Source organism: Pinus tabuliformis, chromosome 9, assembly GCF_031772625.1.
Source record: "Pinus tabuliformis cultivar Carrire ecotype Pingquan chromosome 9, CPIR1, whole genome shotgun sequence".
Classification (NCBI taxonomy): domain Eukaryota; kingdom Viridiplantae; phylum Streptophyta; class Pinopsida; order Pinales; family Pinaceae; genus Pinus; species Pinus tabuliformis.
The window spans coordinates 1,413,173,351-1,413,245,439 of NC_142307.1; the positions used below are offsets into that span (position 1 = coordinate 1,413,173,351).

General features: G+C 37.1%; 1 protein-coding gene across 1 annotated transcript; it reads right to left on the minus strand.

The window, feature by feature from the left end:
* Positions 1-24,245: 24,245 nt before the first annotated feature.
* Positions 24,246-59,014, minus strand: LOC149153841 (protein kinase STUNTED-like). The gene is made up of 8 exons (XM_089443946.1): positions 58,940-59,014; positions 26,259-26,685; positions 25,882-26,130; positions 25,550-25,707; positions 25,321-25,397; positions 25,082-25,229; positions 24,849-24,998; positions 24,246-24,642 (listed from the first exon to the last, which is right to left on the minus strand). Exons 1-8 carry the CDS (start codon positions 59,012-59,014, stop codon positions 24,370-24,372), a joined length of 1,557 nt encoding a protein of 518 aa, XP_089300072.1. The 3' UTR covers positions 24,246-24,369.
* Positions 59,015-72,089: the final 13,075 nt, after the last annotated feature.

Genomic DNA, 72,089 nt, shown 5'->3' on the forward strand with positions numbered 1-72,089 from the left:
TCACTCATGTATTTTGCCGCGATCAAGCAGAAAATTAATATAATGAGCACTCATTATTGTTAAAAAAAAGAAGGTAATTTTAATGACGAGAACTCAACCAATTGAGCTAACCCCTAGGACTATGATATTTTTATTAATATCATATATGATGTATTAATTTTAATCAATTTAAATGTATTTTTGTATATCAAAATTAATTATTAATTTTCAAAGATCAAATATATTTTAAAATCATTAAAACAATCCTCCATCATTAATAAAAAAAACACATGTTAGAAAGATTAACAATTTTTTTTAATTAATCAAATTCAGATAGATAATTATATCCCAACCCTTTTATGCATAAATTTTGGTTTTGACAAAAAAATAAAAAACAAAAAACTAATAGAAAAATCACCAAAAGAAAATTCTCAGTCAAAATTTATTTTAAAGATGATAGTAAAAATCAAGAGCTCCAACCAAACTCGCCAAAATATTTAATGGTAGAAAACCTAATCATATTATGCAAAACCTTAATCTTGTAAAATTTATAATGGGTAAAAGAGAAATTTAAAATCTTTAAATATTTTATAATACTTATAAATAGTTTACAAAATTATTTATACAAATATTAATAATTTAATTTCCATATATATATATATATATATATATAAGGGTGGTTTATGAACACTGCTTGCTATATCCACAGGAAAATCTAGGTAGATCAACTGGAATGGATCTACTTTCCAGTCAAATTAGCAAGGCTTGACCCTAAGGGCGTTGAGGATATTTGACTTTGTAACCTCCTGATAGACAAGATACTTAGAAACAAAAACTCGACCAACCAAACTATCCCTTGAGACTTTTATTTTTTTAAATATTTTATAATATTTTTAAATAATTTACAAACTTATTTTTAATTTAAAAATACAATTTATGGAAAAAAAAATAATTATCTATCTCATTTCTAAAATTACCCACTCATGTTATAAAAAGTTTATAATTTAAATTTATTTATTTATATTTTAAAACTAAATAAATAAATAAATTGTATGAATATATCCAAATTTATTAATAACTTTTTTATTTTGTTTTGTTTGATAGGGTAAGAGTCTTACACCAAGTTAGTGTATGACTCTAAAGAATTGGGCCTCTGAACAACTATTTAACATTTTCTTCCCATGGAAAAATCTGGAATTCTATTCATAAGATAGAAATAAAATTACATTCATTTCGCAAAAATTAGCACTAGGGACATGTCGTCTTATTACTATCTCTTATCATCCAAGAAAACATCATTTCTTTTTTCAATTTAGTAAAAAATACATATAGTTGGTGTCATAGGCTTTGCAAAGTCCAACAAAATAAAACAATTGTTATAATATCATTGTAGCTTGTATGATGACCGTCATAGGTAAAAAAAAATTCATAAGTGGGAGAGTAATTGTTGTCTTTTGGAAAAGGGTAATAAAGTATAGTTTTTTATTTGAGTTGTTCTTTTCATCCATTTGATAACCATTTGTGAATCTCATAGACATGCATATTTGAGATATCGTGAGCTTCAACCATTTGAAGAATTATTTTGAGAGAGAAATGTTCAACATAGTTGTTGGTAGCAGGAACTATGTTTGTTGAGAAGGATATAGTGAAAGTGGGGGAAGATGTAAAATGCCACCTGCACCACCCAACATGGTATTTTTTTGTGCTACTTTATCAAAGAAAGTTCATGGTGAATTTGTTTGAATGGTAATCTTAGAGAGAGAAGGAGGAGGACTCTCAGTTGTAGCTTTTTTACTAAACTTATAGAAAGGCTTTGAACGGAAAGTTTGAAATGTGAGGGGAATTTTCCCTAAAAAATGGTTTGATTTCTTTCTAGCCAAATTACTTAGGAAACTGTAAGTGGAAGGGCTTGTAAGTCATCCTTATGGGAGGTCATGATCCATCTTTTCAAAACATTACTTATTGATGGGCCTTCCCATATCAAAACTTATTTTTTTATCTTACTAAATTCCTTCCATACAATAATAGTGAAAGGGAAATAGATGAACAAATGCTATATTGATTCCTAGGATGATTAACAAAGGGAGCATATGTTGTGCCTAATAAAATATCTTTTTTTATAGGTTGTCCCATATAGGTGCTTTATTGTTTAGAAAAAGCCAAATGAATAATTTTGATTTGGGGGGACAACCAAATTCCTAGATATGTTTTCCCCACCATGGTAGATCATTTGGGTAATTTTCTCGCGCTAATGCTAAGTTGCCAAATTTTAAGGAATAAGCACTGAAATGGCTTAGAGTCCAAATAAGCTTATCCTCTTGATCCAAGATTACTACGTGAGAAAATGTGAGGTTGTAAATGTATTGATCCCGGGCTTTTCAACATCCAAACCATCTAGATGTAGATCTGTAAAGGACAAATAGGATTGTTGTCCATGATTCTAAGGAGAAATTTGGTTTAAAGTGTATCAACCCACATTATTTAGTGAGTGTAACAGAGGTTCTAGAAGCACATGCCATCCTTGGCTTACAATCTAGGGGTTCTTTCCAATGAGAGTTTTACTGCCATTCCCAACTTTCCAACTGAGATGTGAACCTACTAAAGGAAGAGTTTTTATAATGACTTTCCAAATTATGGACCCATTAGTGAATTTTTTCTCTATAGATGTGTTCTAGTCAAGCGTAGATATTGGGTTGATATATTTAGATAATATGAATGAGGACCATAAACCTACACCCTAGAAAAATTTCCATAATCCTTTTGCAGCTAGTGCTCCAGAAAACCAACCAATTTTTTTAAAACCATATCCCCCCTTGGATTTGGCAATGCGATGTAGTTCTAGGCTGTAAGGGAAAAGGTTTTTCCCCCTTTTTCCTACACAACAAAAAAAAACAGAGGGACAACTGCTTGATCTTATGTAGTATACCAGAAGGAATCCATGCCAAGAAATCTTAATAGATTGGAATAACTTCTATTACTAACTTGCATAAAAAAAACCTACCAACCCGAGATAACTATTTGTTACACTAGGTTTTGTTTCATTTTTCAACCTTTTCTAAGAGCTAATTCTAGTAAGATTTTATGTAACTATTACGCTTTAAGAAAAAAATCTATGTAGTTTTTTTTAACAAAGTTGGGTATTTTGATTTTCATTCCAAAAGGAGGGGGAAGCAGTGCTTCCAATTAAAAAATTGTTGAAGAGATCAAGGAAGTATAGGAGAAAAAAATACTTGCATCATCTTTCCCAGCTGCTAATTTTACTTCATAGATTCCTAATTTTCCTACAATACCAAGCTTGTAGATCTTGACATATTGTTGAAGTAGTAATTTACATTTACATTTCATAGCAAGAGATAAAGATCAAAATATAACTAGATCTAAGAATACTTTTGACAGAATACAAAATGGTTCATATGTAGTGGATTTATGATTCCTTTTAATATTGATTGACTATTTTTCCTCATGTTGTTGGTTTCTGCTGCTTCGATCCAGGGTATTGGAGCTTTCCCTTGGCTTCTTTGCTATTACTTCTCTCAAAAAATTGATTGTATTCTCCAAGTGTGTGCATTTGTCGTTTAGTTTTTTGAACTCCTCCATGTGTTTACTGAATTTTTGAAAGATGAGAGCATTCTCCGATCTCTTTTAATTGCGAAACTGCTCTAGCATTGATTTTATATGCTCCATCACTACTTTGTGCGTTTTGTAGTGGGTGCAAGGCTGAGACTTAGGAGGATTGTCCATCGAGTCCATTTGGAGATATGAAGGAATGTTGTTGGAGGAGAGGGACATTGCACTAGAAAATGGATTCATAACGACATTATAGGAGAATGCATAGAAGGGGAAGGCGTCGAGATGAAGGATAGGGAGGGGATGTAGGGAGATCGACCCGCAAAAGAGAAGGGGATGCAATGCAAGGGAGAAGAGAATGGGCAGGGAAATATAGTGTGAAGGGTCAAATATGAGATCTGAGAATCATAGAAGGGAGGATTGCAAGGAGGATAGGAGTCATAAGAGGAGCAACTCGAGAAGGATAATAGGGCAAAGATAGATTGCTTTAGGATAATAGAGCCGACAGGGGCGGGATAGAGCAAGATTTTGAGGATGATAATCCGAAGCCCAAGGAGGTAAATCATAAAAGGATAAGGACTAGAGGAATTAGGGGATGATTTGATTGGAGACTTCATTTTCAAATTTTAAAACTCCATGGGGAAGAGCAACCATATCGTTGGCATGTTTATTGACATCCTTATTATTTTCTCTCAGAATGAGGTAGAAGGTGACTACCTAGATTTTTCAGATGGTGGTGAATTCTGGTTGTTATTTTCCCAAGGCCAACATTTTTCGGCCTTCCTTTCTTTACCATTAATTGGATTAGAATTGAAGAATCTTCAAATATGACAGGATTCAGATAATTTTTTCTTTTAAGGATTTGAGATCCCAAAATAAATGCATATTCTTCAGCTTTGTTGTCGGACTCTGATCCAAGGCCCCATTTGAAAACTGTAACATTTTTATTTTCTTGATCCATTACACTAGAAAAGGGACATTGCACTAGAAAAGGGATTCATAACGACATTATAGGAGAATGCATAGAAGGGGAAGGCGTGGAGATGAAGGATAGGGAGGGGGTGTAGGGAGATCGACCCGCAAAAGAGAAGGGGATGCAATGCAAGAGAGAAGAGAATGGGCAGGGAAATATAGTGTGAAGGGTCAAATATGAGATCCGAGAATCATAGAAGGGAGGATTGCAAGGAGGATAGGAGTCATAAGAGGAGCAACTCGAGAAGGATAATAGAGCAAAGATAGATTGCTTTAGGATAATAGAGCCGACAGGGGCAGGATAGAGCAAGATTTTGAGGATGATAATCCGAAGCCCAAGGAGGTAAATCATAAAAGGATAAGGACTAGAGGAATTAGGGGATGATTTGATTGGAGACTTCATTTTCAATTTCTAAAACTCCATGGGGAAGAGCAACCACATTGTTGGCATGTTTATTGACATCCTTATTATTTTCTCTCAGAATGTGGTAGAAGGTGACATTACCTAGATTTTTCAGATGGTGGTGAATTCTGGTTGTTATTTTCCCAAGGCCAACATTTTTTGGCCTTCCTTTCTTTACCATTAATTGGATTAGAATTGAAGAATCTTCAAATATGACAGGATTCAGATAATTTTTTCTTTTAAGGATTTGAGATCCCAAAATAAATGCATATTCTTCAGCTTTGTTGTCGGACTTTGATCCAAGGCCCCATTTGAAAATTGTAACATTTTTATTTTCTTGATCCATTACATAACCACCAATGCCAGCTCCAGCTGGATTTGATTTTGAGGCCCCATCGAAGAATAGACATGGCCTCTTTAGAGTACTTAGCCACATCATAAATTATTTTTCTTTAAGGCGGATTTTCCAATTAGTGTATTTACTTGGTGCTATACTTGGAGCACTTCTAAAGTTATTAAGCATGCTTGGAACTAAACCCATCCATGTTTTTTCTTCGCGTTGGAGGAGACTGAAATCTAGACGTTTCACTCCTTTTGAAAAAAGGAATTCTGCAGCAAGCCCCTAAGTTTTAGCAAGAACCTTCCTTACTTCTGGCTTGATATTTTGAAAAAATTGGATGTTCCTTGCAAGCCAAATTTGCCAACATAAGAAAGAGGGAAGACTGTTCCAGAACCTTTTTATCAAGTCCTTTTTTTTAAAGGAGTATGGGTACTTATCTTTCCAATTTGAGTCGAATTCTGTGATGGTGAGATTGGTATAGATTATTGTTTCAATCGGTCCAACCAACAAGGTCCAACGTTCTTTAGCAAAGCTACACCTTAAAAATATTTGTTGGATTGTTTCTTCTTCTTCTTTGCACAGGGGACAACGAGAGGGGTTGAGAAGGCCTTTTTTCTTAAGGTTTTCTACTGTAAGAATTTTCCCTTTTAACATAGTCCAGTTGAATATTTTTATTTTTGGAAGACTTTCAGTCTTCCAAACTACTTTCTAAAGGGATCAGTCATGATGATCTTGATTCTCTTGAAGCTTCAAATACCCTGATTTGACTATGAACTCTCCTCCTGTTGGATTCCATTTGAAGGAGTCTTGCTAGCCATAACTAATTGGTGTTGCACCTTTGAGATGAGACAGGAGGGTATCCCGTTGAGGTTTGAGGTCTAGGGATAAAGATGGAGGAAGCTAGCCATCCCAATAATTATAATTCTTGTTCCAATCTGATATTTTTTCCAGAGAGCATATGCCTTTTTTGACCATCCAATTTTTTAGTTCCTGAATATCATGTAGATTTGAGAGAGGAAGATTGCCCATTCTACTATCACTCCCAATATTTACGTTCCGACCACCCCACATATTCTTTATGTGTTTTCTTTGACAAGAGGGAGGGCTTTTTTTATTCATTTCCAAATTTGAGAGCATGGCATGATAGGCATTTTCCTAGTGAGAAAGGATTGGCGAGGGTAGTTTAGATATTTTTCCTCTAAAGCTTTCTTCCACCAAGTGGATTCTCCATTTATAAATATCCAAATGAACTTAGCTATTAAGGCTATGTTCATTTACCTAGGAAGACGGATGGAGATACCTCCTTTTCAAATGGTGCGATTACTTGGTTCCATTTTACCAGACTAAATTTTCTTGTTTCATTCTTACCCCCCTGCCATAAAAAAATTCATGATTATTAGCTTAATTTGCTTGTGTACTCCAACTGGTGCATGAACAATAGAAAATTGATAGAGAGGAAGAGTAGCTAGTACTGATTTAATCAACGTTATCCTCCTTGCGAGGTTAAGCCAAAGGATTCCCAATTGTTGAAATTTTCTTCTTCATTTTTTCTATATAATTATTCCATATTTTTGCCTTCATGATTTCTTTTGTAATGGGAAATCCCAAGTACTTAAAGTGATCCCAATTTGCTTGGAAGGGAACTCCTAATATTTGGGATATTCTCTAAAGAGTTCTTGCTGGAACATTCCAGCCATATATATTGCTTTTCAAGTTGTTTAGGAGGCAGACATATACCTCCAAAAATTTATCCAAGATGCTTTTGAACCTTCTTGCCACAATGCACGTAGCACCACCTAAGAATAAGGTGTCATCAACGAATAAAGAGTGGTTAATACTCTTGAAACCTTTACTAAAGAATAGTCTCATGATAGAGCCATTCCTCCTGCTTTGCTCCAAGTTCCTACTGAGAGATTCAACCATTATTATGTAAAGGAAAGGTTATAGAGGGCATCCCTATATCAAACCTCATGAGCTTTGAAAAAAGAAACTAGGCATTCCATTTATAAGGGGGTCAATCCAAGGGCCTATTATGCATGCTTTTATGAGATCAATGAATTCGGGAGCAAAGCCAAATTTGTGAAGGGCAATTGAGAGAAATGAGTGATTGACTCTATCGAAGGCATTGGCCATGTTAAGTTTCATGATAAAGCCTTGTTCTTTTCTTTCTAGGCTTGAGTGGATAACTTCTTGCATAACCAATATGTTATAAAAAATCCATGTATTTTACTCGACTGATATCAGAAATCTCCAAGGAGAAAAGATCCTTCATGAGATCTTTGTCTCGCCTATTAAGACCCCAACCTATGATGTTGGATCTGGAGCGATTGATTATCATTCCAATGGTGTTTTAAAACATTTCCAAGATGGGATTTAAGGAATTCCAGTGATTCAATGAGACATTAGAAATTATAAGAATGTTTTCCAAATAGAGCAGTTGAGTCACTAAACAATGTGGGGTAAGTGAGATTCCTTTGGAGTTACCTTGGGATATGGCATTCGATAAGAGCTTGCTTAGGCATTATGCAAAAGGAAGAAAAACAAGTGGGGAAATAGGGAATCCTTGCCTCAAGCCTCTTTCTCCATGTAAAAAGGGAGATACAACTACATTAATAAGAAGTGCAAAGGAAGAAGAGTTGATGGAGCTCATAATCAAGAGACAAAAGTATGGATGAATTCGAGATAAATGAGGAGTCTACTGTAGAGCCATCTAGCCCGATCAAAGGCTTTGGGGAGGTCCACATTATAGAGAATACCTTTTTTCTTTTTTGTGTGTAAATGGAGTGCATACCATCTTGAGCTAGTCATATTGCCTCATGGATTTGTCTCCCTTCCAAAAATCTAAATTGTTTTGGGGAGATGTTTTTTGAGAGGACCTCTTTGGAGCAAAGGGATATTTTATTGGAAATAATCTTGTAAATAAAGTTTTAGAGGGAGATTGGTTTGAAGGGATCAAAGGAGTTAGCATTGTTCGCTTTGGGGATAAGGGAAATGAAGAATGAGTTGAATGGAGAAATAATTTGACATGTGAATCAAGAGTATTCCACTACCAAGATTAGATCATCCCCCAAAAAATCATAGCATTCTAAACAAAATTCGATGGATAGGGCATATGGACCTAGATTCTTTCCCTTTTGAAAACTGTGTAAGGCCTTTTTGCGTTCCGCCTTAATGAATTCATCCTCTAGGGTCTCATTTTCTTCTTAGATGACATATTTGGGAAAAATCCTAGATATATCCAAGATGTGTCCTATGGTTTCTTTATTATCTTGCCAAAATATTTCTTTGAATTATTTGCAACCCTCTATGGAGATATCTTGAAAAGATGTGGCCACCGACCCATCGGTTTATTTAACGCCCCAGATGGTATTTATAAACTTCTAATGATTCAAAATTCAAAGTAAAATTTAGTACTTTCATCCCCAACTTGTAACCATAGTGCCCTACTTTTCATTGTCCATTCCTTTTCCATGTCCTAGAGAATTGTCCACCTTTCTTCCTCCAAAGGTTTGATGTAGGTTCTATGGTATGTAGAGATCTTGCTTGAAAATTTTAGATCAATAATATTTTAATTTAGAATCTATTTCATCTAGGGTTTTGTATGCCTTGGCCCTTTTGAGTTTTTCCCACCTTGATATGGTGGCCTTGGTTCTCTTGAGATTTTCTTGAAACTATATAGGAGGGGATTCTAGTCTATTAAGGAATAAAGGAATCCATTGAAGTTTTATGGCTTCATGGAGAGAGGGATCATCAAACTAGGTAGGATTCAACTTGAAGGGGCTAGTGGGTTTGTATGGAAGGTTTCCAAGTCTAGAATAATGAGTTGGTGATCTGAATCCCCTCCTATAGTGACCAACTACCTAAAATTAATATTTTTATTTAGAATATTTTTTGAGACGAGAAAGTGATCCAATCATTTTAAAACAAGGGTAGAACCAAATCTGTTGTTAGACCATGGAGGTTTGATATTAACTAGGAGAATGTCACATAGTCCAATGAATTCAAAGAGATTAGTAAGAAAATAAGAAAAATGGTCCATTATAGCCAAACATCCCCAAACCTTCAAAGCCCAAAGAGAAAAATTTAAATCTTCCCCAATAATAGAGATGCTTGAGTCCATGAAAGGAAACTTTGTGAAAGATAGCCAAAAATCCTTCTTGTCAGCATAAGGCCCATAGATGTTGAAGCCTTGGAAAAATAAATCAAAGTCCAATATATGATAAAAGGAGGAGATACAAACTTGAAAATGTTGGGTTGTGTTATATTCTTTCCATGACTAATCCACGTAGTTTAACGGGGGGTTAGAGGGGGGCGGTAGTCCCCCTTCGTTGCGCCGATTGCGCAGTGGGGGGGTCACCTGTCCGGGGGGTTTGAGAAAATTTTTTTGGACCCTATATTAGGTTGGGCGAACCTACCTATGGTTTTGTGCATGATTTTCGCACATGGTATTGGACGCGATGGTTTTTTGGTCCATGGTATTGGATGCTTCGGCATGTATAAATATGTATTGTAACATTGAAAGGAACATAATGAAAAATCAAGCTGGTAGTCCTGGTTTTGGGATCCAGGGAAAAATCTCTGTGCATATGTGTTTTATGGGTTATGCTCTCGCATTGTTTATTTTCTTTGTTTAAGAATTCGTATGCAGGTAATTTCTGTACAGGGTTAAAACCTACATTTGGTATCAGAGCTGTTTTGGCTTCAAGGGGACGCCTTTGTTGCTGAGGGGTTTCGCTCGGGCCTGTGTAGACCCTGTTCAGTGGGAGATCTGCGAGATCGATTCTGGTGGTGAAAGAAGATGACGAGCAGTGGAAAGATCGAGATTGAGAAGTTCAATGGTCAGAGTTTTGAGTTGTGGAAACTCAAGATGGAGGATCTGTTGGTCGATAAAGATCAGTGGATCGCGGTAGATCCGGGTACTAAACCATCGGGAGTGACCGATGAAGAATGGAAGAAATTGGATCGGAAGGCAAAGAGCACAATACGATTGTGTGTCTTAGATTCAGTATTGCTGAATGTATCAGGGGAAGCTACGGCAAAGGCTTTGTGGGTCAAGTTAGGGACTTTGTACCAATCTAAGTCTCTGGTGAATAAACTGTTCCTGCGGAAAAAGCTGTATAACCTTAGGATGAAAGATGGAGACTCGGTGACAGAGCATCTGAATGCGTTTAATACTGTGGTAAGTCAATTATTATCTGTTGATATTAAAATTTCAGATGAAGATAAGTGCATCAGTCTATTGTGTTCTCTACCAGATTCGTGGGATAGTCTGGTTATTGCAATAGGTAGCAATGCAACTGCTTTGCGGTTTGATGAAATAGTCTCAGCCTTGCTGACGGAGGAGATGAGACGGAAGAATATGGACAACCAGAATGGTGATGCCTTGTCTGTACGAGGACGGTCCCAGAACAGAAACAAAAATAAGTCATCGAGTGGGAGATCTAAATCTAGAGGGAGATCTAAATCTCCAGGAAAACCTACAAAGGTGGTGTGCTGGAAATGCGGAAAGGAAGGGCACTTTAGAAGGGATTGTAAATCTAAAGCTCCTGATAAAGGAAAGGGATCTGATGATGCTCCTTCTGCAGAGGCGAAAACCACCTCAGATGAAGGTGGGGATGTGTACTTGGCTTCTTCAAGTACACATGTAGATCATGAGGCATGGTTGATTGACTCAGGTGCATCCTTTCACTTCACTCCCCATAGAGAGTGGTTCTGCGAGTATGAGAAATACGATGGTGGTGATGTCTTCTTAGGAGATGATAGGAAGGCTAGAATCATTGGTCGGGGAAAAGTAAAGTTGAAGTTGCAAGGTGGAAGGGTTAGAACACTTCCGGGTGTTCTACATATTCCTGCATTGGCCAGAAATCTGATTTCTGTAAGCAAGTTGGATGATGCAGGTGTAAAGACGGTGTTCGAGAAAGATACCTGCAAGATGGTTCGAGGAGCACTGATATTGATGCAGGGAGTTCGGATTGGAACTTTGTACAAGCTGCAAGGTAGCACTGTTGTTGATGGGTGCAATAGTTCTATGGTTCCTGAAAATGGAGTAGAAAATCTAGTGGTCTCTGGAGAGAAGACCATGTTGTGGCATCAAAGGCTTGGACATATTGGAGAGAAGGGCCTTCAAATACTTCATGGTAAAGGTATGGTAGAAGGTATGAATGATAGCTCTCTGGATTTTGATTTCTGTGAAAATTGTGTGTATGGGAAGCAGAATCGAGTGAGTTTCCCCTCTGGTGGTAAGAGGACGAAACATATATTAGAGCTTGTGCACAGTGATGTGGTTGGACCTGTGAAGGTTCCATCACTAGGTAAGTCTGTGTACTATGTATCATTCATAGATGACTTCTCAAGGAATACATGGATATATTTCCTAAGAAGAAATCTGAAGTCTTTGACAGGTTTAAAGAATTTAAGGCTCTGGTGGAAAATCAGACAGAGAAGAAGATAAAGGTGCTGAGGACAGATAATGGTGGAGAATTTTGCAGCAAGGAATTTGAAGAATTTTGTAAGAAGTGTGGTATAGCACGGCAGAAGACTACTCCATATACACCTCAGCAAAATGGAGTCGCAGAAAGAATGAACAAGACGTTGATGGAAAGGGCAAGAAGCATGCTCAGTGGTGCTGGGTTAGGACAGGAATTCTGGGCAAAGGCGGTGGATACTGCACGTTACCTGATCAACAGATCACCCTCATCAGCGTTGGAGGATAAGACTCCACAAGAAGTATGGACTGGTAAGAAACCCTCTCTTTCACATCTGAGGGTATTTGGATGTGATGCATATGTACATGTTCCAAAGGAGAAACGAACCAAGTTGGATAGTAAATCTGAAAAGTGCATCTTTATTGGGTATAAGGATGGTTTAAAGGGTTATAAGCTTTGGAACCCAGTCACACGGAAGGTTGTGTATAGCCAAGATGTGGTGTTCAGAGAGGTAAAAGATATTATTCAATCTGAAGTCCAACCAAAGGAACCTGAGAAGATAGAGTTTGAGCCAAAGGAGGAAGAATCAGACTCTGCAGCAGAGGAGGAATCAGAAGATGAAGAGCCACAAACTCCGGCTGTGAGAAGATCAGGTCGAGAAAGAAGGCAGCCAGAAAGGTTTAGTCCATCTGCTTTCAGTTCAAATTTTTCTTTGTCTGTTACTGATGATGATCCCAGAACTGTGAAGGAAGCAGTGGATTCAGAGGATGGAAAACTCTGGAAAGAGGCCATGGTTGATGAAATGGCATCTTTGCACAAAAATGAGGCTTGGGATCTGGTAGAGTTGCCGGCTGGAAGGAAACCCATTGGCAGCAAATGGGTGTTCAAGAAGAAGACTAATGCAGAAGGAAATGTGGAGAAATACAAAGCTCGGTTGGTAGCAAAAGGTTATTCCCAGGTGCCGGGAATTGATTTTGGTGATATTTTTTCTTCTGTTGCCAAGGTAGCTTCTATTAGATTACTTTTATCTGTTGCTGCTGCTTTTGATTTTGAGGTAGAACAGATGGATGTGAAGACAACATTTCTTCACGGGGATTTGGAAGAGGAAATCTACATGAGGCAACCTGAAGGCTTTGCGGTGAAGGGTAAGAAAGAACTGGTATGCAAGTTAAAGAAGTCTCTGTATGGGTTAAAACAGTCACCAAGGATGTGGTATCAGAAATTTGATACATTTATACGGGGACTTGGCTTCACCAGAAGCAAAGCAGATCATTGTGTGTATTTTAAATTAATTGGTGACCGTGTTATTTATCTGGTCTTGTATGTGGATGATATGTTGCTGGTTGGAAATGACAAAGAAATTATCCAGGATTTGAAGACCCAATTGTCCTCCAAATTTGACATGAAAGATCTTGGTGCTGCAAACTATATTTTGGGCATGGAAATTAAAAGAGATCGGGCAAAGAGGAAGCTCTGGTTAAACCAGAGGAAGTATGTCGAGACAATACTGCAGAGGTTTAATATGCAGGATAGTAAACCGGTGAAGGTTCCTATTCCTGTAGGTGTGAGGTTATCTGCTGAACAGTGTCCCAAGACACAAGAAGAGGAAGAGGACATGTCCCGTGTTCCATATGAAAGTGCAGTCGGTAGCCTGATGTATGCAATGGTCTGTACTAGACCAGACATTGCACATGCAGTGGGAGTATTGAGCAGGTTTATGTCAAAACCTGGGAAGGAGCACTGGACAACAGTGAAGCGGGTTTTCAGGTATTTGCGTGGCACTAGTGATTATGGTTTGTGCTACCAAGGAAGACCAGGATTGGACAGAGTGTTGGATATTCATGGTTTTGTTGATGCAGACTGGGCTGGAGATCTGGATCAGAGAAGATCTACAAGTGGGTATGTGTTTAACGTATTTGGAGGTGCAGTCAGTTGGATGAGTAAGAAACAATCTGTAGTGGCACTATCAACTATAGAGGCAGAATACATGGCAGCCACTCATGCAAGCAAGGAAGCAGTTTGGTTGCAGAGATTGTGTTCAAGTATGGGGTTAGTACAGGGAGCTATAAGAATAGACTGCGACAGCCAAAGTGAAATTTTCTTGGCAAAGAACCCTGCTTATCATTCAAAGACAAAGCACATTGATGTTCAGTATCACTTTGTGAGGGATATGATAGAAGACAAAAAGGTGTTGCTGGTAAAGGTGGACACTTTGAAGAATACTGCAGATGCATTGACAAAATCTGTGAGCTCTGAGAAGTTCTCTTGGTGTAGAGAAACAATGGGTGTTTCAGGGCTAGAAAAATGACTAAGCTCTCCTGTGGCCCCCTGTGGAAAGAAAACAACAAGTGGGAGATTGTTGGGTTGTGTTATATTCTTTCCACGACTAATCCACGTAGTTTAACGGGGGGTTAGAGGGGGGCGGTAGCCCCCCTTCGTTGCGCCGATTGCGCAGCGGGGGGGGTCACCTGTCCGGGGGGTTTGAGGGGGGCGGGTAGCCCCCCTCTACAGGGTCCGGGGCAGCGCCCCGGGAAATTTTTTTTTGGACCCTATATTAGGTTGGGCGAACCTACCTATGGTTTTGTGCATGATTTTCGCACATGGTATTGGACGCGATGGTTTTTCGGTCCATGGTATTGGATGCTTCGACATGTATAAATATGTATTGTAACATTGAAAGGAACATAATGAAAAATCAAGCTGGTAGTCCCGGTTTTGGGATCCAGGGAAAAATCTCTGTGCATATGTGTTTTATGGGTTATGCTCTCGCATTGTTTATTTTCTTTGTTTAAGAATTCGTATGCAGGTAATTTCTGTACAGGGTTAAAACCTACAGAAAATCCCATGTTGAAACCAAACATATGTGTTTTCTATGCCATCATGTAATAATCGCTTCAGACCACCCTGTTGCATTGTTGGCTACAATGTCCTAAGAGAGGAAGGAAATTTTAACAAAGCGATTTCCTTAGTTCCTTCAATCATTGGTTCGTAGAGAAAATAACATGAGGAGAATTTGACTCAGCCAAACGTTTTAATGCTAGAATTTTTTTAGGGGTAGCAAAGCCCCTGTAGTTTAAAGAAATAAATTTCATTTGGAAACCTAGGAGGGGCCTAAAAATCTGAGGGTCCTTAAAATATATTTTTGTTTCCTAGAGTTAATGTCAAAATGTTCTTGTTTTTTAGCTAGAGACAATGGGTATTTCTTGCCTCTAGTAAGTGGTTTATGGGGTTCATCTCCAACTATTCCAAGGCTGCCTCTAGGGTAAAAAATAAGGGGATCAATAAATTCATCAACATGAGAACATGATCATAGGTTATAGCAGGGGGGGGAGGTGTGGGAAGGGGGTTGGGGAGGATGTTGGAAGATAGGAAGTAATTGAGCAATATCTAGGGGAGATGAGAGAGGGAAGGATGGGAAAGGAGGGATGAAGGAGAATACCGAGGAAGAAAGAGGTAAAGAGAGGTCCAAGAGTGTGTCCAAAGGGGTAGGATTAAGGGAGGGGATCATGGAGACATAATAGAAAGAATCATTTAGGTTTTTTAACTATATACATGACAGAGGGAAAGAACTAGTCATACCTATGGAGGGGGGACATTTGGATCATGAGAGATTGTAGGATCTTGAGTCAGTTTGAGCTCTTGGGGTGGAGAAACTATGGCCTGATCAATGCCTTGTACATGTGCTATCACTAGATAGGCCTGAACATGAGGAGGAATTTGTAAATAGGTGTCATGTTCTGTAGATACAACAAAGAAAGAGAAGGAAAAACCAAATATAGTGAATCCTTCCTTACCCACTTTTTAGATGTCTTCCCATAGTCCTTGCAAACATGACCATGTGCATTACAATGGCCACACTGGAAAGACACTCCTTCATAGTTGAGACTTTGGTGGCGATTCAGAGAGCCAAATTCGATGTAAATGGAGTCTGATAAGCCATAGACCACATTAAGGCTTACCAAAATTTTCACCACCCTCATATAACAATTATGAAGAAAGGACATATCCACCTCATAATAAAAATCAAAGGTATTACCTATTTGCAGAACACATCCTTGGACCAAAAAATAAGTGGTACTCCTGAGAGAAAAAATGATATAGGAATTAGATCTAGTTTGTCATACCTCACATCAAAATCCAACAACCATTGCTTCAAAAAATGGCCTATGTTTGCTAATACCATTACCCCCCACTATTTTTTTTCTGCATCTTCCTCCTCCAAGGTGACCTAGATCAACCATCCCTTTGTTGTATCATGTAGTGAGGTGTGTACCCTAGCTGGGGTTTGAAATGTTGCTCATTTGATTTTCTCTTAATGCATTTGTGGGTTTTTTAGGAGGAAATATCAATGGGGGGGTCAAACATGGTCACTGGATGATTTAGACTTATGCAGGAACACAAAAAAATACATAAATACCCATATACACAAAGATGCAGCAAAAATAAAACTTCATTTCATTGATATCAAAGAATTGAAATATGCTTACATGCAAAAATAAAAATAAACTATCTTGGGCAATGGTAGCTTATCTCTGAGAAGAGATGTGGTAACTACATGCCTTTTAACTATGTTACAATGATGCTCAAAGGCCTATTTGTTATTGAGAAACAATAGAAAACTCTAAATTATTTGTATGGATGTGCAGGTTGATCTTTGGGAGGAAAGATCAATAGGGGGGTCCAACATGGTCACTGGATGATTCAGACTTATGCAGGAACGAAAAAAAATACATAAATACCCATAGACACAGAGATGTAGCAGAAATTAAACTTGATGTTGTCCTGGTCTGAGATAATGGACTGTGGGATCCCAAAATGTACCAACACTCGTTGGAGACGAACCTGCACATACATACTTAGGACTATTTTAGGCTCATTTGATTTTCTCTTGATGCATTTTCAGGTTTTTTGGGAGGAAAGATCAATAGGGGGGGTCCAACATGGTCACTGGATGATTCAGACTTATGCAGGAATGCAAAAAATACATAAATACCCATATACACCGTGGACTTAGTGAACTTGGTATCCAACATCGACCAAAGACTTGACCAAAATGTACTTAGGAACTTGTTGTCCTGATTTGAGATAATGGACTACGTGATCCAAAAATGTACCAACACTCGTTGGAGACGAACCTGCACATCCATACTTAGGACTATTTTAGGCTCATTTGATTTTCTCTTGATGCATTTGCGTGTTGTTTGGGAGGAAAGATCAATAGGGGGGTCCAACATGGTCATTAGATGATTCAGACTTATGCAAGAACACAAACAAATACATAAATACCCATATACATAGAGATGCAACATAAATAAAACTTGATGTTGTCTTGATCTGAGATAATGGACTGCGGGATCCCAAAATGTACCAACACTTGTTGGAGACGAACATGCACATCCATACTTAGTACTATTTTAGGCTCATTTGATTTTCTCTTGATGCATTTGCAGGTTTTTTGGGAGGAAAGATAAATAGGGGGGGTCCAACATGGTCACTGGATGATTCAGACTTATGCAGGAATGAAAAAAATACATGAGTACCCATATACACAGAGATGCAGTAGAAATAAAACTTCATTTCATTAATATCAAAGAACTGAAATATGCTTACATACAAAAATAAAAATAAACTATCTTGGGAAATGGTAGCTTATCTCTGAGAAGAGATGTGGTGGATACATGCCTTTGAACTATGTTACAATGAGGCTCAAATGCCTATTTGTTATTGAGAAACAATGGAAAACTCTAAACATCCAAAAACCTAACCCTAGGAGGTGAAGTGCCAAAACTGTGGACCCCATTTGGGTAAATTGGTACATCAACTTCCCGAGTCTATCTGAGTAGCTGCAAATGGGGCCCAATGAGGTGCTCCTTTTGTAAAATGTAACAAAACTTTGTCGCCCACTTGGAACTTGTGTGGCACCTAATGTTGATCATGGCGTTGCTTGTACTTAGCATTGGCTCTGTCCAATATTTCATGGACCTGCTGGAAGATGTGTTGAATGTGCTCAATGAAGTTGTTAGCCCTTTCAGCTTCGGACTGGACATGAGCTGAATCTATCTGAGTAGCTACAAATGGTATGGCCACATCAATGGGACATAGTGGTTGGAATCCAAACCCCACCTAAAAGGGGTTGTGGCCAGTTGAGCTATGGAGAGCTCTATTGTAGTTGTGCTGGACATAGGGGAGGCTTTCATCCCATGTGCATGGATGCTTCGAGTTGTACATATGTAGAATGTGTACGATCATCCTGTTGACGCCCTCTATTTAGCCATCAGTTTGGGGGTGGAGAGTTGTGGACTTAGCGATCTTGGTATCCAACATCGACCAGAGACTTGACCAAAATGTACTTAGGAACTTGCTGTCCTGATATGAGATAATGGACTGCAGGATCCCAAAATGTACCAACACTTGTTGAAGACAAACTTGCACATCCATGCTTATGACTATTTTAGGCTCATTTGATTTTCTCTTGATGCATTTATGGGTTTTTTGAGAGGAAAGATCAATAGGGGGGTCCAACATGGTCATTGGATGATTCATACTTATGCAGGAATGCAAAAAAATACATAAAAACCCATATACACAGAGATGTAACATAAATAAAACTTGATGCTGTCCTGATTTGAGATAATGGACTGCGGGATCCCAAAATGCATCTCCAACACAATGGGGGGGTCCAGCATGGTCACTGGATGATTCAGAGTTGTGCAAGAATGCAAAAAAATACATAAATAACCATATACACTGAGATGTAGCAGAAATAAGTCTTTTTTTCATTAATATCAAAGAACTGAAATATGCTTACATACAAAAATAAAAATAAACTATCTCGGGCAATGGTAGCTTATCTCTAAGAAGATATGTGGTGGCTACATGCCTCTAAACTGTGTTAGAATGAGGCTCAAATTCCTATTTGTTATTGAGAAACAATGGAAAACTCTAAACATCCAAAAACCTAACCCTAGGAGATGAAGCACCAAAACTATGGGCCCCGTTTGGGTAAATTGGTACATCAACTTCCCGGGGTCGTAACCTTGGCATACAATCTTTGTTTGGCTATCATAATACCTCATTTCAAAGATCTCGAAGAGGAGGCCAAAACAAACTAGTGAACTAGTTTGGAACATTTTTGGTCTCTTCGTTTTCCCTAAAACATATTTTAGTCCCTCAAAATGGCTTCGGAAGTTTAGGACCCAAAAAACTGCCAAAAATTATAAGTTGTGCTACAATTAAGGAAACCGAAAAGAAACAATGGTGGGGGTCCAAGTGGAATAGGTGAGTGGCCACCAATATCCACTTGGATCAGTCATCAGGGAAAATTTTAAGAACCCCCCCCAAATTTATAAATATAATAATTGGGCGAATCTCCATGGTATATAGGAAAAATGGAAGGCGATTTTATCAATAATATAATATGTATATATAATTTTCTGGCGAATCTCTCACCAGGCATGGCGAATATTTTACTCAATTATAAAATCTTGTAAGAACTTGGCAAGTCTTTCACTAAATAATAAAACTTTGTAAAGTCCTAGTGAATTTTAGCATTGTGAACTCTTAGAGAATTTTTTTGAAGAAGTATAAAACCATATATGATAAGAGCCACATGGTGGCAATATCACTATCTTTTTTCACATTTCCACGACATGGAACTTGTCTATAAAATTATAAAAAAACCAACCAGGAACAGGAACAACTCAAATGCTTTGTGAGAGCTAGTCTAGAAAAAAGCAACAAATAACATGTCGGCAGAATTGTTCATCGATGAGCCGCTATTTCGTGGGCAATCTGTAAAGGAGCAGTTAGATATCATATTTCCAAATCCGGGAAAGCCTTTCCCATCCCTCACAAGATTTGTTAAAAATGTTGGGTGTCTAGAAGGTGTGGATTTGCTGAAACAAATGTTACAAGTGGATGGAAACAAAAGAATAACAGCTAATGAAGCTTTGCAACATCCATACTTTCAGTCCTACAGGACTATAAACAACTGCCATAAAGATTAAAAATGGAAATCAGCTACAAATCTCTTGATGACAACACTACCAAGATAGAGGCCGATGCTCTCTTAAAGACAGAGCTGCTGGAAATGGAAGCAGGTGCTATGAAGCTGACACTAGTAAAATATGGGACAGCACAGCTTCCCATAGTGCATCCCACTCTGGGACAATCAGTTTTTTGATGTTTTGCAGATTGGGTTACAGTCTTGCAACTTGTTTTGGATTTATCACCAACCTGATGTTTTGCTTCTAATTTTTTTTCATCTGGTGATAAACAAAGTGTCAATCTTTTCTCAGGATAAAATAGTATTCTTTACAGACATATTAACTTGGTTGAAAAGTCCAGGACAATATGAACAGGACAGCTTCCAGGTTTTTTTGAAGATTTCTCCTATCAATTTACTGCCGGAGGGTTTTCTGTGATTTCTTGCACTTCTGAAATTTAATCAAATTTCTACTTGAAATAAAAGTTCAGAAGAGACTATATCACTAATGCTAAACACACATAATTGAGAAGCCGATATGAAGCATTGTTTTTTTGGGTGTGTTACAACTTTGGTGACCATGCAGCTCAGTCATTGCATGTTCAGTTTGTAACTCCACCTTGAAAGAGTGAAATGTGTGGTGTAGGATAAGAAGCTCTCTGTTAAGGCGCAATTGTTTTTCCCCAAAATTCTAATATCTAGATTCTATCTTGTTCATGTCTGTGTCAGGTGATGTTTATTTTCATGTGCATGTGTTTAGTCAGATATAAAATACTCAAGTTCTCACCAGCCTGGGCTACAGTGGCCATTCTGATGATCTATTTCATACTCATTGCATTTTTCTAATAAAATGACATTATATTCATTTAAATTATGTGATTGAAATAGGGATACAAGAGCTTATTTGTATTTGAAGGTCTATAAGGCAGAGTGTAAGCTCACACCAATCCTTGTTATTCTCTGCAAGAGAAAATCAGTTTCTATTTCACTCCTCAAGAACACTGACTAAATCTCAGTTTGAAAATCAGTTAAATTAAGAAGACTAAATCCCAGTTTTAAAATCAGTTAAATTTAGATGAAATTACTCATTCAAAATCATTTGGATGAGGAAATTGTCAAATAACTGTAAGTTGTCGTCTTAGAGAACATGAAGGGAGCACATTCGTCATATTCTACCAACTGCAACATACCTACCTTCAATGCACTCTCTGTAAGGACCATAACGGGAGCAAATGTGGACCCATGTACAAATTTTTACTGCCTCAGGGTTTGTTTCGTCCTGTGACTACTAGGTTCGTTAGTCCTTCACATAACTCTCCAACAAAATGAATCCAAGAGTGGAATATAGACTCTTTACACGCAATTTATTTTCTAGAAAGTCTATACAGAGAAATGAAAGTTGCAAGTATAAGAATTATGCTTCAAAAATGAATTTTCTTGTGTAGTGAGCTATACCAAGGGTATGCTTTTGCAAAGTTTTATAACAGAAAAATTTGTCAAGAGGAATTTATTAAGGAAATCTCTTGTTAGAAATGAAATCCAGTTGAGTTGAGATAAAGTCCATAGTTACAAAGAAGTATTGTTGTGGAAAGCAATTCCACTATGACATTCCTGTACATTTTAATACAATATAAAAGGAAATTGATGTGATTTCCAAGCTACTTGAATCCATTGAACACAGAGAGAATCAGTTGAGAACTGATGAATGAACATGGAAATCGATGTAATTCCTAAGCTACTTGAATCCATTTTGAACACAGAGAGAATCAATTGAGAACTGATGAATGAACATGAGCTGAAGCAAAAGGACACTATCATTAAGCTAGTCGACCCTGAAATTGAAGAAAATGATCATGTCAAACAAATCTACTAGCAGTGTACTAATAACGGTAAAATCAACTTGCAAGAAGAAAGTAACTTAAATACCACATTTGTTGGAAAATGAAATCAATCAAAAAATGTTCTAACCAGATATGAAGTTGATTCAAATGAAAGAAGTTCAAATCAGGGTGAGGTGAACCCAATAAATGAGATGTCGATAATCCCAGGAAAAATCAACTAGCAACAATGAAGGAAATCGATTGAAAATAATTAGTTAATTCCATTGTTAAGATTTCAACTTGGATATCATTTGTTGCCCAGGTACATTCTCTTGGAGAAATCGACCTGCATGTTAGGATGTAAATATGTTCCAATTAAACAGAACATTTTTATTTGAGGGGAATTGAGGTCCAAAAGAGCAGAGTTCTTGGCAGAGGAACAATATAACTGCAACCACCCATTCAATATCTATGACTGTAGATTGAAGTTCTGCAACCTTGGAAGCACTATTGAGTACTTAACCAGAGCTGTAGAATCATTGGTACTTTATTAGATTTGATATGCAATACAATGCTTGATTCGCCTTGATTCCCATTTATTCTGTTTAATTTCTGCATACTGATTCCTACTGATACCGTTCCAACTGCTTGAAACAATAACATTTTCAAAAGGTCTCTTTCACTCTCACTTCAATTAGAACAGTACCCCTTTCTCTACTACATTCATGCACATATGCTTACATTTCCAATTCTGCAGATTGGTTTTCATGAAATTAACCAATACTTGTTTTGCATCTAACGAATTCACATAACTAAACAAAGCACTGAAAATATCACCAAAATTGAGTGGCCTCTCTAGTATTACAAGAAGATTTATTCAAAGGAAACAAGAAGTTATTTTAAACTACCCTAGAACAAGTCCATGTGGATGCTTATTTATGACATGCCACAATGCTGTCCATCAAAATATTTTCCTAAAAACTGTCTCTATATTGGGTTTCAATGGTAGGAGTTTTAGAGTTTTCCCTGATGATGACTTGATTTTAAAATAACTTACTTACTTGGGACCATTCACCCTTAATTTCAGAGGTGGCCGTGGTAGAGGAGGCAGGCACTCATCTAACAGTCGAAAGCCCTTTACAAAGGGGAATGGTACCAGCATAGAGAAGAAACACAGACGGTTTGAAGAGGATGATGGATCTGCCAAAGATGAACGATCAAATAAGGTCCAAAAGCTGGAAAATGATGGTGAATTACAGGCATCTGAGACTTCCAAAGCTGCTGAGGATAATTGAGCACCTCAGATGATTCAGCAGAGCATGCCATACGCTTTATTTTTTTTTTATTGATTATAGCTTTATTTTCTTGAACAAATTTTGGGTTTCATATTGTATTTCTTGCCTTTTCTTTTTTCCCTACAAAAGGTGTAGGCATTAAAAATTTTGAAGTTAGAGATGTAGGATAGTTTTAATGTTTTGGATTTGAAGGCTGAATTTTTTAAGTTGTAATGTTATAGAACAGCTTTGCAATTACCTGAACTCGAGAAGCAGCGTTTCATGGCAATAAAAAATTGCCAAAATATAAATACTATATAATTATAAGTTGAGCTCATATATTTGCAAAATCTGTTAGATTCTTACAATTATTATTCTTTTAGTGATGAGATTAGTATGTTGTTAAGTCAGCAGAATGGTACCTGTCTCTTCATGTTATTATGTAGCAAAATGGTACCATGGAAGGAATATGACCCACGAACATATAGTGGTGGAATTTTACACAACCTAAACCATTCTTATTGAATTTTGTGGATATTGTCATGATTATGGCTTGGTAATTAAATAAAAAGGAATTAGGTTCAGTCCTTTACAATAAGTGATGAATATGCACATTAGTATGGTGACAAGGTCTTTAGTTATTGCTATTGTTAACCATAAATCCTTCCATCGATGGAAACATTTCTATGGATGAAAAGTGAAAATGCAGTGTGGTGTGTGCTGTGATATCCTTGAAGATGAATAAATGCATTCTACTGTGTAGCTTTTAACTTTTGATTCTCATTAATACCATAGTATTCACCGGTACACCTTTGCATTGTCTTCTGTGATATTCAACCTGAATCTTGAAAACCCTGCATCTGTTCATTCCTGATATTATGCAATAAAAATTGCTAGTGTTATAAATGAAATTTGAAAATTAGACATGGCTACTCTGTTTTAATAGTTGGTGAATGCTAACCATTAACTATTTGAACCCTTGGTCCTTTTGTTAGACCAAAAACGCATCAGGCATGGCCCTTATGGCGCATCAAAGAAGGATCTCAAGCTTCAGCACATTTGATCCATTTGATCAATCAACCTGGCATCCATGAGAACTGGTTAGTAGTGGGTAGTTCTTTCTACGGTTCTCTCCACCACTTCTGAATTGACAATATAGTAGCATTACCAAAAAGTTACTCTTCTTGGTACTTGTCTACCCAGAGCAGTATGAACACCGTAGATCCATTTTCACTATTTACATGAGATTGACAGTAAAAAGTAGAAATGTGGACACGACACTGAAAAAATCAGCATGCGAACAAAAGATGCCAACTAGTTAAACATTGCTCAGATCTGCAGCCAAGATAATGGAGTACTGACATCTTGATCTTCCTTTCCGCCCATGAGCTTGCTTCTAACTTCAAGGAATGCTTTAACGAAGTCAATGTTATTGTTCAATCCCCTAGTTTTCATACAATCCTTAGCTATTCTTTGAGGTCTAGCATAATACGTCACATTCCTGGCCATATAAGAATATGAAACCACTGTGGCCATGGGAAACTTATAAAGCAACCATAAACAAATGTATTGCTGGCAACAAAACTCACTTCTTTTAATCTTGAATTAAAAGCTTGATGAATTGCTACATCGGCGCAGTCCGTAATCTTCCAAAGAATTGTTTGTTGGCAAAATGCCCACACTATGATCTGTGCTACTAAGTGATACCGTATCATCATCCACCCCAAGCATGGCAAGGGTGAGATGGGTTTGTATATCATGCCCCCCCTGATTTTCTACAATGTCATCCTCATCTGAAGTATCCATATCCTTGATCATTGTATTCTGGCACCACGCCCAGTCAGTCCTCTCATCTTCTCCTTGTAGTAGTTTTAAAATCTGCCATTAATCATATCTTGGTATTAAAGAGTAAGCAGAGATGAACAGATGTGGTTAACATAGAGTGTTTTATAGCTTAAAGAAAATGTAAGAGAAATTGCACCCTAAAGTAATTTTTGCAGGTAAAGAATACCCTCAAAAAACACACGAGGTAGTAAAAACAAGCCCCTGAAGCATATAGAAATGAATAGAGGAAGATAAATTACTCGGCTCATGCAAGGACGGTAATGAGATGTTTCCCTTAGACAAAGTGTAGCAGCAAGCATCATTCTATGCATTTCATTTGTATCATAAACATTTTGCAAACATTTGTCAGCAAGACTTTCCATATTCCCATCCTGTAAGAGTGGTCTTGCCTGGTTTCAACATTTACAGAAGGTTAAACATGAGCCCCTAATAAGGATAATCAATATAAATAAACATGAAGAAGAGAGTCAACCCACATAATCAGGCTTTCTTGACCCTTGGGACTTGCTGTATCAATTGGCTTCCTTCCAGTTATTAGCTCAAGAAGGACCACACCAAATGCATACACATCCATCTTCTCATTAACCTTTCCATAAACAAAGTATTCTGGAGCAAGATACCTGTCAAACTACAATCACAATTAGTGAATTTACAAATTGGATAGCTTTAATCTGAAAATGGCCAATCGAAACTGGGAAGATGCTTACATACCCAAATGTTCCTAAAACATCGCTGCAAGTGATATATGAAGATGTTGGTGCCCACCTTGCTAGCCCAAAATCTGACAACTATTATAATAACACGCACATTAATTCTGTTGAAATTTTTCATTAGTGCAGAATTCCAAGTTTCAGTTTACAAGTCTAGATCACTAAGATCTCTTCAAATACTGAATTGTGCAATTTAGTCTTGATTCTTCTTGCAGTAAAAAGATTTATACCTGTGGTTCAAACTCTTCAGAAAGCAAGATATTGGAAGACTTTACATCTCCATGAATGACAGATTGAGAAAATCCATTATGCAAGTAATCTAATGCTTCAGCAACTCCTACAGCCACTTTTAATCGCACTTTCCAAGGAAGTATTGGCTTTTCCTCTCCTCCTGAAAAATATATACATAGTCAATAGCTAGGACTATAATCAAATCTCAGAAAAGAGAAAATGAAAGACCCTGCCATACAATACATAACACTATGATGCTTAAAACGTACTACTGCTTAATATTTCTACACGATTTCATGATTCTTAAAATGCAATACTATTGAGTATATACCATGGAGATTCTCTTCAAGGTTTCCTCTGGATACAAAATTATACACCAGAAGGCAGTTAAGGCCTTCTGCACAGTAACCAATAAGTGTAATGACATGGTTGTGCTTCAATAGAGTAAGAATCTCAACTTCAGAAAGAAGCTCTTGCTCTGTTTTGGATGATGAATTCAAGATTTTCACTGCCACCGATTGTCCATCACGAAGAAATCCTCTGTACACCTTACTGCAGCCTCCTCTTCCTATAAAATTCCCTGCAAGAATAAGGATGTTACATAATTGAATTGAGTTCACAAGGTTAATATACATTTCAAGGGAAATTTCCCATTCAAAACAGAAGCACAGAAATGAAAAACTCCATGAGGAAAACTACAAATGCAACCTGTTGAAAAACCAGAAGTAGCAGATTGCAACTCCTGATATGTAAAATGCCTGCAGGTTTTACTTTGACAAAGGAACTCTAATCTCCTTGCCAAACAATTTTCTTCTCGATCAGAATCATTCTGCTGACTGCAAGGAAACCCTTCTTCTTTAGAGCATGCTTCAATTGGTGCTACCTCATTTGAAGACTGAGCTTCATGTTCATAGTTGCAAACCTTCTGCATAATCTGTCCTTTCAAATGAAGCTCTCCAGTTGCCTGTGTAAGCCTATTTGGCAACTGTAGTGCCCATTCAACTACAGATGTTTGTTTTGATGTAGACTTTGGAGTAGGAAGCTTGGTCAGTGAATCGGCTCCACGTAAGAGGGGCCATCCAGGTACTGATTCTCCTTTCTCTGTAATCAGTCCCGAAGTCGCCCTTTTGGGAACCTTTTGGTTAAGAACTACCCACTACTAACCAGTTCTCATGGATGCCATAACAAAAGGGAGAAGCATGCCAAGGAAAATGGCATGAGTAAAGAAGAAATTGAAAAGGAGATTTATGAGTTGAAGGAGAGATTCAACATAGTCAAAATGAGGCTTGAAAGAGAATACCAAAGGTAGAGATGGGACCTAAGGAAGAAGGCCAAATTACTTGTCAGAAAAAAGATTTTAAGAGGTAGCCCCCTAAAGCTAGAAAGCTAGGGAGGAAGATGAAGCACCTGTTGAGCCTAAAGTTGAATTAGTTCACTATTTTGAACCAGAGCAGGGAATAGTCCTTGATGATGAGGAAGATGTTGAAGAGAGACTATCAGAGAGTCTCATGGACTGCATAAAGAGTTCAAATCAACATATGGATTTGTTGATAGAAGATATGGTGGAAAAAGCATCATAACAGTAGAGGGAGCTCCACAAAGAGGATGTCGATGAGACAATAAATGAAAGTCTCATGGGAGGTTAGCTAGAAGTGCTCGTAACATATATACCATATGGGGCTAAAGAGCTTGGTGATTATGATACTGATGCTATGTGTATAGATGCAGATTATAAGGATTTTCGAGAGGGACAATCATTCATAGTTGTCATAAGAATAGAAGAAAGAGAAGGAGTACCTTCCTAAAGCATGGAAGGAAGACAAAATTTGATGTTGGAGGCATCAGAAGAGGCCAGGTAACCTTTTATTTTTAAAATTGGTGAATTTTATGTGAATGCATGCTTTGCATGTGAGGAGAATGGACAACTGGTCCAAAAGGAGAACGAGAGCACTAAATTGATCTAAGAAATCCAAATTGAGGTAGTAGATGCTAGACAATCCTCAAGGAAGGATGAGTTTCCAAAAGGAAAAAACAATGCATAATGAAGCCAAGATAACCTTGCAAGCAATTTTCAGAAGTGACCATGGATCCTAGCAGCCATGTGAAAGATGGATAACAAAACCAAGTTTATGTTAAGACAAGGAAGGAGGCAAAATTATCCCTCAAATGTCATTAAGGAGGAGGCCTTGAACAATCAAAGAATGCATCTATAAGAGAGAAATTGTAGAAGAGGGGATGAACAACATCATGATGCAATGTTCTTTAGAGATCGGTTGATCAATCCAAGGTTTAAGGATTGGCTTGAGTAACATTGTTCAAAGAATGCAATCAATAAGACAAAGGTGTCGAGCTTATTGCTGCAACTGGAGAGCTTGGTTCAACAACAAGAATTATGAATGTTGGCACCCAAGGTATAGTACAATTAACCAAAAAGAGAGACTCATTGTACTTAGTTGTAATATATAGACTGTTGTATAGACACTCTATATAACAGTGCAATTTGTTTTATAGCTTTACTAATTCTTTAGCAACAGTGCAATTTGTCTTCTTACCCTCCACAAGTCTTAACAATCAATTCTTCAATTATATGTTTAGCACCCTTCACTTGAAGATAGGATAATTCTTCCCATCAAGCTTAACGTTGGGTAGAGGGATGCTTTAAGATGAAGCTATCCTCCCCCTTGATCAACAATTCTCTACAGATCTCAGAACAGAACCAAAGGTAATCTCAGGAACAACGTACTATACTACTATGACAAAGAACCACAATTCTGAAAGAAACATCAGTTTGGTTAGGATCTTCAAACAGCTACCAAGGAATCAAGCAAATGATGCTCTGCAATTCCAAGACTTCAAGTATCCAGATGCATTGCATTGCTCTATGGCACATCAATGCAATTAATTAAGCATAGAAATAACATCTCTATGTAGCGGCACTTAAAATATTACAAAAGGTGATCATTCACTGAGGTACATTCCAAAAAATATATAATTATTGTTGCCACATCATCCAGATTTAGAATAATAATCTATTGGAATGGACACATTGATAAAAATTCCATTGTTGAGTTTGGGTTTGAGTTATTTCTTCCTCTAACTGCTCTCCAAAGCTAACTATTCAAACCAAGTCACCCTTCAATGACATACAACTCACAAGGTTCTCAAAGGCAGAAAAATCAAAAGCGTATAACAGTTAATATGTCCTTTACTGCTCCATTTTCAGGTGAAAGATTCTCAGTAATATAAACAGATCTTCCAATAGTCAACATGTAACAACAACCAAGAAAATATAGGAATCCACCAATAAACTATAATGCAAGGTCTTTTTTCTCTTTTCGAAAGGTTTCCATGAAAAACTTGTTCAAATTCATTTGTAGAGTAAGCACATAAAACGTTAATGTAATTAACCTTGAGCATGGAACATAATTCTTCTTAATCTCCATGATATTCAAGAATCAAACTCCAATGGCAGCATTGGCTTCAACACGTCTTCCTTTTATCCCTTCAAAGCTGCCATGGGTCATGATGGCTTGATCAATGATCGCATGCTCTTAAGACCAACAGTCTATACATAATTAGACTACAGTCTATACAGACACTGTGTTCAATCCAGATTTTGATTACAAACACCATTGAGGCCATACGGTATCTCCAATTTTTCACATCATTGAGGTCATCAGTATCTCCAGTTTCAAACAGCATTCAGGCCACATTTGCTTCAAAGTGCTTACAAGTATTGTCAAACGGCAGTACATTCTAAATTTACTCATATTACACTTGAGAACTAGAACACATACCGCTTGAGAAGAGAGCTGCTGCCGCTTCAAGTACCTCAAGCTCAAACTAGTCTGTTGTTCTTTCTTGCATCAAAAGAACTGAGTACAATAAGAAACAAGTTCCATGAGTATAAAATCAACAAATACAAATGAATATTACATTTTTTATCATCACCCAACAAACAAGAACCAAACAAAACTCAAGTCTAAGGGAAGGTTTATCAACTTGATGTCGAAAGAAGTACCATGAACAGGTATACCCCATCTTCCGGAAAGCAATTGCAATCCCTGAGAAAAGAAATCATCTTATTGTCTACCACAGTACAGACTATCGACATCTGAGACAAAAATTCATTCCCAAGTAGTCCAAAGCACCTCATAGCAGTTTCTCTATTACAAATCAGACAATATTAATACAACAGATTTCTTGCCTCGAAAACTTTTCAAAAGGTCTATACAAAACTTGAACTACAGTCTATACAGACACTGTGTTCAATCCAGATTTTGATTACAAACACCATTAAGGCCATACGGTATCTCCAATTTTTCACATCATTGAGGTCATCAGTATCTCGAGTTTCAAACAGCATTCAGGCCACATTTGATATAAATAGTGCTAACTGACCCATGACTCAGGCAAGAAAACACCCAATTCCCCCACTCAACCCTATGAACCAGCCCATACTTGGCAACATGACTATAACGCTCCCTCTCACCATAAAAGACATTTGAGACAATTGTATCGAGATCAAGCTAAATGAAAAATATGAACAATACAACAATCATTGCCGGCACCAACTGCTCTGGCCCTTATCACCGCAAGAAACAATATGACGTACTGTGCCAAAGAAGCACAACATATTCAGCGAATTGAGATTTGAAATTAACCTATCATCTGATAAAATAACCCTGAAAATAAAAATGACCGCGTATTTTGACCTTAAACACCCAAGAACACATCTGGATTGCACAAAAATGAGCACAATCTACAGCTATAAGAAAGCTAACAGAATGAAAGGGAAAACCAAAGGAAAAAGAAACGGACTTTTAACGAAATAGGCGTGATATAAGCAACAGATAAAACAACAATGACCAGAAAGTTACTGCAAAAATGGTGCAGAAATATTATTTAAACCAACACAAACAATACATGGGAATCAGAAGCAGGAAGTTGCCTTCTCCATCACAATATTCATCTTGGGATACTGGCAGACTACAAACATCCAAATGCTGTAATATTTAGGGTAAGTACTGATAACTTTCCAGCTCAACAACACAACAAAAGGTAGGACACAGACAATCATAAAAAGAGTAAGCAGATCACGGCTACTTATCCCATGCTTGAATATCAGCAGAGTTAATATACCTTTTACACGAACATGAGAATAAAGGGGCCTAATTTCTCGCGCTCAGCCAACAATTCGGTCAAGTACCGACTGTTGTTGTTGCTGCTGCAGTGGCATGAGCCGTTAAAATCCAAGAAACAATGGATACCGAAACCAGAGAAGAATAAGCGGATTGAAATCTGAAAATGCAAGAATATCCCACCGAAATTGCTGCTGCTAGATGTGTGAACTAGCATGAAAAAGCCTATTTCAAAACCATTTTTATACAGGGACCCAGGGAGCCATATACACCAAAACAACGGGCTGAATCCGTCAAAACAGGGAGCCGCCCTCGCTCCTCCCTCCATTTCAAAATAAATCTAACATCCCATGACCAAATCGACCCTCACAAACCACTCCCGGGACCAAATCGACCCTCACAAACCACTCCCAAACCAGAAAATCCAAACTGTAAATCAAAATGGGGGCGATTTTGATCGAATACGATTCCGCAAATATCAAAATGGGGCAATTTTGATCAAATACCATTCGGTTAGTTTATCCGCCCTGGGCTAAAATAAAAAAATAAATTAATTTTTAAATAAAATATGGGCTAATTATATAAAAAAAAAATTATTATTTTAATTAAAAATTCGCCCCATTAAAATATAAAAAGCCTTAAATTTCGCCTTTGGGCGATTATTCGCCCCTAAAATTAACCTTGTCAGTCATCCCCCCTTAGGAAGAAAAGGCCCCCATTGCATTGAGTGCCTCCATGAGATGGGAAAACTTCTACTGATCTTGGTCCCTGGTGAGCCACTTGCCTTGGTGCAAGAGTTGGACAATTTTGAGAACCCGATACAGTTAGATCTTCTCCTGGCAAGTGTTCTTGATCTGCGTGTCCATGATCTGATCTGTTGTGGCTTGTTCCATGCAGTCTGGGTTTAACTCTATTGATGTGATATGTTATGCAATGTCTAATATGTCTAGTAATGGTGGAAAGTATGGTCGAAGGTGGTCCACATTGAACACTAGGTGCAGGCCAAGGAATGGTGGAATGTTGAGCTCGAAAGCATTGTCCCCTACAACCTTAGTGATGGTGTAAGGCCCATATCGGAGTGGGCGAAGCTTGTGGTGGGGCCCAATGAGGCACTCCTTTTGTAAATGTAACAAAAGTTTGTTTCCCACCTGGAACTTGTGTGGCACCCGATGTTGATCATGACATTGCTTGTACTTAGCATTGGCTTTGTCCAATATTTCATGGACCTACTGGAAGATGTGTTGAATGCGCTCATTTAAGTTGTTAGCCCTTTCAGCTTTGGATTGGACATGAGCCGAATTTGTCTGGGTAGCTGCAAATGGTATGGCCACATCAATGGGACATAGTGGTTGGAATCCCAACCCCACCTGAAAGGGGTTGTCACCAGTTGAGCTATGGAGAGCTCTATTGTAGCTATGTTGGACATAGGGGAGGCTTTCATCCCATGTGCATGGATGCTTCGAGTTGTACATAGGTATGATGTGTACGATCATCCTGTTGACGACCTCTATTTGGCCATCAATTTGGGGGTGGAAAGTCATGGACTTATTGATCTTGGTATCCAACATCGACCAGGGAATTGACGAAAATGTACTTAGGAACTTGTTGTCCTGATCTGAGATAATGGACTGCGGGATCCCAAAATGTACCAACACTCGTTCAAAGAAGATCTTAGCAATGTTTTCTGCAATGATACTCTTCTTACAGGCTGCCATAATGGCCATCTTAGAGAATTTATTGACGACCACATAAACACAGTCTTTTCCATGCTTAATAGAAGGAAGGCCTGACATGTAATCCATGGAGATGGATTCCCAAGGTTGATTGGGAGTTGGAAGAGGAGTATATAGGCCTTGATTCTTGATGGTTGGTGATGAGCCCCAAATTTGGTAACTTGTTGGGCTCATTTGGCCTAATTATCCTTGTCCAGTCCTTGTTCAATCCTTCATTTTTCATAGCTTATGCATTATTTTTCAGTATGTTTATGTCATTTGTACGAATAAGGGTAGTCACTCTTCCTAGGTGGCTAACACGTGCTCATTTCAAGTTTTTTAACACATGTTGGAGCAAAACCGAGCAATCATGGGCTAGAAGATAGCCAAGCTTGAGGTGAGGATTCATAGGGGGGTTGTCTATGGCATTAAATAGCCCTTCCTTGGGATCTTCACCCCCAACTCCGAGTTCCAAAGGCCACCAAAACCGGATCTAGAAGGCAACCAAGCAGATTTTGGAAGGGGCTGTCTACTCACAGTTTAGACAGCCAAGTCCCATAGATTTAGGAGGCCAGCTAGGGCCCTCATGGTGTATAAATGTTAAGGCCTCAGCCTTCGTAAGGGACTTTTGAAACCATTGCATAGTTTGCACTACAGTGCTGTTAGCTTTACTTTGTTCTCTTGTAGCCATTTTGGCATAACTCTTGACTTATGACTATTTTTTGATAATGAGAAGCAGTCCGATTTTATATCAACTTTGAGTTTTCTATAGGAGCCATAGCTCTCAGGGTTGGGCCCAACCTGAGAGCCTAGGGCTTCCTTTTTGTACTGTTACCTTTCCTTTATGCATCGTTGTTTTCCTTTTATGCATTTGAAACGTATTTCCGTTGGGCAGATTTAGTTGTGTTGGTTAAATAGGTCACTGTTTATGAATAGAATTGCTTCAGATGTTTAAAATAGTTTGGTAGGATAATAACAGGAAAAAAATCTCCAAGAAAAGGGTCAACAACACTCTCATTTTCACCTCATCCTTATTGGATCAGGGGCTGAAATTGAAGAAACAGTGCTGCCCCAACAAAAACACTAGTTTGCTTGACCATGCAGTCCTTAGTGTACTATTTTCATTTGCAGAAGTTAGTTATGGGTTCAGATCTCTGAAATGTTTCTTTGCATGATTTATGTACATGGTTTTCTTTCCAAATATAGTTGCTGTTCATTCGTTTTATTGACAATTAGATTAGATTAGCTAGGACTTTGATTATTTGTAAGACTTTGTTGATTCAGTTAAATGTACACCGTGCAGGGCATCTCTACCACTCTCTCATCCGCCTAAGCTTCATCAAAGCCAGCTGTTCCATCCCTAGCTAGGTTCCTCGTCTCACACCTGTCCTTTTTCCCACGTAACCCTACCTTCTTGCTCCATCATTGCCTTAGCCTTCTTTAAGCCAAGTCAGCCTTCTACACCCTCTCACCACTCCATCCACCAGTCCCTGGGTCACTCCAGGCCCCTATCCTACCTCCCTATCCATTCATGCATCTTCCCTCACTCACCCATCCTCTAATATCCACTTTTTAAACATCCTGTAGAAATTTCTGAACATCCTGTAGAAATCTCTGAACATCCCGTAGAACCCCTGCAGACTTCCTGTAGAAGCTCACAAATGAGGTTTCTTGATAGCCAAACTTTGTGAAACTCTCCGGAAGGGTGTTAGGGACTCCTTAGACCCTCTCTGAACCTTCCCAACCTTTTCCAAGCATTTCTCCTCCTTGATCCACCCCTCCACAGTAAAAAGCCAGATAAAAGCACATGCATGATAATTCTAATAACTTATTCAAAAATACAAAAAGATGTTTTCTTCAGGTAGAGGTAGTCTAGACACATGTATTTTACCTTCATAGAAGTAATGGCATCCCTTCCAGTAGTTTGCATTCTCTCCTTTGCATCAGTAGGACTAGCTGGTAGAATTAGGGTTTGCTAGGGTTTGCGTTACTTTTTGGCTTTCAGTTTCTTTCCGCAAGTAGATTAGCTTCCTTTGAGTTAGCTTTCATCCATCAGTTAAAAAGCTTCTTCTAAGAGCTCATAGAAGTTGGCTTAAGCCCCTAGCAGACTTGTGCCAGCTGACCAAGTGACAGCTGCGGCAAGAGCTAGTACTTGTGCATACAACATCGTCACTTCCAAGTTTGTTACGAACTACCGGGTTGATAAAAGTAAAGAAGGGAGTCCCAGGAGTTGCAGCATTATTGCTGCAATACTGGAGCCCACCAGTTGGTTTGGTAATGACGTAGACAATGCAGGATCTGATGTACTTTTCAACATCCTGTCAAAGGTTCAGCCAATAAAAATACTTCTACAACATTGCCATTGTTTTCTCTACCCTGAAATATCCAACGACCCGACTGTAGTGCGCCTCCCAAATAATCTTGGTACGCTTGCTTGAAGGAACACATATGTGTCCTAGGTGGCATAACAGTGCATCCTAGTTGTGAAAATTTGGAACTTTCTTACCTTCCAGGAGTGTCTGGTATGTGCTACCGAATTATGGATCACTCTTGTAAAGATGCGGACACCTCGCAGTCTCATGCCCACAAGGGTCAAGCATAGTGGTCAGCGCCATGACCGGTGGTCGACTGAGGAAGTCTGCAACATTTTTGGTACTGCCCTTCTTGTACTTAATGTTCAAATGGAACCGTTGTAGGTATGTGGACCATTTTTGATGGCGATCGTTCTGCAACTTCCCTTGTGTCTGTATGAACTGTAGGGGTCGGTGGTTTGTCTGAATGATCATTTCCTTCCCCAGAATGTAATGCTTCCATTGTCGGCAGTCCTACATAATGGAATACATCTCTTTATCATAGATGGGATACTTTTGGACTTTGTCTGAAAGTGTCTCATTGTGATATGCCACTGGATTACCCTACTGAGTAAGAATTGAACCAATAGCATAGTTGGAGGCATCTGTGTCAATCTCAAATGGTTGTTGCAAGTCTGGTAATTTGAGAACTGGTGTAGAGCAGAGGAGATGCTTCAACTTGGGAAATGCCTTCTGTTGGGATTCAGACCAAAAGAACTTTTCTTTCACTTCGCCCTTGGTGACTTGACTTAAAGGCCAAGTGATATGAGAGAACCCCAATACGAACTTGCGATAGAAATTGGAAAGACCCAGAAAGATGCAGAGCTCTGTTAAAGTGGTTGGGGTTGGCCAATCCCAAATGACTTGTATCATGGCTGGGTCCACATGCACACACTACTCACCAATGATGTACCCCAAATATTGAACCCGGATCATGCCAAAAGTTCATTTATCCAAATTGGCACACAACATGTGTTGTTGCAAGGTTTGAAGGATCCGTCGAATATGGTGGAGTTGCTCTTCCCAACTAAATACACCACCATGAATGCATTGGTGAATGTCACAATATGTCTTTCATCAATTTCATGAAGGTTGTAGGGGCATTCATCAACCCAAAAGGCATGACCAACCATTTGAAAAGGCCCTCCTTGGATTTGAAGGCATTCTTCCACACATCAGAGGGTTTGATAGGCACCTGGTAATAATTGGGCGTCAAGTCAATCTTGCTGAAATATTTGGCCCCCTTGAGCTAGTATAAAAGGTCATCAACTTACGTGATCGGGTACCTATTATAGATAGTTATCTTGTTCAATGCCCGATAATCAATATAGAGTCTCCAGATCTCGTCCTTCTTTCGTACCAATATAATCGGGCTCCCACAAGGTGATGAACTTGGCTTGATGTGCCATTTCTGCAACAGCTCCTAAATCTACCTCTTGATCTCATCGTTCTCCAAAACAGAGCATCGATAGAATCCATTGGGTAGTGGCACGCCCGGGGTCAGATCAATGGAGTGCTTGACCTAACAATGCATAGGTACCCATGTAGGTGAGGCGAAAATGTCCCTGTACTTGTCCATGACCTTGTCCATCTACTGCTATTGTGTGGAGGAGCCCTCTCTGGAAGCTGTGGCCACAACATTATTCTTTCCCTGAGGGTGAATCATAAGGAAAACAAATTTCCTGGTCTGGGAAACAATCTTATTGCATTGCTTTGCAATGATCAAAGAGATGGCAGTAGGCGGGGCTACCTTTGGTATCCTGTACAACTTATTGCCCAAAGTAATAATCACAGAGCGAGGTCTAGACTCATATACAACATGTCGCTTCCACAAGTATGGTTGTCCTAATAATACATCACAAACTTCAAGAGGAGAAACATCACACAATACCTCATCCGTGAAGGGCTTGATGTTGTAGGGAAGATGACACTGCTGGCTGACGCGAAGATCTCGTCCTTGGTGAAGCCACTCGATGGTGTACGACTGTGGATGTGGTGTAGTCGATAGGCCCAGCCGCTTCACGAACTCTGTTGAAATGAGGTTATTTTGGCTCCCACAGTTGATAATGAACTGCAACGGAGAACCTTTTCTAATTTGAAAAAAAACATAGAACTAAATTAACAATTCAAACCCTCTCAAAAATACTTTAAAATAAAAGACCTCTCAATCCCTATTCACCATAGAGCATATGAAACATGACATAAGTTTTGTTTTATACTTGTGTTGAGAAATGTGTATGTGAGAGTGGCATAAGTGGACCATTGATATTATGACTATTAATGTTATTTTTTCAATTATTAAATTTTAATAATAATAATTATATATTTATTTATGTTAATTTTTTATATATTACATATTTAAAGAAGCTTAAATATTCCAAGATATTAATATTTTTATAAAATTTTATGTTATAGCAAAAAATTATATTTTAAGAAATTTGATCTTTTGACATTTAAATAATCTAATTTAGTTTTAAGAAATGGTTAGTATCTTGTAAGTATTACTAAAAATTGTTTGTTTGTTTTTTTTAATTGTTTCAAATGTAATTGAAAGAAAGTTTGTCAATTGGGTTTATCTTGGATGATTGAGAGGAATGATTATTATCCTCTTCACCTAGGTTCAAGCAAGTGATATAATAAGCTCATATTGAATATATGGTTGTAATGGCCTTGATCATTGTGACGTGATGGACTCATATTGAGTAAATTCTTGTAATGACTTTGAGCCTTCTTGTTAAACAACCTTGAGCCCTAAAGAAAATATAGGATTCTTTGTTAGATGGAAAAAAATATTTTTTGGAAACAAGTTTACCCACTTTAAATATAATAACGAGTAACGAGTAACTTAGATTATACCACATCTAACATTAAGTAAGTTGTAACCCATGAGATACAATTGTTGTAAGCTTATAAAGTGTAGCTTGCTCACACTGAACTAGGATCCCCACTTAATCCTTTACTACTTCAAATAATTGGATAATTGATTTGCATTATTACTTGAAGTGTCCTCCCCCTTTTTAAGTTTGGGAGCCTCATCTAACATCATTTAGCTATGCCTTATACAACCAAATTACCCAACCTAAACAATCTATAGTATATGTTGTAAACCAATTGAGTGGGAAGGCCTATCATTATTGTAGGTCTACCCACTTGGGATGAATCTAATAATTCCAATCTATATTGTCATCTAACTTTAAGTGAGCTAGTAAATTTATAATTCATAAGTTTGTTTTGGAAGTATTAAAATAATTTTCTTCACTAATATGGTTATAGTGGTGACCATGATGATAATGATGAACATCTATTCAGACAAAAATAATCTATCAAACCTTAAAAAAGTAAGAGATGACTTAAAATTGTTTAGAATTTTATTCTTATGCTAAAAAGTATTAAGAGAAGCATTCCAAAATCATCATAGTTTTGTTGAGTTGAAAGGTCAAGAAGGTTATTACTGTGACAAATATTTTGAAATTTAAATTTAATTTAGTTATAAGTTGGACAATTTAAAGAAAGTGTTTCGTCTTCAACTCTCTTATTATACTTGTCGAGGACATATTATATTGTTGTTGTTGTTGTTTTTTTTGGGTAAAATAACCACCATAATTTAAGCAAGTATTTGCATAAAAAATGACGGGCAACTATCACATGACATTCTATTGTAAAAGAATTCCTAATTACATTTATTTTAACCATATGTTTACTAGTTTCAAAGGAATTTCACAATATTTTAGAACTCTCACATAGTAAAATGTTAATAACTATAAACTTTCTATATTTCTATAGTTTTAATAAAATCCATTCATTGCTTTATTGATTTGGAATTAATAAAATTTTAAAAAGTGTTTTGAATTACATGTGTGTGTGTGTGTGTCCATTGGGTCTTGGATAAACGGTGATCGGGTGCTCTGTTAAGGTCCTCCTTAATGTGAAGTCATCGTTTCAATTCATTGCCCTGATTGAGGTGTTATATTGGACATGATGAAGATGTAGTCCTACCAAGTGTACAAAATAAAATAATAATAATAATATATATCAAAACACAAATAAACTTAAAAAAGTATTCGAGCCATAAGTTCAGTGTATGGGGGAAATCAAAACACAAACAAGTGTACACAATAATAATAATAATAATAATAATAATAATAATAATATATATATATATATATATATATATATATATATATATATATATATATATATATATATATATATATATATATATATCAAAACACAAATAAACTTAAAAAAGTATTCCAGCCATAAGTTCAGTTTATGGGGGAAATCAAAACACAAACAAGTCTAATATGCAACTTTGTTGCTTATTACCTGCCTCTTATAACTTCTGCCATCAATACTTTCAGTTGATAATTACTTTTTGCATAAGAGACAGGTACTAAGTAGCAAACATGTTTCCTCTTGATTTTTTCATAAGGATATTAATTTAGAATTACATTTCATTAGCATCTAGAGGGATCAAATCTCTTGAGATTGATGCACTTGGTAGATCCACAATTAAGATGGATCTAGATTGGTTTAATTTCCCCCTTTAAACATGCTATATTCCACATGAATACCATGGTCAATACCATGGGTTCTCATAAACTTGGAGCTCAAAAACCATTGGTTGACCAAGTCATATTTACCTTAACTACTCAACCAAAATTAATAAAAATAATAATAATTAGAATTTTATTTTTATTATTTTAGTTTGAAGTTATTTTTATTTTTAATTAATTTGATTAAGTCAAAATGTTTACATGACATTACAACATCACTACCATAATGGGTTATGGACACAATTAGCAAGAATAAATAGTAAAAATAGATATTTTTCATTTTTCAAAATTTCAATAATAAAAATGATTAAAAGTAACTATTAAACTAAACTAAATATTATAAGTAAAGAATTTAGCATAGAAAAAAGTTAAATTTTAAAAAATGTTATTTTCTTTTTTTATAAAGTTCTTTCACCTTAGAATTATCATTATAATGTTTTTAAGTGATTTATTTAAAAGTAATTCATATTTTTTAGTCAAAGGTGTAACCACTTTTACATTATCAATCTCCATATATCGCCTCAATGATACAAGTTTACATTATCAATCTCCATATATCGCCTCAATGATACAAGTTTACATTATCAATCTCCATATATCGCTTCAATGATACAAGTAGTATAATTAAGAGAAAATTTCTATTCAATAAAACTCTATATTACAAAAGATCTCTATTTTTATATAGTGTGTAAATTATATTATTATTATTGAAGATCGAGCCTTTTATATTATGATCAAAGAAACATACATAGATAGTTATTGCTAGTTATTAGTCTGCCACTTAGGAAACTACACTAAGCATAAATTCAAAATTTTACTATTGTGCATTTTACAGTCTACGATATTATCTGTTAAAATGAAATTAAAACAAGGACACAAAATAAACCATGAGATGATAGATATCACAATGGCTGCATTATGATAGATGTTCTTCTTGAAAGATTTGGCTCGCTTGATCATCATTTAATTGGGGAGTCCTCCAAAGTCGATGGTTGTGGCTCACTATCATTATCCGAAGAGGAGAAGTCAAAGTTTGCCAATTTCTTAGCCAAAATTGAGACCTTCTTGTTGAGTCTATCCACTTTGTCCATTAATTTAGCCATTCAAATTATCATTTCCTTCTGAGAGTAAGCTTTATGAGTAAGAAATCTTCCTATTAGAGTTTTAATATGCTAGTGAAGATTGATAGTTTGTATGGAGGAGGAGGAGCATGCTTTGGTAGAGTTGCCCACGTAAGGAATCCATTCATTGGTTTCTCAGTCTACTTGCCTATTTAGAATAAACCCTTCTATCTTATGAGACTTGATCTTCCACATCAAATATTTCTCTCTGAACCACTTCAAGGATAATTTCTTGTATCTAGTCATAGTAGTATGAGCTCTTGATTCGGCTCTTGTCTAGTGAATACAAGGGGGAGAAAATTTAGAGGCAAGGGGGGGGGGGGGGGGTGGGTGGGGTGCAATCATTATGTTCTACCTCCATGGTGAGCAAAGGAGATATTACATCTAGCCATGATCTAGGGATACCAAGGAGGGGATAAACATAGGCGAGGATCCCAGGGAAGGAAGGGGGAATTGAACATACAACCTAAATAGAGAGGAGAGGCAAAAGAGAGACAATAAGCACTCCCCTGGGGGAGGGGCAGTAAGGGTAAGGACATGGCCAAAGAAGGATAACCCCACTTAACATTGAATAGCACTCACCTAATAGAGAAAAATAGTTGAGGTATGGGGAAAAACGAATGGCAAAAAAGATCAAGTGAAAGACATTAAAAACACACCTCCCACAAGTAGAAGCCCCAAGGAGGGGAGAAATAACAAGAAGATAAATAACCCACATTCCTGCAAAACATTGATAACAAAGTGTTTACAATTGAAGAGTTGATCATAACATAAATGAAAATTACAACAAACCTAAGACTCCTACGCTAATTTCACAACAAATCAGAGATAATGTGCCTCACACTGAGTACTTTCTAGCTACAAACTATTGTCAGGCCTACATGCAACGAGAGCTCCATCACAAGATTAACATTGGATTTCCTTCCTTATAAAGTAGTATTTTTTAGAAATAGCATGACTATAAAAGGCTAAAAGTGCCCATGGGAATCGATTGTACGAAATGCAATAAGCCACAAAATGAGCATCAACCTACCCTCCTTATCTTCCTTACTCCATCCTGTGTTATAATGTGTTATCAATCTCCTATTAATCGTTATAATTGTCACTTGGATGCCTTTGCGATCTAAGCTCAACGCAAATTATCCTTCTGTGAACTCCCATGCAATAAAAGCCATCACCGCAATGTTCTCGCATAAACAAACTAAAATTTCCTAATAAATACAACTATACTATAAGCCATGCAAAATGTCATTTGATAGATGCCCTACCACCCATATTAAATAGATGACATTTATCTAAATTCATGGAGATCACCACACTTGATTTACGCCCACCTTGAGAAATAATTTCATTTGAATTATTTAAGTAACTTTTCAACTAATTAAAAAATTATAATTAATTATTAATAAAATAAAAATAAAAATTCAAATATTATATAATAAAATACTTTATCACCATTTTTTTTTGGGCTTATTCAACTCGAAATGTTAGATACAAATGACATAAATAAAGAGAGCACGTGTAAGGTGAATTAGTTACGAAGGCAAGTCATTGGTATGACTTCGCCTGTGTTGGTGGTTAGAAATGTCAGTGTCCTTGTTGACTAATATGTCGCTCTTTATGTCGTTGGATATGTCATTAGATTTGACTACGGTTGTTGAATGCCAATTTAAGTTGGGACCCATTGTTAATGTTTTTCATCATCAATCCCTTCCCACGTTCGGAAGGGACATGTATTATTTTCTTTAATTAATATATTCAATGCTTTACATCTCAATCATTTTTTAATATATTCAAATATCACAAGCCATTTTTAAAATATTTAATAATTTATATATAAGTATTTAGATACATGGTTATTTTGAAAAAGCAAAAAATGATTTTTGTTTTAAAAATGAGTTATTTTTAAGTGAGATTTTTTGAGTTTTTGATGTATTTTTCGTTGGAATCTGACAAATTTTTTTATGGTAAAATTTTGATTTGTGTTGTTTAATCTGGGTTTTTTGACTGCGTATATGGATTCAACACCCTGAAAACCCCTGAGACACTTTAATTGTATAGAGTTCACTCGTCAAACTTGTGATTTCAATGAATTCTAGTCAGATTCTAGACAAATTAGATCGGAAAATAAACAAGAAAACTTTTCAAAAAGTCTCACTTAAAGATAATTGCTTTAAAAAATATTATTTATGTTGAAGAATATAGATTCATCAACATGAACAAAACTTTATTTAAATAAAAGATTGGAGCATAAGTTTAGGAATTATAATAAGTTTAGGAATTATAAAGTTTGGTGGTCAAAGTATGTTCCTAAACATTTAAATAAAGTTTTGTTCATGTTGATGAATCTATATTCTTCAACATAAATAATATTTTTTAAAGCAATTATCTTTAAGTGAGACTTTTTGAAAAATTTTCTTGTTTATTTTCCTATCTCTCTCTCTCTCTCTTTCTCACACACACACACATATATATGTTTATTTTCCATATATATATATATATATATATATATATAAGTTGATATTTTACATGTATGTATGTATGTATAGTTTATATTCATCTAAACGTTGGATCTACCAAGCGTTGAGAGGGATCAAATCTCTTGACATGCAAACCTCTTTTAGAGTGAAAAGAAATTTGATCTCTCTAGGCACTTGGTAGATATAGACTTAAGATAGATCTAGGTTGGTTTAATTATTAATTATACTTATAATTATTAATTTTATGTAATTTGACCGAGTCAAAATGTTTTATTGATGATTATAATTTTTTTAAAATTTATTATTATTATTATTATTTCATGTAAGGGGCGGCTCAACTGGTGATGGTTGTGTAAATGAAGTATTATGTGCTAGGAGGTCTGGTGTTCAAATCCACAATTCGCCTGTGCGTGCTGAAGGGGCATACATATGTGCCTAGAGTTTATAGTTGTAGCGGTTGAAATCAACCTCGTGCCACACAAGTATGAGATTGATCCAGTCGCTGATCCTCTAGTCAACCAAAACAAAATTGATGGAGTAAAAATGTTAAATAAGACATTACGACATATCTAACATAATGGGTCGAGAGCGCCTCTCGGTGCAATTATGTTTTATTTATATTATAAGGTAAATGCGTTATTGTGATTTTAAATATTTATAGGAATTAAGATTGATTGAGTATGAATATCTTTAAGGTTTGTAATACCACAAGAAGGGAAATGTGAGGGGGTCTAAGGGAATTTGTACATACTTGTAATACTATGTCTCTTTTCTACCCACGTTTCCATTATTATAACCCTCACTCTTTCCATGATATTAAGCCTAGCCTCAGTTTAAATTGGAGATAAGAGAAGTCGATGAAAAAAACTCCTAGGTCTAGGCAATTACCTCTTACATTATGAGAAATTTGTCGCCCACATAATTAAAAAAAAAAATAGTTTATAACTCTTATTTGTCATTTTTCACTCATGAAAAGATGGGAAATTAAAATGGAAGGAGAGAGTTGGTTTCAGATGAAGATAGAAGAGATAAAAATAGGGTTCTAACTTGGAAAATAAGGGTGCCATATTATGAAGGAGGCCATTAGGACACTACAAATAAGAGGAGGAAGATAAAATCCAAAGAGAAGATGAAGAAAGGGATGATGGACAACAAAAAATGCCAAACTAACTAGAGGGACATCCTTATAATTCTTGAAGAAATTTAATAATAAATTTCCCAAGAACCAAGAAAAATTTATACTATAGTTAAGTACGTAAACGGATAGTAGTTTGGACTTTTATATGCCTATATTGAAGAGCATCAAAGGGGATATTTAAATGGACAAAAGTTTGGACTTTTCTATACCCATATTGAAGAGCATCAAAAGGGAAAACTTCTGCGGATTTTTGAGTAGAGAAGGAAGAGCCCTCCCTGTGTTGTGTGAAGTAGGTATTGTGAGTCCAAAACTAGCATGATTAAAGAACTCAATAGTTGGTTGCTTGGTTGATATTTTATGCTTTCAAGATTGAAATAACAACTCGAGATAATTTTGAGTTTTCCTCCTTTCTCTAGTGGTCTCTTTGCCTAACTAGGAGGTAGTATCCATAAAGGGTTACATATAGTTGAGTAGAAAATTGATTTGTCCCAGTTAATTACCTGTTATTCAATCTACACAAAAAGTTGTATTCTTCTTTAATTTGATTAAGTTCTTGTTCATTATAAAATGTACATGTATATTACATTATTTATTTTGAGTTCATGCAACCATAATTCTATAGATGTCAGTGAGTGAATGGAGATTAAATTTTCCATGGTTATAAATGACAAAGGAAATAATAACTCCATAATGAGGTCATGTTTCCCATTGGAAATGATTGATTGAGATTTAGGTTCTTTCCCTCTCCCTCATATTATTCTTATGTCACACACCTTTAAGATAAGCACTTTATGCACTCTACATCTTCTAATTAGGTGTGGTTGTAGGTTATCTATGGGTAGGGGCCACCTTTATTATTTTTTTGATTTGTGGATCTAGATAGACCCTCTCCCTCACATCTGTGTAATAACTAACCACCAAAATTAAGGTTGAAGTAGTTCACATCACTTAATTGTTTCATTTCCCTTAAGTCAATTTTTGAACCAAATTATGGAGTTATATGGCACAACACTTGTCTACCTATATCCTTTGATTTCCCCATTTGAATTTCTTAAATGTCTCCATATCTCTAATACTAGAATATACCTTAAACTCCCTTTCGCTCATTGAACCAAACCTATTTCCTTGCTTTCTTGTTCATTTACATTAATGTTAGGTTCTCTTACTCCCACTTATTACTACACAAAGTGAACATAACTAATAGGGATACCCCCTTAAACGATACCCTTTTTCTTAGTCTCAAGTGCATAGGAGACTATAGGAGAGTTAGTGAGGTGACAACAGCCAACTCCTAAGTTCCACAAGGCTAGTACCCTATGTTTAGTAATTTAAGCTAAAGGTGCTAGTTTGTGTGGTAACATTTTGGCACCATTTTTAGGGATTAAATTAATTTATCATGAAATTAGTAATTCAACTGAAATTTTGGATGAATATTCATTTTGAATATATTTCTCATCTCACTGAATCCATTGAGAGAAAATATCATTTTTCTTATTTTAGAGTTAAAAACTTGTTGTTCATTGGGTGAAACAAGCAACATTTGAAATCATTAAATTTTCACCTTGGTGATTCATGTGTGCTCCATATTGGTAAAAGTATGAGGGTACATTTGTAGATATTTTGAAAATATGACAAAGTTAGAAAGATGAATGGGTGTCAAGTATTGTGCTCCATTAGATTTCTTGGGCATCCCATTGTTTCCAAATGTCAACTATAATTATGATTAGCTTGATATCATTAGACCATTTCATGGTTTTTGTAATTCAACTCTATAATGTATTGCATCAATTGTGAAAAGTTATGAGACATTTTCATGTTGTTTATGAGGATGATAGGATGATGGTTTTTGCATTTGCATTTGAGGATGAAGTAATGAATTAGTTCTACGATCTTGGAAAAAACCACATTTTTACACTTGCATATTTCTTTATGTTATTCCTCAAGCATTGGGACTTCATCATGAAATGAGAAATTTGATATGTCTATTGGACATGCCATAGTATCCATACCAAAGGAAGGAGAAGTATCCTTAGTACTTACCACTAAAGATTAAGATATCGATGACCATGTTGATGAAGACTTTCTCAAGAGCCACCTATTGAAGTTAAACACATTGAATCCCAAGAAGACATTGATGAAAATCCATGTCATGTTCTTATTGAAGAACAAGAGTCCATCCATGAGGATCAAGACCATGATCTTATATCTTCTTCATCTTCCATTCATGAAGAATAAGGTTTAGTAAGATTCAATTCTCATCAAATTTTTGAATTTACTTATACAATTATTGAAGTTTTTGAAGATGGGTTATATTTAGATTTATTTACTTCCACATCTAAAGAAAACAAGGGAAACTAAGTAAAATGGCATGCATTTTTATAATTTAGATCATTATTTGGATGGAGAATATTGGAAATTTTTATGAAATCAAATATATGAAACATCTAAAGAAGGAAGTGTTAATTTCAGGCCCCTTGGAGAACCTAGTGAGATAGAAGCAAACTAAAAAAATTACATAATAATTTTCTATCTTTATTTTTTTAACTAGAATGATAATTTGTATTACTAAAATATGGGTTCAAGGTGCAACAATTACATCAAAAACATCATGATAATTCATGGTTGTCTAGTTGGCTAATAGAAAAACTGACTTCTATCAAAATTATAATGTCAAAATGCCAATTATACTTAACACCTATACTAGAGAACTGGAAAGTATACCCTTTCCAAAAGACCCCCAAATACTTACACACTTTATATTCCATATAGATTATTCTTTATGAGAAAAGAAAACATTTTGGCCTAAGTCCAATTCTAGGTCCTGTACTAGTGATCTGAAATGGGGCAGATTAGTGATGCTGTGCTAATTTCCCATTCAAAATAAAACCCAAGATACTTATGATTTGCTTATCAAGTGCTTAAGGATTCAATACTTTTGCTTAATTAATTGATTCCCATGAGAGTTTCTTATGTAAATGTTATAAAATAATTTAACGTAAAAATATATGCTGAACAACAGCAAAATAATAGCAAAGAACATCAAAATACAACACACAACAAGCACATGATAAAGGAGTTCACCCCTCCTAGGTTACGTCTCCTGGCTCCAACTTCAAATGGCTTGGGCCTCTCTATTATTCTCAAATTACAACAAAATTGTGTTTAAAATGCTCAAATGCCTATGAAACCTGTCTCAATGAGTTCAAAATACTCAAAAATGGCTATCTAGCCTCTTTTTGAATCTAATTTGTATAAGAACTGAAGAAGTTATGAATTCTCCCAATTCTTCCACTAGTTGTTCCACAAAATTCTCCAAAACCGACCAAAAACCCCATTTCTGCTCCAAAATTCGCTAATGGAGCGAGAAATTCTTCATTCGGTGAGCTATATCCGGTCGGCTCTATCCAAATTGAAATTGACAAGTTCTGTGGGCTCCCAACACAGCAAAATGTTGCGATTGCGATATTGCAGACCTGCCAGGGATAATTAACTACAACATATATAATCCCGTGTCCAGAACCTCTCCCTCATCGCAATCAGCAAAGTTCAATGGCCAAAGGTCTTGTTAACATGGGAAAACTGCGATTGCGGTATTGCGGACCCGCTGGGGTATTAAACTATGATATATAAAATTCCCCCGTCCAGATCTTATCACAATCGGCAATTGGCTGTGGGTACATAACCAGTGCAATATGAAGGACCCTCTGGGACATTAAACTGTAACACATAAAGGTATTGCGTCGGTAGCCTTATCGCAATTGGAACTTTACCGGTGGTAACAACATAACAGCAAGTTATTTGGTGCGATTTGCGGGCGATGATTCTTAACGTGCGCCTCTTTTTTTTCCCAATATGCGATATGCGGGACCCAGTGGCAACCTGCCACTTGGTGCTTCCCATTCGCTGGGACCCTTGCCATGTCATCCAATCGTGCCACATAGACAAGTCAAACTTCAACTTTGACTTGTTCTATCTTCTGCATACGAACTCGGATTTGAGTGTCGTTCGCACCGTTGGATTCATAATGACAATCCCTTCAACATGAATCTAATTTTTACAAGATTCTAACACTTTTATTTTTGAGCATAATTCTGAGCACCTGATTACTCCTCCCCACTAGAAGCCTTTTGGACCCCAAAAGATTTATATTCAGTTATTGAATAGATGAGGGTACTGTTCCCTCACCTTCCCCACTTCAATCCATTTGGCCTTTGATGGATGTGTACCTTTGAGAGCCACCCAAATATAATCAATACTTCCCCTTTTAGTTGTCCTTGTCCTTCTATCAAGTATAGTGTCTTGCTGAAGCACATCAAGGAATTATGGAGAAAATTATTCAATTGATGGAATTTGAACATTCTCTCCTTGATATTCAATTAAAGGAGGTTCATAAAATCTCAAATTTTCAACATTAACAACGGAATATATTTGTATATATGAAGGCAAATCAAGCTTGAAAGAATTATTACCAATCTTTTCCAAAATTTTAAATAGACTATAACGAATTGGTTTTAGCTTTTTACCTTCACCTTGAAGCCTTTCCTTGCTAATATATAGCCAAAATTAATCACCTACTTGAAACTGATGATCCACATGATGCTTATCATGCCTTTCCTTATACTTGCCTTGACTCTTTTCTAGTTGTTCTTGAACTATTTAGTGAATCAACTGAATTTTCTCAATGAATTTCTTTGCTCTATCTATGTCACTATGTCCATCTACAACTACATATTTCTCAAAGATGAAATCCAAAGGTGATTTAGGCAAATAACCAAGACATGCTTCAAAAGGCGAAGTTAGAGTAGAAGAGTGTTTTGCTCGGTTGTAAGCATGTTAAATATAATGTAACTGTTCATCCCACAACTTAGGATGTTTTTTGCAATATCCTCTTAACAAATGAATAATTGTCATGTTAACCACTTCAGTTTGACCATCTATTTGCGAATGAAAGGGTGTACTTTTCTTCAACTTGTTGTCCATCAAGTTCCATAAACTTGACCAAGAATTCCCAACAAATCGAGAATCACGATCACTTACAATAAAAGTAGGCAATCCAAAATGAACCCATACATTTTGAAAGAAAAGTTGAGTTGTTTGTTCATCTGTAATTTGCTTTTTACAAGGCATTAATACGCACATCTTGCTGAACCTATCCACAACTACATACAAATAATCATGAATTTTCTTTGATAAAGGAAGGCCTCCTACAAAATCCATTGAAACAATTTCCCATGCTCGTGAAGGCACTGGAAGTGGTGTGTACAATCCTAGTTTCCTATTACTAGGCTTACTGACTGCACACAATGAACAACCTCTGATAAACCGTGACACACTTTCAAGAATATGAGGCCAATAAAAATACCTTTGAAGATTTGCCACTGTTTTACTTACACCGAAATGTTCGACAATAAGAGAAGTGTGCACTTCCCTTGTGACATTTACTCTCTCTCCCCGTCGAACACAAAGTTTTCCCAAATGATACAAAAAATTATCATGTACATGGTAGTATAATTCCTAAACTTGGTGGCCTTGACTCAATTTTAAATATACCTCTTGAAAGTCATTATCCTGTGCGTATTGTTCAACATAACTTTTAGGCATAATAAAATGGTTCTCGAGTAGAATGGCTACATTAATAACTGGTCTAGAAATCATATCAGTAACTCTGTTATAAATACCTTTCTTGTACCTGATTACCAATTGGAATTGCTGTAAAAATCCCATCCAACAAAAGTGCCTTGACTGCTGCAATTTAGTTTGGGATTGTAGATATTGCAGAGGCTGATGATCGGTGTGAATAATGGTTTCTTTTCCCATCAAGTAATGCTTCCATTTCTTCACACTTTGTACCAATGCATACAACTCTTTATCATACGTAGGATAATTAATAACAATACCATTAAAAATATTAGAATGAAACGAAATGGGCTGACCATGCTGTAAAAGAACTGTACCCATGGCATAGTCACTTGCATCTGTTTGTATTTCAAAGGGTTGTTTCAAGTTCGGCAATGCTAAAACTGGGGCTGAACTGATCTTTTATTTCAAAGCATCAAATGCTTTTTTCTGTTTGCTTCCCCAATGGAAGACAACCTTCACACTAGTCAAAGAATGTAGTGGAGCTACTATGGAAGAGAAGTTAGCAATAAACTTCCTCTAATACTGCATTGCTCCAAGGAAACTCCTTACTTCAGTGACTAATTTGGCTATTGGCCAATTCACAATGACCAAAAATTTAGAGGGGTCAATCTTTAGCTCACCTCCTCTAACTATGTGGCCCAAATATACTAAAGAAGTTTTCCTAAATTCACATTTAGACATATTCAGAAATAACTGTTCTTTTCTCATGATATCCAAAACTTTCCTCACATGCTTGACATGCTCTTCTCGTGATTTGCTAAATATCAAAATATCATCTAAATAGACAATTACAAACTCATCAAGAAATGATCTTAAAACATCATTCATAACTCTCATGAATGTAGCTGGAGCATTGCAAAGACCGAAAGGCATAACCAACCACTCAAATAATCCTTGTTTGGTTTTAAAAGCAGTCTTCCAAATATCCTCCTCAACTATTCTTACTTGATGATATCCACTTCTCAAGTCTAATTTAGTGAAATATTTTTCATTTTTCAACTGATCTAGAAATTCATCTATTCTGGGAAGTGGATATCGATTCGTTATTGTAATCTTATTCAAAGCTTAATAATCTACACACATGCGCCAGGTTCCATCTTTCTTGGGTACCAATATAATTGGTGAACCACATGGCGAAGTCGAGGGACGAATCACACCTTTATCCAACAATTCTCATACTTGTTTCTTAATTTCTAAACTTTCCAGAATTGACATTCAATACATACCAATGTTTGGGAGTGGACATTCCTACTATAGCTGAATTTTGTGTTGAATTCCTCTTTTTGGTGGAAATCCTTTTGGTTCTTAAAACATGTCTCCATATTGATTGACCACATCAACCAATTCAGCTTTCAACTTCATATCACAGCTTGCAAAGGATTCCTGCTCCGTGTCATTTTTCTGCTTGATCATAAGGAGCACGAGACTCTTGCTGGAATTGACTTGTCGTTTCATTTCCCCTATGCTTGCTAAAGATAGACTAAGCTTTCGGCAATGGGATCTCACAATATACTTCACTCCGTTTTTGAACAAATGATATTTTTTCTCAAATCGATGGAAAACGACTTTCCTGTCATACAAGTACGGGCTTCCCAACACAATCCCAGAAATATCCAATGACAAAACATCTAATTCGACTTCATCAATGAAATTGGCAGTGATCGAAAACCTGAAAATGCATTTCCTTGTGACTTGAAAATTTGCATCCTTTGTTATCCAACCAAATGGATACGGTTTATGATGAGGCATGGTTTCCAGATTCAATTTCTTGACCAAATCTACAGAAATTAAATTTTCCTGAGATCCACTATCAAACAACGTATCAATCTTGGTGTGTTTGGAAATAACTCTGATATGGGAAAATTCAATTCAATTTTCCTCATTTGAAGCATTATTGGAGTTATTTGCTACACTGGTGCTTGCCACGACTTCCTCTTTTCTTGCTTTTTCCGCGACTTTTCCCATAGTGACTGTGGCTGCAATCTTGGTTTCGTCTCTTGAGTCGGAACCCAAGTCTTGTTGTGAAGAAACGTTTGTGCTATGTTTCCCTTTATTTTTAAATTTCTTTGGTTTAATTCTGGATGAATCTCCCAATAATGTGCTTCATCATGACCCTCCTTGGAACAATTCTTGCACACGGGTTTCTCCCCTTCTTTCTTAACAGAAGCATTTTTCTTTTGCTTTCCTTTAAATTTATTCCTTTTTTCACCACTCTGAAATGACTTCTTCATGTAAATTTTTCCCTCTTGCTTGAGTTGTGTAGCCTGAACACATACCTCATCAAGATTCGTGGGACTAAACATAATAATGGTATGTTGAAGATAGCTATGCAACCCTCCTATGTATTTCCGCAAAGTATCTTGTGACTGTAAGTCTACTCCTAGCATAAGAGCTCTTTTCCTAAACTCTTGAGTATACTCTTGCACATTTTGACCTTTTAACTATTTGAAATTTTGCCAATTCATGATATATTTTTGCATATGAGCTAAAGGGTAGAACTGTCTCTTTATAACAACAATGAAATAATTCCAAGAAATAGAGATCTTACCATGTTTTTTGATCTCGTATTGAGTCCTTGGTTCCCACCATACAAGTGTTGCTCCCTCCATTCTCAATGAAGCCAACTGAATTTTGATATCATCCTCTTGAAGGTTCTAAATTCTACAATACACCTCCAATTGACGAATCAATTATCCACCTTCTTTGCATTAACTTCACCATTGTACATAGGCAACTCGAGTTTAACATCAAGCTTTAGAAAAGGTGATTTATGAGTTCCTTTCAAAGAATGATGATGAGTATAAGTATGGGTTGTAGTAGTGGAAGAAGGTGAAGATGCCTTCAAAGAAGAAGATGAAGAAGATGGTGGAGATGGTGGAAGTTTGCCTCCATTCCCATTGCCTCCTTTTCCTTTATCTTCTTTTCCATTACCTCCTCCTGAAGAGCCTTATCCATTGGGAGGCTTGGAACTTTCTCCTTGCAATATGATATTCCTCTCTTCATAGAGGACCTTAACCATCTCTATCATATCAAAGATAGTCTTTCTGAAGTTCTTCTCAATTCTATGATGATAGGTTCTCCTTCATGAGACATGGTCTCTGGAGACTCAACTGCAACTTCTGCAACTTGAGGATGTACTGGTGTAGAAGACTTTGACAAAATTTCTCTTCTTCCCCTTGAGCCAACTATAGGGATTTCAACTAGATTCCCTTCTCCTCTTTTGAGTTTTAACCTTGTAAGCATGACATAAAATTGCAAACAATTAAATGCTTCTTTCACAAAGAAAATATAGTAAGAAAAAACTAGAGCTCTGATACCAACTTGATCTGAAATGCAGAAGATTAGTAAGGTTGTGCTAATTTCCCATTCAGAATAAAACCCAAGATACTTATCATTTTCTTATCAAGTGCTTAAGGATTCAATACTTTTGCTTAATTAATTGATTCCCATGAGAGTTTCTTATGTAAATGTTATAAAATAATTTAACATAAAAATATATGTTGAACAACAACAAAATAATAGCAAAGAACATCAAAATACAACACACAACAAACACATGATAAAGGAGTTCACCCCTCTTGGGCTATGTCTCCTTGGTCTAGCTTCTAATGGCTTGGGCCTCTCTATTATTCTCAAATTACAACAAAACTGTGTTTACAATGCTTAAATGCCTCTGAAACTTGTCTCAATGAGTTCAGAATACTCAAACATGGCTATCTAGCCTCTTTTTGCATCCAATTTGGATAAGAACTGAAGAAGTTATGACTTCTCCCAATTCTTCCACTATTTGTTCCAAAAAATGCTCTAAAATCGACCAAAACTCCATTTTTGCTCCAAAATCCGCTAATGGAGCGAGAAATTCGCCATTATCTTGTCGGCCGTATCCAAATTGCAATCGCAAGCTCTGCGGGCTCCCAACACAACAAAATGTTGTGATTGCGGTATTGCGGACCCGCTGGGGATAATTAACTACAACATATATAATCTAGCATCTAGAACCTCCCACTCATCGTAATCGGCAAAGTTCAACGACTGAAGGTCTTGTTAACATGGGAACACTGCAATTGCATTATTATGGACCCGTCAGGGTATTAAACTGTGATATATAAAATTCCCGCATTCGGATCTTATTGCAATTGGCAATCGGCTGCGGGTACATAACTAGTGTGATATGACGGACCCTCCGAGACGTTAAACTATAACACATAAAAGTATCGCGTCTGGCAGTCTTATTGTAATTGGAACTTTATCAGTGGTAACAACATAACAACATGATTTTTGGTGCGATTTGCAGGGGCCGATTCTTAACCTGCACCTCTTTTTTTTCTTGATATGTGATATGCAGGAACTAGTGGCAACCTTCCACTTGGTGCTTCCCATTTGCTGGGACCCTTGCCATGACATCCAATCCTGCCACATAGACAAGTCAAACTTGAACTTTGAATTGCTTTATCTTCTGCATACGAATTTGGATTTGAGTGTCGTTGACACTGTTGGATTCAAAATGACGAGTGCTTCAATCTAAAGCTGAGTTTGACAATATTCCGACACTTTTATTTTTGAGCATAATTTTGAGCACCTGATCAACTAGAAAATTCAAATCTGGGACATCTTGTGGAGGAGAGTTCATTGAAGTATTGTGTGAAGAAGGTACTGAAATTTGATGTCCAGTTGATGTTTGAAGATCTTGTACTTTCTAGCAGATGGAACTAACCTCATCATTCAATTTCAAAAGTAGAGTACAATGTTCAATAAGTATCTCCATTGTAGTTTCCATACTATACACCAGATGATTATGATTTACTTTCAAAGCAATAATTTATTCTTATAGTTTCTACACATGGGCTTGAATAGGTTCATCAATGACTATATAGATGTTATAGATTCCTAAAACCACTTCAATGCAAACCCAATTGAATACGATACCAATAGTAACTAGGGACAAACCCACCCTACCTACCAAGGGTTTCTTTTCCCAAATGATTGAAAGAGAACAAAGTACTAATTATGCAATTATTTGTTAATGTTACCACCACTACTAAAATAAAAATCAAAGAGATCCTGCTCCATATTTCTTAGAGGAGATAATTGATAATTATAACAAATATTGAAATCAACTACAATATTGCAGGAATATCCCAATAACTAATATGATGAACATAAGTTGACTCAAAGCACCATCAAATTTGACATTTCTTAACCAACCAACCTATGAAAATAGTCATGTGTTTACCACATATATGCCCAGAACTTCCAACCATAGAAATTTTTAAGATAGATAGAAAGTTACATGAATTAGGAGACTTGGAGATACTCTACTTACTCCCTTATAAAACTTGAAATTTGAATAACCCAAATACCATATCTCAAAACCCCAAAGTTCTCCTCACAATCACCAAAGTGAGATAAAATAGATTCTAGTGTTACGTCCTAGAACAAATCTCTCTATGTCTCCTTGTAGTCTCTAAATTTAATACTCCAAGTCCTACAATGTTGAACCTTTGTTGAAGAGAAAACCTAACGGTGCAATAAATAAGGAAAAATCCTTAGATTACCCACATTGAAATTAGGAAATGTCATCAGCCTCCCATGTTAAACCAATTCAATAATCCATTGGGAGTATGCTCCATAAGCCTTGAATAAATTCTCAAACAAAGAAATTTCCATTATCGAGTTGACACTTACACAATTCACATGTGGCTTGGTGAATTCACCCTAATAAACAACCACCACAAAAAGGCCAAATAATGTTGTCCCTTTTATAACCCACTCCTCATGATGTAAAGTTGTTGAATTGAGGTCATACAAAGATTTACAACTGTCGTGCCACTTATTTTCGTATTGAAATATGATCCCAATTAAATTCCCTTCTTTCAAGCAAGCAAAGTACAAATCCTAATTAGATCACCGTGAAGGAGGAGAATTTAGAGAGGTGAGAAGGACAGAGGCACTTGTCTTTCCGACCTCTAGGTCTACACATTAGAAAAACCTCTACCCCACAATTGAAATCACTTCCATAACTAAATTGAAATTGACACAAACGATATTGATTCACACATGGTCTCATTAACCATCCACTATTGTTACTACTTGTACTTCTAGGGGTGAGGAAGGGATTAAGGGATCTTAGTTCTAAATGTAAATAAAACTGCAACCCTACATGCATCAAAGCCTTTTCTCTTGCCTGGTTTCACTTTGACTTACAATTTTTTTTCCCTTAGAACACCTTATAATAAATACTTTCATTTCTTTTGGTCAAGGAGGATGGTGGAACAAGAATTTTCCATTGACACATAATTCATCGAGTTTCAAATGAACCTGATGGTTAGCCATAACATTGGAATCAAGATTACTGACCCTTAAAATATGGAAGAATTTGGAAATTATGAAATGTGGATAACATCTTGTAAAAAATTATGTAATCTATTTTCACGAGGAAGGATATTGGAAATAATATAATGGAGGATAAGCATTGAGTCTCTAATCACAAGTAGGGAAGATATATTTCTATTGTGCACTAGCAATAGACATTGATACAATGCATATGTTTCGGTTAGATTATTTGAAAATGAACCCATACCCCAAGCAAAATTTGATTCTTTATTTCCTTCAATAAAGAGAATAACTCCCCCCCCACCCAACTCCTACCTCCCCTTGGCTATTTTTGACGCACTATCAAAACAAAGAACACGAAAAGGTTCGTTTAATCCATGTAACATATTTCCCAAGAGACAGTCACAATTTCCCAATACTCCTTGTGAAAAGGAGGAGAGGAAATATGAGGACTCAAAGTTTGAAGAACATTTTGATCAAACCATGTTGATTCCAAGTCATCCAACATTCGGGAATATCTATTGCTCTAAGATTTAGGAGACCAAAATTCCGAGAATAGGGAAATTGCACTAGTAGCTATACTTTGTGGGATGGATTTATGATCTTATATGATATTTTTACTGTGGCTATCTACACCTTCCAACACATATATTTAGGTAAAGCAACCCAATTGTTCTTAAAAGTATACTTGCCCTTAAAATTTCTTTAAAAATGTCTATTCCCATGAGATGAAAAATTCACTTATAGAAGAGGGCCAGATCAATCTTATATCCAGAGGATATAGAACATATTTTCACACCAAGTGAATAAAAGGTACCTATAAAAATAAATGATGAATATATTCTTCCTAAGAAGAACAAAGGGGAGATCTACAAGGGCCACTTATTCCCCACTTTTTCAACTTGTCAGTAGTTAGAATTTTCTAGTGAATTAAAGTCCAACAAAATATATTTACTTTGTGAGGATTGTTTAGAGTCCATACATTTTCCCATATACAAGATTTAGGTGGAATACATTGAGGGAAAATCACATTCATATAACCCTTTTTTTCATAGGTATAATGTTGTATATTCCATATCAGGAATATAAGTATATTGTCAACATCCATCATGTCACTTGTAGGAACTGAACTTGGGTGGGGAGGATTCCATTCCTTCCTCCCAACCAAATGGGATAACCCCAATTGAATCACCTTCGTAAACCTTTTTTTATTGAATACTCAAAATATTTCCATCCCCTGACATCTTCCTCCTCCTTGTGCCCCAAAGCACAACCAAAGAGACAATTTTCCAATAGCCTCATAGCTAAATTTAAAGGAGGCAGAACTGTTAGAAAATCCCAGCCTAACCATCTACCATCATCATTCCAATCAGATATATATGCTATAGACTTGGCGAAAGTTCTTGATTATGAGCTTGTTGAGGGTGGTCCAAGATCCCACTACTCCATATATCAATCATCACACCATTTCTAGGAATCCATGTTAAGTGATATTTTATCAAAGAAGCATTTGATGACATTAGTTTCTCGATTGAGATCCTCCTTAATCAAAAGAAAGAAACGATAAACATATCAATTTATCATCAGAAAAAATAAAATAAATTTATAACATCTTTCGATCAATCCTCCTTCTGAGAGACCAATCTCTTTCAATATTAACTAGAGAGATGTCATGAATGCCTAAGCCCCCATGAAGTGTATGGGTACAAATAGAAGGCCATTTGATTTCATGGAATTTTTTTAATATTTCACTTACCTTCTCGCCACATAAATTTACAGATCTCTTTAAACATTTTCCTAAGGATACCCAAGGGGAAAAGAAAAGTTGAAAATTGAAACAAAGGAAGGTTAGATAAAACAATTGAATGTGAACCACTTTTCCAATAGGGTTGTACTATTGGGGACCCCATCGAAAAAAATTGATTTAAATTTGGAGATAATTAGGGCCCAAGAATGAGAATAATGGGAATTCAGATTTATAGGAATGCTTAGATATTTAAATTATTTCTATTTATCTACTATAAAAAAACCAAGATACACTCTAGCCTAATAAAATTTGATTCACATTCCAAGTATGAATTTGGCTTTTGCCCTTATTTACCAATCCACTAGAAGCCTTAACTAAGCTATCAAGAATTTATAAAAATCTTGTTGCTATGATGATAGATGCACTTCCCAACAAAAACATGTCATCTGCAAACTAGGCATGACTGATATTTTTGATAGCTTCCCCAAAGTGAGTACGAGGGAGTAAATATCTTCTCCTTCCATAATCTAGTATTACGCTAAGGGAGTTCACCATAATTATAAATAAGATCTGAGAAAGAGGGCAGTTGTTCCTCAAGCCTCTTAAAGCCTTGAAAAAACTAAATGGCCTTCCATTCACCAATGGATAAATCCAAGGATTGGATATACGAGAATAAACCCACTTAATAACATTTTCTTCAAATCCAAATTGTTTTATTAATGAAAAAGGAAATTATGGTGAACTTAATCAAAGGAATTGGCCATATATGATTTTATGACTATTCCTTTTTCATTTATAAATTTGCTAGAATAGATTTTATCTTGGACTAGGATGATATTGCCTATAATTTGTGTATTTCTCGCAAATCCTCTTTGATTCTTAGATATAAGCTTAGGAAGCAAGAGCTTGATCATTAGAGCTAAATTTTTGGTAATCACCTTATAAGAGATATTACAAACATATTACAAACATATATCAGCCTAAAATGAGGGAAAGAAGAAGGATTGAGTTCCTTAGGAACCAATGTTAGAAATGATGAGTTGACATAAAAATGAGCAAAAAAACTTTAAGGTCTGACGCTTTGTCTGGGATAAAAGTACATAATACTTCCTAAATCTCATTTTTTGTAATAGGAAGACGGTTTCATAGTTTTCTTGGTGAATGAAATACCTCTTCATCCTTTGCTTCTCCTTCCTCTTTTGTTTCCGCTAGATCCAATGTGGGGACATCGTCTATGGTTAACATATCGACATTCTAGCCCTCCAAGCTTATTCACATCAGATCTTCAGAGAGATTTTGATAGAGCTTCAGATTTGGAATTTCCCCTTCTTCCATCACTTGATTCATATTTATTTCCCTATACTCCTGAACCTTTAATATTACTAGAAGATGAGTTGTCACCCAAATTGACACATTTCTAGTGTTAATTAGGGGCTTGTTGTGCTCTACAACAACCCCCCATTTCATATCATTTTTATTCACAAAAAATATCATATGAAATGGGTCCCTTTTAGTTTTGATTGGTATCAACATTGTATTATTCAAAAAAGGTCCGAAAACAAAATGAAAACATTATAAAAAAAAAAAACCCTTTTGGACAAACCAATTTTGGCCTTTTAATATTAATAATCAATCTTTTATCATTGCGATAAAGCGATCGCAAGATCGCATATCGCAATGACATAGGAGGATACTTTAAAGGCCCATTGGTTTTCCCCGATGCGATAAAGTTCCTTTCGCTCCGATGCGATAAAGTTCCTTTCGCTCCGATGCGATGCGATATCGCTATCGGCGATCGGCGATATACTATGCATGTTTTTAAAGCACCCCAGGTAATACACCCGATGCGATGCGATATCGCTATCGGCGATCGGCGATATACCATCCATGCATTCGTAAAGTGCCCATACTCCCGATCCGATGCGATATCGCTATCGACGATCGGGGATTCCCAAAGGTGCCAATATAAGGATTTAAGCTTTCCCCGACGCCCGATTGCGATAAAGCCAGAAGCGCAAACTTCAAAAAGCCGTTAAAACAGAGGGATATTACGATCAATTCATATTAAAGACCTTATCTGCCGAACAGTGATTTACCTGCGCTCAACCGCCAAAACATCCAAGGCACGCATAAACAAATCATTCGGCCGATTAATGATATGATGGGCATTTAAAGGATTGGCAGGTTTTAAACGGCCATTTAATGTAATAATAAGTCCTAAAATATTCCCATAGATTGTATCCGTGGCCACTTTAAAGTTAATCCCTCATCACGCATTGATCAATATATCTTTCTCATATTCGATTTTCACTACCAATTCTCTGTGTTACGCTTATTTTCACTCCTGTGCAGAATTCTTCCATAGCAAAAAATTTAAGCAGAATGGGGAAGAAGTCTAAGAAAACCACAGTCGCTTCGACTGCGCCAGCCACAGGACAAGCCGTTGCTGATCCAACAAATAAAAAGAAAGGATTGATATCTGATACTACATGTTCTGGTCTCGGCAAAACTACTTGGCAAAGTACCTATAATTTGATTGAAGCCGAAGAACCTGAAGTAACAACAGTACAAGCCACTGCTGATGCGACCCGAAAATCTGATGGTACTTTAAAGGACTTAGCCGACTCCTTCCTTCATCGGATAGCAGCTCGGGAACAAATTCTCCCATATACGGATGTAGTGAGGTGGGCAATTGAGGAAATTCCAATCACAGACAGAACTTTCTGCACCAGAGATGGGAGAATCTTCGGTTCATTCAAGGCTGATGATTTAAGGCAAATGTATCATTTGCTTGAGCCAGAGAAGAAGTAAAACAAGGCGTTTTTGGAGAAATTCCGAAAAGAGAATGAAATTGAATCCGAACCCATCCGGGATTGGAGACAAAATCCGACAAAACACAAGCATGAATCTTCCGGTAAGTACTCTGTTGATTCACTATGTTCTCCTTATTGTTATGCTGGGATATTGATGTGTAGATTGTGGGGGTTGCACGATTCTTCTAATTTCACTATAGAAATGGTTCCCTTGATGGAAGCGGCGTGTAACAGTGAAATAATGGATTGGGCAACTATACTGTCAGATAAACTAGCAACAACTGTTCTTGATTTTAGAAACAAGACCCGCATTACTGAAAGGTTAATTCCCCCGTTCTATTACAGTGCCTATATTCTAGATACCCTGTGTTTTAATTCTGAATTTCCCGTGCTCGGCTGGAGGTGGACATCACAAGACCCCATGTCTATTCACATATACCATCAGAAATTGTGGAAATCTTTGCACCATTTATACCAAGTCTGCAATGGCTTTATGTTACCCATTCATTACTCTATTTTTGATAAACCTGCTCCCAAGATTTCCTACCAAGCAGGGATTGATTTAACATCAATAGGAAGATGGTTCGGGGAGGAGAAGTTTACTTATATAAGAGTTTTCAGTAGCCAAGCCGAACCTCATGTCCTTCCCTTGTACATACCTGATAAACTGCTGGCGAGGGAAATAGCCTATCAGATCATTGCCGAGGGAGTTACACAGACTCTCAAGAAAAATAAGAAGCAGGGCTGGCCCTCTTTTCCTTTGAGATGCGGTGTCTACACGTTGCATGATTTCAAACATGCAGAGAAAGAAGCTACAAAGATAAAATCATTAACTCTAGCAACTCTCCCTAATAGGCAATTTGATCCCAACAAAGTCGCCTATAATGCACTTGAACAGGCCAAATTGGCAAAGTTTGATCATAAAGAAGATATGTTCGATGACCTGTTCTCCTCAGCCGAGTCAATAATGCAGGTTAAGGCATTTTCCAGAATGAAATATCAAGATGAAGGGTTGGTTGAATTCAACAAACTTAGAGAACAAAGGTTGCAAACTCTGCCTCTAGATCTGTTAGCAACAACCCCAACAACAGCATCAAGCGAGCCTGAACGGAAACAGTCAAAGGAACCTCCGGTTACAACAAAAGAACAAGAAAAACCACAGGAAGAAACTCAGACTAAAGATCAGGAGAAAGTGCGGGAGGAGACCTAGACCAAAGAGCAAAAACAGAGCAACATTGAAGTAAATGTGGATACCCATATTGATCCAAAACTGCTCCAGGAATGGCAGCAATTTGATTCTATTATCAACAGTCTGGAATGTTCAAAGGACACCGAAACTTCGAAAGCAGTAGACACATAGGAAACCACTTCACAACAGGTTCCAAGTGGAACTAGCGGCCTACCCAGTTCGAAGGAAGTAGAAATAATACCAAAGGACCCCTCCGATCAAATCATTTTGCAGGTAGAAGAGATTCCTCCCTTGGATGTCTTCTATTTCCCAAGGCATAAAGCTGTAGTAAAACGACAGAGGAAGAGAAGAAGGACTGATCAACCTTCCCTTTTCCCAGAACAGACGGTCACGGGCAATGTGGTTTGGAAGGAAGAATTTGACCCCTCTGATGACCTGACAAAACTATCACAATATGCTGGAGCCTATTCGGCAGCAACAATAGACAAAGCATCAGAGGTGAGTCTTTTATTGAAAACAAAAGACCAGGAAATCTTTTTATTGCAGGCACAGCCAACAGAAGCACAACAGAAAGAGGAGCAGGCAGAACAGCAATTGTTGACACAACAACAAGTAAATAATCAATTAACTCAACAATTGCAGGCAGAGAAATAAAGGATTGATCACAATGCAATCCAGAAGCATAAAGAATTGTATGAAGCCTTGGCCCAACTAAGGCCAGCAAATGAGCAAATGCCGAAAACAAAAGATGAGCAGATTGCTCAACTATCAGCACAACTTGAGAAGACAAAGGGCGTTCCACAAATAACTAAATTCAGAGTAGAGGCACTATAGATAAATACGGCATTAATAGCCCAAATCAAGCTTCTATGTCAACAAATCGGCCAGGCGGAACCACTATGCGAATTGACGGCATCAATAAGTGAAAAAACAGAAAAGGCTAGAGCGAAATTGGATCAAGCTGAAGAAACGATAGCTGCATTTCTTGACTGGAAAGATACTGATCAGGGACAAGTGGCGAATTTACCAAGAGTTTTAGAGTCACATAAAGATATATTGTTTATAGAATGGCAGTCCCAGTTAATGAAAGCAGAGAGGGCAGTTTCAAGGTGCAAATCAACTACAAGCAATTTGGTTGAATTGGTTAATAATACTCTCTACTTGTCAAACATGATTTCCCAATACACTCCAAGAAAATTGACAGCGATGAAAACATTGGAGCAATCATGTTATCCAGATCTAGAGGAAAAGGGGAGATTAATTGCTGGAATTAACAGTTTAACATGGGACACCTATTGGTTCTTCTTGGTAAAACCACACAATCAAAGAGCCGCCCTCAAATGCCTTATAGATGCAATCGGGTATATTATCCCCGATATTCAGGATGCCACCTATGCCGCCCAGCTTAGCTCTCGCCTCAACAGACCGCCCGAAGTGGAGCCGATGCTTGCGATAAGTCAGCTCAGGTTTAAAGGCAAACAGCCTACTTGATGATTCATGTCGCCGACTGCCAGATTGCTGAGGAAAATATGATCAAAATCAATTGATACCAATTAAGTAGGATTTCAGTTTCATAGATAGTTAGCTTGATTAAGTATTTATAGACCCTTTCATTGTTTTGGAAAGGGACGTAAAGTTTTGTACTTGACTTAAAGACTGAAGGTGCACTATTGTGCTTCAGCCATATTCTTTTATAAAACTGGACCAGTTATTCTAATTTTGACAAGGAAGCTTTTATGCAAATGCGCACTACTGTCTTTGTTTGAAATTATTTCTGCGTTGGAAGAAGAATCTCAAATAGCGATTGATATTGGGAGTGCCAAGTAGCTCATATGGTACTATTATCTATGTCTGAATTCATTCTTTTCATATGAATTGTTATTTGATTGCCTTTGCTATTATCGAACATATGTATGTGTTTTAACATCATTTCTTTATTCCCTCCACTTTTGGATGTTTATGGGATGCTTTTCCTTTGATCATATATGTATCGATGATATATAAGTGTAGCAATATTGCGCTAATCCCTTTGTTTAACGATTTAAGCAAAGTAATTCTTGAATGAATAAAAGTCCATGTTTATTGAATAGAGTCATCTACATGCCTGTTTATAAACATAGATCATCAAGCGCTACACTTTAAAAGTACAATAGTTCCCGGGATTAGTAGTAGTTCTTTTATTTCGCCGATAGATTAAGTTATTCGCCTATCATTAGATTAGTCAACCAATCATTCATTCATCCCGTTTATCCATTGCTGGGAAACTGGTCCCATTATCCCCAGTCGGAGCCACCATTCCAAACGGAAAAGGAGCTGTATTAAGGTCTGGATTGGGTGGTTATCCCCCAATGTTGATACAACGATTTTCGGGGCATCAACATTTTTGGTGCTAGAAGGAGGGCCCCAACTGTGAATGGCAAGCAAACCCAAATCTGCAGGCCATTCTAAGAGTAATTCTCCCTCCGTATCACCTCGTACTTCCCAATTGCATGCTGGTTCTCCAGTATCCAAACAAGAAGAAGAGGAATCAACTACCATTGCTCAAACCCATCATACTCCAGAACAATTAAGTCTTGAATCCCCTGAAGTCCAGTCTCTTATCCACAAACTTCAGAGCTTCTCGATTTCACCACAGAAATCTGAGGTATCACAAAGGAGTGCGACTTCGCAGTTCAATTTACCTCACCCTCTCACCAGACTTCAGAGCGAAAAGCTCGGTATTGAACCTGTTATCACTGAAAATTCTGTTTCCAAAAATTGCTCAGACTAGCTTAAGGACAAGGTGTTTTCGCAGCGCATAAATCCTTTAGCAATTTCGCAGCGTAACCTGTTTTAGTGATTTCGTAGCGAAAAGCACCGACTTTGCACTGGCTGCGCTACGAAATTGGTGGAGCTATCCAGGATACTGTAGAATTAGAAACAAAACAAGATGACAAAGACTACTTAAGAAATGAAAGACACGATGAAACTGTTGTTTGGCCTCAATGTTGAGTTGAGGAGCAAGGACAGTGGAAATGTCATCAACAAAGAAAATATTTTAATTGCTAAGAATGATGACATGCAAAATCTGTGTGAAACAGAGACTGCTTGTATTTCAGATAATGGACCTGTTGATGTCATTAGTATGAATGGTGGATTTGTTTCTTTCTTGAATAAGTGGGAGCAAGTTAATGAATTTTGTTTTGATCTGCATTTCAGTAATGCAAGTGAGGGAGATTCATCAGCAATGTTTGAAGTCCAAGGTTTGGATGTTTGCTGGGAAAATTCTCCGGTATACTATCTTAATTTCTCTAGAAGTTTTTTTTAGAGGAAGATGGATGTGCCACTTTTCCTAAGGGTGAGGAGACATTGACTGGAATGTCTTTGATGTTGCTGCCTTCAATTGATATTGGAGAAGCTATAGATATTTGTATTGTAGCATGGCTGTTTTGGCCAGATGAACGCTAGAGCAGAGAAGCAGTTAATGTGGTTCAAGTTATTGTGGCACCTTTATAGCTGCCAGATGCTCAAAAGGTGATTGAAGGGATTTTTAATACCACAGCAGTCGAGCTTGATATAGTTGATAAAGATCATCTCCTACAATGTGTATCTGAGGTAGATGTTGTGACAATCTTATTACCTGCCAGTTGCCACACGCCAAATTGCGCATGCATGCATTGAGTTAAAAGAAAAAGGCATCTTGACACGGCAGGCTATGTCGGTAAAAACATGTTTATCTGGCGTTGAGCTTCTCAAAAGTCGAATTGCTGCTTCGTTTGTGGCTGGAATATACAGAGTTTTCTTAATATGCTTTGTAGTGCGTTATTGGTATCCTGGTCATTGCATTAGCTATACAGTGGTGGCTTCAGCGTTGTTAGGAGCGCAGTTAGTTAATTGGAGAGCAGGGCATTGGACATTGGTAAGAGCCGAAGCCACGCTGAGCCAAATAGAATGCAGAATCCAAAGACCTAAGATGGCATCATAATTACACGGATCCATGCCTTCTTGCTATGCAATTACAGTAGCAGCTTTTCGATAGTATGGTGAATCTATATCTCTGCCCGGCGCGCTCCATGGCAAGTAGCTTCAATCTAGATGGAGCTGCAAAGAAAATAGAATTAAGGGAGAAAGTCTGAAAAATGTTTTACCATGCATATGACAACTACATGCATTATGCATTCCCGCACGATGAGTTAAAGCCTCTGACAAAGACTTCGACAGATTCACTTGCAGAGCTTGGCAATCTTAAGTTTCAACGTTTACCTGAGAAGTACAATGGGTTAGCTTTGACTCTTATGGAATCAATTTCAAGCTTAATTGTTCTGGGAAACAGTTCGGAATTTGGAAAAGCGGTGCTATGGCTCGAGGACCTGAGTATGAGGCAGCAGTATTGCGTGCTGTTCGTAAACTATGGAGCATGCGGAGTCCTTTGGATTTGTTGGGAACCGCGCTGTATGTACTAACTGGGGAATGAATTGAACATTCATCTGGAATTGGTGCTGGTGTTGATAGTGCACTTCCGCCACAACGTGCAGTGTTTGGGTGTGAAAATTCGGAAACTGGTGAACTCTATCATCAACATGCAGATGGAATTATGGGGCTTGGCCGCGGTCAGCTTAGCATCATGAATCAACTTGTTCAGCATGGTGTGATAGCCGTTTCGTCCTCTTTATGTTATGATGGGAGAGATTCCAGACATGGTGTTCTCCACATCAAATCCAAATCGCAGTGTGGGGATGGAAACAGTCCATACTACAATATATATCTGAAAGGAATAAGCGTCTCTGGTTATCCACTGCCCTTGGATCCTCAAGTATTAAACAATAGATATGGTACTGTTTGGGATAGTGGAACTACATATGCTTACCCACCAGAAACAGTTTTTGTAGCCTTCAGAGATACGGTGATAAAGCATCTTCATTCGCTCAAGCGAATTTATGGTCCAGATCCATCATATCCTGACATTTGCTTTTCTGGTGCTGGAAGAGATGTTTCACAGCTCAGCAAACATTTTCCACAAATTGATTTGCTACTTGGTAATGGACAAAAAGTTCAATTGGCTCCTTAAGATTACATATTCCGGCATTCCAAAGTGCATTGTACTTACTGCCTGGGAATTTTCCAAAATGGAAAAGATCCCACTACTCTACTTGGTGGTATTGTAGTCCGCAACATGCTCGTAACCTATGATCGGGCCAATGAAAAGATAGGATTTTGGAGGACTAATTGTTCTGAACTATGGGTGAGATTGCAGGTAGCTGTACCTCTGCCGCTTGTAAAGTTCAACTCTGAAGGAAAAAATTCAAGTGATAGTATACCACCAGTACCTACAAAGTCACACACTGGAAAAAAGAATTCTAGTGATAGCATGGATGTTTGGCCACCTGCTTTACCTCCATCAGCAATAAACGAAGGAGTGTATCGGGAAATTGGAGGAATAGAACTATACATGTCCATGATTGTTAATTCTAAGGCTTCTGGGTCCCTTGTGAATGAATTCAAAGAAGATATGGCACGGAAGCTGGAATTGCTGTTGATCAGCAAACACAGGTTAATATGCTGAATGTCAGAAACAGAGGAGATACATTACAGATTGAATGTGCTGTTTTGCCAGCCGACACTAGTAATCATATGACAAACAGTACTGCAGAGACAATCATCTCCCTTTTAAATGGACATCAAATTCATCTTCGTGATGCCTTTGGAACTTACCATCTATTGAGCTGGAAGATTTTGCCATCTTCGAAAAGGACATGGTTCCAGCAACATGGTTTAGTGCTCTTTGGTGTTGCTGCAGGTGTAACAGTAATTGCCTCAGCTTTGTTAATGTGTTGGTATTGTTGGAGACAAAAGCAAGAAGTACTTGGAAAATACACGACAGTAGATGCTGCAGATCTTGATGAAGAGCAAGCTGTTTCAAATAATGACACAGCAGTTTCGTAGCGCGCTACGAAACTGCTGTAGGTGATGTTTTCAATGCAGAATAAACAGTTTGACCAGGAATTTTAAAGAGAGACACCTGTCCATCAATACAGCCTACAGCTCATCTGGAGACATGGTGTTGGGTAGCAGCGTTCCATACCTTGGGTTATTAAAAGCTGGGAACATGCTGCTACATTTTCGAAGAGTGGTGGGAGACAAGGACCGTGAAAACAGGGCACTTATATTGATTGATTAATGAGCCATCTACGCAGCCAGTATCCAAGGCCAGCTCGTTCAGTGTATTCTCCTCCAACATATCTTGGCCAAAACAAAAAGTCTACGTGTGTCAAGGATCAGAAAGTCATCATGCTACGAGGAAGACAGATTTGAGTTTTGAATTAATTAGGATCTTTTGTAATTACAGCTCAACACTTTGTGTATTTAATGAGTCTGTTTAAAATAGATAAGGGTAGTTAATGATAAGTCATCGATCTCCCCTCATGCTGGAGGAGGAGACTCAAAGTAGTGAGTTTGTTTTCCTATATATAGTGAAAACTCTGAGGTAATGGGGGTTGGATGTTATTGAAAACAGAGTTTTATATTTGCTTATGTAAAAGACTTGTTGCAGTAATATAAGAGATTACTTTTTCTTCTCAAGATTCATATTGTGTTCAAATGCTCAAGATGTATGTGGTTTTGTCTTATCTTTCATATTTTACAGCTCCATAGATGTGCAATCACTCTGAATTCACCTAGTTGCTCAGATTTCCTGTGCATATTTATGAGTTGAGGTTCCTTTGAGAAATGTTTTGAGTGTTTAGACGTTATATGCCTTGACTTCCATGAATGAGTAGTTGATAGTTTACTGGAATGGTGTTTGACTCCATGAGCCCAATGGAAGAAATCTTATGTTGTCTGTCCAACCAGCATGTTATTAAGTTTTCATTTCAAGAGTTAGCCCTCTTAGTGTTAATCACAATCAGTAGTTTGTTTTGAGAGAGCCCTCTCAGGTTAGGGAGGCTAATCCTTAGCCAAGAGTCTGGTCTGAAATAGTTACATAAAGTCTAACTGATTAGCAGCCATCAGAACATGATTTTGTGATAACAGAACCCACTGAGTTCCCTTTACCCAAAAGGAAAAGGGCGAAGAAATATACTGAGGGATCTGACAGTGAAGAGCTTTCATCCACATCCTCCATCTCACCTTCCCCTGTGCGAAGTCAACCGTCCACTCCCCCATTACATATTGTTGTTCATCAGGGATTAGGAACTTTAACATCCCAACCTGCTCACTCCGCAACATCATTTCCTTCCCAGAAATTTGGAATTTCAACAGTAGTATCATCTACTACTGCTGTTATAATGGCAGATCCATGGACCAGGCCTGGTGCAGTCAACATGCCTGCACCATTGCATGCATTACCCGATGCTCCTAAAAAATGGCTACCCAAGTTTAACCCAGATGATGGAACGCAAGCTGAGGAACATATCAATAACTTCATGTTGGCAGTCAACTTGAAAGGAGTAACAGAGAAAGATGTTGTTGTTAGACTTTTCCCTTATACTTTGCAAGGATCAGCAGGATCCTGGTATTTTTCTTTACCTTTTGGTTCCATTACTAGTTGGAACACTTGCCAAGAACAGTTTCTTACTAAGTATGGAGATGATAGGTCTTTGGCTACACTAATAAATGATCTCTCCAATCTTAGGATAGAGCATAGGGAACCGATTAAGGAATTTAACGCCCGATTCAATAAACTCTTGAATAAAATCCCAACGGCCTCCAAACCAAGTGAGCAAATCCGAAGCGAATGGTATATAACTGCCCTACCTGCCAATATAGCTATTTTTGTAGACAGGGCTGGGAAACCTACTTTAGCTGAAAACATGAAAGAAGCACTTGCTGTGGAGAAACACATTAATGCTCTAGAAAAGAAAGCTGCTCTGGAAGACAGAAAAGCCAAAAAAGTTTCTTTTAAAGATGATTCAAAGAAGAAAACCCCAAAATATCCATATGACATGGAGGGTCTGCAAAAGGTCCTCAAGACTTTGTCAAACGAAATGGTTGAAATCAAAAAACAAGTAGCCGAAACCTCGACCAAAAGACCCTTTAGAAATTATAAGAAAACTGAATCAAAACCACCAAATGTTATGTCAAATGCAGATTCAGATCTTGAAGAAGGAGAAGAAGAAACAGCTACACCTACTGATGAAGAAGAGGAAGTTGTTGAATGTCATGGAATGTGGGATTTCATACTGCCTAACTCCGATACAGATAATGAAGAAGAAGCGTTGCCTGTCACTACTAGGAGTAAAAGTACCTCCGAACCTGTTCAGGCAACTTCAAAGAAAAGGAGTGCAGGTGCTGCTACAACAAAGGAAAAAGTATCTACAAAGAAGCCACCTGCAACAGTTCCTCAAAACCAACCTTCAACCTCAAATACTCCTTTAACATCTAAAACTTTGGTAGTATCTGATTCAATGGATTACAATATTGTTGATGATATGAAGAAAACTAAGGCAAACATTACCATGTTTGAACTTAGCAAATTAAAACATCAGCAAAAATTACTTCTTAAAGAATTAAATGCTGTTCCTACTTCACCTCTTCCCAGTGCTAAAGCTGCAAACGATACAGGTCAACCACCTTCTGGTATGGTTGAAGCTACTGATGCAGTCCTAATAGGAGATAGATCAAACTCTCATACTCCACCTTTCCTTCTAACCTATGAGATCTACAATAGAAACCTGCACAACTGCTTGATTGACTCAGGGGCATCTTCTAACATAATGCCAGCTTCAGTTTGTTCCAAACTGAACATTGAACCCCAGAAGTCTGCTATTCATATTGTACAATTGGACAGGACTAAAGTACAGGTTTTGGGAGAGATTAATTCCGTAACTATCAGGTTATCTGCTGATCCCAGAATAGTACAAAGGATTGATATCCTAATAGCCGATATACCTGAATTTTATGGTTTAATCTTGAGTAGGGATTGGTCTGAGAAACTACATGGGTATATTTCTACTGATTGGTCACATATGTGGCTCCCCTATAAGGGTAAGCCAAATCAAATAAGGATCGATCGGGAAAAGCATATGACTCATACAGTTACTGAATTTGAATAAGAAAACCAACCAATAGCATTTAACAACAACATTTTGGGGAATTATTCATCAGAGTCATTCTTTGGCAACTTCGCTGCCCAGCCATCCCCTTTCTCAGTAAACCATTTTACATCTCAAATTGAAAATTTTTCACAAACAGATAGGTCAAGATGTTTCAATGGTATTGAGAAAACTGTAAATAAAATTGTTAATACTTCTTTATTTTGGTCATTATATTTCCATGGGTTCAAATCTAGTGAGGGCTCAGGAGCAGGATGTATTTTGATTAGCCCACAAGGGGAAAAAACAATGCTGTCATGTAGGTTAGAATTTGAATGCACAAATAACACAGCAGAGTATGAAGCCTTAGTCCAAGGACTATATAAAGCCATTGGCCTCAAGGTCCAATATTTGAAAGTGTTCGGAGATTCTGAAATTATTATCAAATAGGTAAGGAATACAATTCATTGTCTTTCCACCGATCTCAAGCATTATCAATCGCTGATACAGGAACTCACCTCCCACTTTTTGGAATTCAATATTTCTTCTATTCCCAGGTCTCAAAATTCGGCAGCTGACCTGCTAGCCAATGTTGCTTCCAAGCTCCTACCTTCCGAAGACTATAGCCCAGATAGATTTTCAGTAGAGTTACTTTTTAGGCCATCAATTCCTGACAATGTCACTAATTGGAGAGTATTTAACCATGATGAAGACATTTTACAGTTCTTAACTACCGAAAAGTCCTATGATGATCAAATCATCGAGGAAAACAAGCATGACCTTCAAATGAGAGGTAAACCTGAGGAAAATTCAATCCCTAAGCCTGTGGTAAAGCTTGAGGATCTTTATGATATTAAAGACAGGTTTAAACCTGTGACTAATGCAAAGCTCCGAAGTTCTACCCTAAGGTTTGAGTTGATAAACCTTAGCACTGAGCAAACTCCTCAAAACATTAATTTAGGATTAGGACTTTCCTTGGAAGAGAAGGAGGCATTCATTAGACTGTTAAGGAAAAATAAACAGGTTTTTGCTTGGAAATATGATGATTTAAAGACATATGATACATCTATCATCCAACATACCATTCCAATGCTTCCCGATCAGAAACCAATTCAGTAGAAGTTGAGGAAAATACATCCGAACTTAGAGAGTCAAATAAAATCTGAACTTAACAAACTCTTGAAAGCTAAGATTATTTTTCCCGTTCGGCACTCAAACTGGGTCTCCAATATGGTGCCAGTTAGAAAGAAAAATGGCGACATTAGGATTTGTATCGATTTCAGAAATTTGAACAAGGCGAGCTTAAAAGA

Excerpts from the sequence above, each read along its gene's own strand:
- LOC149153841 (XM_089443946.1), bottom strand. The coding sequence starts at position 59,014 with ATGTTAACCATAGACGATGTCCCCACATTGGATCTAGCGGAAACAAAA. Across the intron at positions 26,686-58,939 it reads GAGAAGCAAAGGATGAAGAG|GTTCCCAAAAGGGCGACTTC; the intron begins GTATTTCATTCA and ends CTTAACCAAAAG. Across the intron at positions 25,398-25,549 it reads CTGAAGAGTTTGAACCACAG|TTGTCAGATTTTGGGCTAGC; the intron begins GTATAAATCTTT and ends TTATTATAATAG.